Below are 63781 nucleotides of genomic sequence, written 5' to 3' on the forward strand. Positions count from 1 at the left end.
GATCCAATCCCACCTTCTCATGCAGCCTAAGTTCCCTCTAGGTGACCAGCTCTTCCCGATTATGTTCAGCGTTAGGGGACCTTGCGCACACGGCCCGGTTAGAATCCCTCCGTTAAGTCTCTGAATCTGCCAGGGAGCGGCACGCGGCTTGGGATTCATTCAGGTAGCGCAGGAAGGTGGCCAACAACACGATTTCTGGGAATGGACAGCCTCGTTCAATTCCAGGCTCCACGGTCAATACCTATCCCACCCTGGGCAAGCTACATAACCTTTCTGTGCCCTGGTTTTTTCATCTGGAAAATAAGGACCGTAGTAGAATTGGCTTCATAAATGTTACACACGTAGAGAAGTACTCGACACAGAGAAGGTTCTCCTTGGGCGTGTTTTTCTGTCTTGTTGCATTGCCATCAGTCTTCAAGGGTTCGCAATTCATTCCCACAATGAGACCCCCGGCGCATCTCATTTGGTTCCTGTGCCTTCCAGAGGGCGGGTCCCTAAGCCTTTTCATTGGTTCTGTGAGCTCCCGAAATTCTGCTAATCCATTGTTTCTTGATAAGCGAACTCAGCGTCAGTCTCTGTTGCCTGCGACCCCAGAACACTAGATGTAGATGTCATGTCAAATCTGTCTCCCTGCAAAGCTGGGACTCTGGTCCCTCCAAGCTGCGATCCCTCCAATTCCCAGTAAATTCTGCACCTGACATCAACAGGGCTGTTCTCTCCCAAGTTCCTGTCTGGGGCAGTGTTACCAAAAGCAGACTGGCTCCTGAAGGTTGGAGATGCTTGTTTGATTGCTTAATACAGACTCTCGGGGGATTCTCTGGGCTGAAGCTTAATAGTATCTCGGGACCTTTGCACATGCTGTTCTTTCTGCCCGGAACTCTGTTTCTTTCCCCCAACCCTACCTCCACTCTTCACCTAATTCCTTACCCTCTTTCAGATCTCGGCTTCTCTGTCCCTTCCTAGACCACCAGCTCCAGGATGGTCCCCCACAGTTCCCAGAGCCAATATTTGCCTTTGCCTTTGTAGCTACCACACTCAATTATTATTTTTTTCCTGTTTCTCTGTTTCCTTGTCCAACTAGATTATACATTACCTGAGGGCAGAGACTCTGACTTATTCTGGCTCAGGGCTTGGACCCCGTTTGGTCAATATATGGATGAATCCCAGATCATCCAATCAGAAATCATTTAGTTTCTAGTCTCCCTCCAAAGCGGAGGAACAATGGCTTGACCAAGGTCACAAAGCTGTCATTTTCTAGGAGAAGGAAGCCCAGAACTCGCCAACAGCCACCGTCACCTCTAAGTCTTGAATTGAGCCATCTTGATGGTGTGCAACGTGGGCTTCACAGAGGAAGGACGTTGGGACAGACGCCTACTCCTCGCCACCAACCCTAAGAGGCAGATACTATCACCATCATCACACTATCATCAGCAGCATCACCCCCATGTTACAGATGAGGAAACTGAGGCTTACCACACTTCTTGACTTGCCCAAATCGCCCAACTGGGAAGTAGACGAGGAGGAGCCTCGAACCCAGGGCTGATGCCCAGGTCTGTGCGCGCTTCACCCGGCGGGGGGCCTGGGCCGTCCGTGCAGCGGGAGCTGAGGGGTTGCGAGGACCGAGGGGAGCAGGGGAGCGGTCGGAAAGGCGGCGGGCGGCCCAGCTCCTCTTGGCAGCTGAGGCCCAGGCCGGGAGGGGGGCGCCTGCCTGTCATCCCGCGCGGCGGGCGGGGCGCGGGCGAGGCGCCGGCACAAAAGGGCTGCCGTCGCGCCGCCCCGTCCCACGCGGGGAGCAGCGCTCCGACCCGCCCCTGCGGCCGCCGGCGGCCCCCGCTCGCTTGCCTCGCCCTGCCGCCAGTCTCCTCTGGCCCGCCGCCTCTCTCTGGCTCTCTCCCTGGGTCCCCGGCCTCCCCTTCCCCTCCCGGCCAGCCCGCTCCGCTGGCTCCAGGGCTAGGTGGGGGCTGGGGCTGCGCACCGGATAGACAGACCCGCGGACCGACTGACCCGGCACCAGCTACAGGAGAAGCCCGTCATCATGGTAACGCCTGCCAAGGCCTGGACCACCTGGCTCTGTCCCCTTTTGGTGGGGGTGTCAGGGCAGACCCCAACCTTTTATACTATGACCCTCGGCACCTCACCACCGGTCCGGTCCGTGTTAACTGGTCGCGGGGCGGGGCGGGGGGGGGGTTGGGAGGGAGGTGGGCTGGCAGTGCCGGGTACCCCCCTTCTGGCCACGTCCTCTCTCCTCTCTGGGCCCCGAAGCGCGAAGTGGATGGATAAGATTGGAGGACTTGGGAACTTCTGATGTCGCCCCATCGCAGGCACAGATCAGAGCTGAACTCCAGCCCTTGGGCCTTAGATGAAACAGGGGGGGCTGTTGCATTTTAGACTTGGGGTGGAGGGTCGGGTATGCCCAGTGTCCCCACGCAGGGTTTGGATGGAGAGGGGGGTAAAGGCCCTTCCCAGTCCCACAGAGCTGGGCAAGGTGGGTTAAGGGTGCCCAGGGGAGAGGTGGGAGCTGCTCACCAAAATTTGGGGTGCTCTTGCCACTTGAGAGTCAGGACAGGAAAGTCAGATGTGCACAGAGTCCTGACATGAGGTGGCCCCATGGGAATTGGGTGGGGAGGTAGGCCTAGGAGGAGGGCAGGGGGAGGGCAATACCTCCACACTGCGGCTTCCTCAGCTGGCACTTCGATAAGGTTGGGATGCTCTGAGAGGTGTGTGTGTGTGTGTGTGTGTGTGCACCTCACGCATGCCAGTATCTGGGAACAGGGGATGAAAGAAAAGTCTGTTTTCAGGGAATCCCAGCCCAGCCCCGAACAGGCCCCGGAGCCCCGGGCGGATTCATGGGAGCCGTGGGGATTTGGAAAAGTGCTCTGAAGACAGGCCAAGGCTTTAACCTCTTAGCTGTGATCGAGCGTGTCGAATGGGTGTGGGCTTTCACTGGGTGCACGTTCACACGCGGACTTCTATTTAGAGACATGTGTGCACCAGGCTGAGCACACCAAAACGCGTTCCACTGACCTACGTGGCCGAACCCACGCGCCCTCTCGCGCACACAAGCCTTACCCACCTGCTCTCTCTACCGCTGAAATATGGGCACACACCGGCGTGCGTGCCGCAGACCTATTGCAAAACCAGGCTGCTAAATCCACACGCCTGCGGGACAGGTGGATTCGCACATCGCTCTTGGAGCTGTTTGACGGTAACCTTCATACGCTAATGGGTATTCACCTCTCACCACAGGCAAGGTCCTGTGCTGTGGGATTTGTGTGCAGGAGCTCGCGTAGCTCACACCAGCTCTAAGAATACGCCTGCTGGTATCTCCACCCCCACAGATGGGGACCTGAAGCTCTGGGAGCTTCCGTGGCTGCCCAAGGTCACCCAACCAGAAAGCAGGAGGTAGGATAGCCTGAATTCTGAACGTGCATTCAGCTGTCATGGCCACCCCAGAGCCACACCTGCACCAAGCAGTGTTTGCTAAGCTTTACCTAGTTTTGGACCTAACTCCGTGATTACTTTTTTAAAATCCAGAAATTCCTTGCTGAATGCCAGACTCTCAGATCAAGAGTCAGGCCTTGGGGGGCTCCTTGAAAAGGTTTAGCAACTCCTTCCTGAATAGGAATGACGGACAGATTTTTCTCCCACCACCCACCTACCTCTCTGCTCTCACCTCTGTACTTCAGCTGCTCTGACATTGGTTCAGAGCCTCGTATGCTTCAAGCTCCCTCCCGCCACAGGGCCTTTGCATATGCCGTGCCTGCTGGGTGTCACCCCTTCACCTAAAGAATTCTTATCCCTCCTATAAATCTCCACCCCAATATCGTGTCCTCAGGCAAGTCCCACTCTAGCATGCCATGTATCTTTCCTTTGTGGCCCCACCACAATTGTCCTTTTCATGGGACGATTTGATTAAAGGCTATGTAGTGTTCTGAAGCAGCCCAGTGTCAGAGCACCTTATGGCAGAGGGGCTTCGGGCTTGTCCAGGTTCATGTTCCCGAAATTTTAGCATCATCGTGAAATTTTTTGCATCTTCTCTTACTGGATAAGGTATTATAAAGAAATAACACAATCTACTATTTATTCTTTGCTTACTATGTCTCTCTGAATCAACTCACTTTATAAACGTAAAGATATATTTAAACAAGACATTTTATATCAAGACCATGAAAAATCTGTATCCATTGTCATCAATGCAAAGTCACTATAAAAATGTATACCGCGAAGGCGAATTTGTACCCGTCAGTTCTGGCCGGAAGAGGTCGGCTGTGGATGAGTCCAAGCCAAGGGGCTGCTTTCTTTTTGTTAAAAGGAATAATCGCTCAGTATCTGGGAGGTATTTTAAGATATACCGGCTGAACTGAGACCGTCTCTTTGGTGTTACCGTGAGGACTGGATGAGACTTGGGGTAACTTTCTTTCTGTGGTTTCACATAGAGTTCACGTCCTCCCCAACTCGTCCTGTGGTTACCTGCCATCCTATCCCAAGCTTTGAGAAAAGCCGGTTGAATCCAATTGAATTCAGTTAACATTGCCAAAGTACTCACCTCATGGCGATCCCCCGAGGTGCCGGGCCCTGTGTAAGGACCCGAATGAGAGAAGACGAAGCCCTGGGCCCTGGCCTGGGGTTACAGTGCCCACTCACTGAGATTTCCAGGCTGGGCGATGGGCGGTGGGAGTTCCTCTCTTTGCCTGGAAGCGGATGTGTCATAAAAGAGAGATGCGGGTTGCGTGGGTCTCTGAAAGGTGGGAAGGAGCTCACCCGATCCAGGGAGGGGCGCAGCGCGAGTTCAGGCAGTGCTTTCAAAGTGGGGCACCTGCCATGGGTCCCGGGGCGGGGGGAGGGGGGAGGGGGGAGGGGGAGACTTTGGCTACACATTTATTGTTCTACGATTTTTCGGCTTAGTGTTAGGAAGGTAATTTAAGCAGCACAAACCCGTGATAATAAATAAAAATCAGTGGATTTGAGTCGGAAACAAATTGGCCGAAAAGACAAACGTGAAGTAAGCAATAGTCCATATCAAGTAAAATAAATTGGGGTATGTAAACCGCAAACAAAACTCATGTGCGAGGCGCACGGGTGACTGGGAAACCCCGGGCCAGGGTGTCAGGTGTGTTAGGAGAAGCGGAAAAGGTGGGCTGGTGTGGACCGATGGCCGCTATTGGCAGGCTGAGTTGTTAAGACGGTGGGGAGCCACTCAAGACTGTTGAGCAGCGAGGGTCACAACCGGGTCTGTGTGTTAAAAGGCCATCGTAGGGGCGCCTGGGTGGCGCAGTCGGTTAAGCGTCCGACTTCAGCCAGGTCACGATCTCGCGGTCCGTGAGTTCGAGCCCCGCGTCAGGCTCTGGGCTGATGGCTCAGAGCCTGGAGCCTGTTTCTGATTCTGTGTCTCCCTCTCTCTCTGCCCCTCCCCCGTTCATGCTCTGTCTCTCTCTGTCCCCCCAAAAATAAATAAACGTTGAAAAAAAAATTAAAAAAAAAAAAAGGCCATCGTAGTGGCCAAAGGAGAGCCTGGCCTGGTGGGAGGGAGCAGGGGAAGGGGCAGAGGAGCTGGTGGTGATGTGCGCGTGTCGATACCCCAACTCTACTATTTGCTGGTGGTAGAGAGCCTTGGGCTCAGTTTCTTACCCTATGGAATGGGAATAATAATACGTATCCCACAGAACTATTGGGAAGAGGAAATCAAATAATGTTAATAAAAGGGGGCGCCTGCGTGGCTCAGTCGGTGAAGCGTCCGACTTCGGCTCAGGTCATGCTCTCACGGTCCGTGAGTTCAAGCCCCGAGTCAGGCTCTGTGCTGACAGCTCGGAGCCCGGAGCCTGCTTGGGATTCTGTGTCTCCCTCTCTCTCTGCCCCTCCTCCGCTCTCACTCTGTGTGGCTCTGTCTCAAAAGAAATAAACATTAAAAAAAAAATTAATGTTAATAAGAGAATGGAAAACGCTTAGGATAAAACCCGATACAGAAGCTTGCTCAGTAAACAGCTCTAGTTATAAGGGCTATTATCATTATGTTTTCTGGGTGGCAGACGGTGAGCCCCAAAGCAAAGGCCAAGGGGACGGGGAGCGAAAAGAACAAACACAACACGAAGCCCCAGACAGGTGAAGGGACTTGCACAAGGTTACCCACAAGACGACACATGACAGAACTGGATTTCTGAATGTGGGTCTTCTAACACCTACTTGCTTCTCAGTTCACTGCATCTGGGCTGTTTTTCCAGTTTCTGAAAGTTTTTTTTTTCTTGTATTTTTTTAATGAGGAGCCAATTCTCACTCCTACCTCCACCCACACACAAATACAAGGGATTTAAAGCAGGAGAAGTTTTAGTTGGACATGATCAACCACTTCCTGGCAACCAGGGCAGCAGAACCCTGGTTTTGGGACCTCCAGCCTGGAGAAGTTCAAGGGCAGAGTCCCTGATCGTTGAGCCTGGCAGCCACAAGCTGATACCCACTGGGCTGTAGCTGACTCACAGACGTATTTGGCTTGGCTAACCTTTAAAACATTGGGAGGCTTTACTAAAATATCAGCAGATCCGGCAACATTGGGCCAAAGCAAGGCTGGGCAGGAGCTGATGAGGTGGGGCATGTGTCCCAGCCCCATGACTCCCTACTGCTTCCCGGACACTGAGGTTGACTGTGAAGGGCCACTCACCGAGGGACTGGAGGGGTTATTTTCTCACACTTGGCCTACTTCTGTCTTCCCTGTCACCTGTCGGTCCCCTGTGGGCATTTGTGTCTGTGGCTGGTGGTGTAGACTCTTCCTGGGCTGAGTACAGAGATGGAGAAGGGTCTTTTCGAACTTTCCCACCAACTGAGGATTACGTGGGTCCCCTTTAGAAACCACGTCCCAGCTCCAGACCTTCTGGAGTCCGATCACAGCTTGAATTCTAGAATGGCCCCGACTGGAAGGACCCTTAGAGATAGATAAGCCCAATGCCGCCATTTTACGGATGGGGGAATTGAGGCCATGGTCACCCCGTGAATCAGGGGTGGAATGTCACCTTCCCTAGATGTTTCTGCCACAGAGGACAGTAGGGGATGACAGCAGCCCTGGGACACTGCCTCCCTCAGCTTTTCCCAGCCTTCTGTCTTCCCAAGCTAGGAGGTGCTGATGCTAAGTGATGCAAAAAAGCTTTGTATCTTGCGGTAGATGGGTAAATCTGGGCCTTTAAGAAGAGTTCAGCACACATCTCAGAAAGCCCAGCTAACAACATCTGGTGAGACCATTTAAAAAGGGAACAGGCCTTAAAAACACACGCAATCGCACTTTTATTTTTCCCCCTTGATTATAAAAGCTACCCAGGCCGGTTACAGAACGTTCGGAAAATCCAGCAAACTATGAAGAAAATTAAAACGGTGCCTTACGAGGCCCCTGCCCCTCACAGCGCTCAGGGGTGACTACAGTTAACGCTTTATTTCATGGCCTCTTGGCTTACATGCGTTTTTACGCAACGGAGATCACACTGCACGGGAATTTTTCTTTTAAAAACTCCCAACAGTCGGAAGAGTAGTTACCTTCGGGGTGAGGGCCGTGCCGGGGAGGGAGCCGTTTTCTGGGCTGGTGAGATCCTGTGCGTTGACCTGGGTAGTGGTCACAGGGATATGCACGTAGGTAAAGATGCATCGACCTTGTTTATTTTACTGTAAAATAATAATGCAGGCTCCTTGCAAGAGGCTGACACAGAATTCTAGAAACCCCTTTCCTCCCCGCTCCTCTCATACCCAGAGGGAACCGCTGGGGACAGACACTTTTCTATGTGGCCTTGAGCTCCATACCAGGTTCCCTGAGCCCACCCAGAAGGCCCCTGCACGTCACACATAGTTCTGCGGCCCCCCCTCCCCACAGGGGGCTCCTTGTCTCCTGCCTGGGAGGGGCTGGAGGGCTGAGGACAGGCGGCTCTGGCTTGTCTCACCTTCTCCCTTCCCAGCTTCCCGTCGGCAGAAGCCGAGGAACAGTTAAAGGCCCAGCCTGGCTACGTTCACTGGGAAGGAATGGAAACACATCGATTAAGTTTCACGGAAATCATTTTGAGGGGCCCGCGTCTGGCCAACTGTGTTTGGGTTCCTGCGGTCCCGGGCAGGGCTGCCCGATTGATTCTGAGGGGAGAGTGGCCAGCTTTCCTTCCTGCAGGCTCCTGGGCTCGTTATCCCGTACTTGGACGGCTTATGACGCCCTGGGGTGCGGGCCCGTAGCAGGTAAAGCTCTGGCCAAGAGCTTGGAGCCCCATTAACTTGGAACATTCTTGTTTTTTACTGGCCGCCCCTTAAACGGTTACAGCGTGTGGCCAGTGAGCCAGTTTGCGAAAGCCAAAGGCGTCCCATCTGTGCGCTTTAGTGTGTGAGAAGTAAACAGCTTCTTCTTCGGGCCCCGCTTGAAACACTGGAAGGCAGGCAGCTGGGAAGGCCGCCCCAAAGGCTGGTGGCTGCTCGTGGCCCCAAGACAGGCAAGGCGCTGGGGGCAGGGGAAGAGAGCGCACCGGACTGGCCAAGGCTGCGTTGGATGCTGGCTCTGTCTTTCCCCTCCTCTCTGCGACCTTGGGCAAGATCACCTTTGGCTTCTTTATCTGCAAAGTGGGATGTTCCTTCCCTGCTCCAGTCCGATCATGTGCGGAAGCAAGAGAATGTGAGCACAGGGCCTGGTGCCCAGCAGGTGCCTGGAAGCTGTTGCTGTTCTTGGGGTAACGGTAGTGGGTTCGGGAAGGGATCAAGAGGGGGCCTTGTCTTCACACAGAGGCGGGGACTCTAGGCCGGTGTGACAGGAGCAGTAAAAATAAAAAAACAGGCGGTCGTACCTTTTCCTTTCCGTGGGACCCCTACATCCGTCATCGCCCCGGCACCCGCAGAACGATCATCGGAGCAAGATAGGATAATTCTAGAATCCCCGTTTATAGATGGGCAAACTGGGGCATGTCATGGCAGAGATGGTTTAGTTTGCTGTTGCCCAGAGGTTGGCATGCAGGCCATGGTTGGGCCACACGCGGTCACGGACTGGAGCGAAATAACGCGGGGGACTGTGTGCTGGGAGACTCGGTCCCTTTGAGCTTCCCTCTGATCTTCTGAGGACCCCCAGCGAAAAGCCCCCTCTCACGATGCGATGTCTTTACCATTACCACCTTTCTAACGCAAAGAGAACCTCGATGAGCCTTCAGGAGGTGACCAGATGTCCTAGAAGTTCATTTGGAAAATGTATTTGTTCTATATACTGACACAAGGTCTATCCTACAGCTCTCTAGTAAGTATATATAATAAATACAAATGGAATAATGTAAACACCACCCAAAGCCTCGTTGGCTTATTTTCGGAGTTCCATTCTATTTATGCCAGTTGATGCTGACTTTTTCCTTTTAACACGATGACAGCCCTGGTAATGGCCAGAAACACGGCAGCAATGGCTGTGGCTGAATGGGCACCTGCGAAGCACGAGGCCTGTGCAGAGACCCTGCGTGTCCCAGCTCATTCTGTCTCGCTCAGCTGTTTAAGGCAGGTGCGATCGCAGGCTCCGATTTCCCGGAAGTTGAAGCGGAGGGGGCTCAGCAGCCTGCAAGGTCCCATCACCGGGAAGTGGCAAGAGCCGGGATTTGAACGCGGGCAGGCCGGCTGCATTCTCATAACCAGTATGGAGGCATTTAGAATGCAATTATGTAAGCTTTTAAAAAGTGAGTGGATTCGCAAACACAACACACAGACAAACCAGTAAGCGCCCATAATGCAAATGGTACTTGGAGATGCTAAAATTCGTGACGATGCCAGTGAATGATTAAATTTCCAAAACCAAGATGAAACAAACCTAGCCCAATGCTATGTGCACAGGAGAAAGGAGGCCCAGAGAGGGAAGGCATCTACTCAAGGCGGCACAGTGAAGGGGAACCCAGGAAAGGGAGTGCCCCGAGAGAGGCTGGGTGGAGTGGGAGGGCATGTGGCCGGGCTTACCTGACTTAGTGTGTGTGTGTGTTCACCGATGTCAGACGGGGTCCTCTAACTCTGGGTCCCCATTCCCACTGCCGTCCTCATGATCGCGTGGGTGAGGGGGTAACTATTAGGGTTTGGCCTTGCTTTGGAGGGGAAGAGCATTAGGAGAGGTCGCCAGGCCAGAGGAGCCTTTCCTTACTCTGCCAAATCGAAGACGTCCCCCTCCCCCCTTACCTGGCCCCTCAGCGTGAAAATAGCCCTTCCTGGGCACGCGCAATTTTGTCATTCAGCGCCTGCCTGCAATACATCATCCCCGTTGGGTTTCTGCCACGTCGGGGGCAAGACCCTCCTTCCTTCAGAATGGGGGTTGCAGACATTCATTCATTCCTCCTGCAGAGAGTAATGGGGGCCCTACGCTGTGTGGGTGCTGGGGACAGAACGGTGACAGGGACATTTGTCCAAACGCCATGGGCTAGCGTCCCTGTTTTACAGCCTCCTGGCATTGGACTCTTACTGAGGTAGAGTAGTGCCATGTTCCTCCTTCTCCAAGTCCCTGTTTAATCTCCCCGATTCAAGGGACCTCATTTGTAAAAAAAAAAAAAAAAAAAAAAAAAAAAAAAAGTGATTTTTCTGTCTTAAATAAGCTCCTTTGTGCGGGAATCTTATTTACTCTCATCTTCCCTTACATCCCTCCGTGACAGATGGACCCAGAGCTTGCAATCAGTCTGGGCCACCCAGCCTGGCTTCCATGAGGCTTTTTAAGACTTGAAAACCATAACCCATGGGTTCTATGACTACACTTGGTCAGAAACCTCTGGTCTTGTCCAAGCTGTTTTTACAGATGGAAAACGTTGTGGTTCAGAGAGGGACATTTTGTTTGTCCTTCCACAACATCGACTCAGCCCCTATGTTGGCCCAGGCCCTGTGCCAGGAATGGGAGACCCCAGATGAAGAGAAGCCAGTGCCTGCTCTGGTAGTTTCTGTCGCTGCTGAGGGCGGTCACAGACTCGGTAGCTTAAAGCAACACACAGTTATTGCCTGGCGGTTCTGTAGATCGGAAGTCCAACGCGGGGCTCGCTGGGCTTAAATCGAGGGGTCGGCAAGCTGCATTCTTTCCAGGAGACTCCAAAGGAGAGTCAGCTCGCCTTTCCCAGCATCTAGGGGCAGCCTGCATTCCTTGGCCCGTCCTCCGTTTTTAAAGCCAGAGACATCACATCTCTCGGATCCTTCTTTTATCACATTCCCCCCTGACGCTCACTTCTCCGGTACCTCTCCCACTTTGGAGGACCCTTGCGATTGCGTGGGGCCCACCTGGAAAACCCAGGAAACCATCCCTATTTTAAGGCCAGTTGATTGGCAATGATGATTTTATCTGAAGCTTCAATTCCTCTTTGCCTTATGAGGTAGCATATGGACAGGTTTTGGAGATTAGGTCACGGGCACCTTTTGGGGGGGGGGCATTATTCTGCTTACCATTCCCGTCCTCAGGGAGTCTAGAGTCCTTGAGCGGGATGGCAATCAGGGTGGAAACTGCTATGATAGGGGCACCATCGAAGCCCAGGAAAGGGGGCGCCTGACTCGGGTGGTGTGGGAGAAGGAAGTCAGAGAAAATCCCACGGAACAGATGAGGGCTGACCCAAATCTTGACGGGTGAGTTAGCCAGGTGGAGAGGGAGTGGAAGTGGAAGGCATCCCAGGAGGAAGGTACAGCATGTGCAAAGGCCCAGAGGTGAGTGAGAGAATGCACCGTGGCTGAAGCATGAGAGAGGCGGAGAGGCTGGGCGGGGAGGGGGTGGGGAGGCTGAGTACGGGATGCCAAGATCACAGGGGACCTGAATGCCTGGAGGCCAGTGCTTTCCTGAAGGCCGTGGGGAGGGAGCCTTTGAGGGTTTTGAGCATGATACATCCGTGATCAGCTTTGCATTTGAGGAAGTCACTGTGGGGTCCTGGTCTAGCATGGTTGGAAGTGAGGCAGCCTAGAGATTGGACGGCAATGAGGAGGGGATTGAGTGGGAGAGCCAGAGGCCTGAGTCAGGGCGGGCACAGGGCAACAGGGTTGAGTGGGCAAGTTGGTGAACTCTGGAGGTGAGACAGTTATAAGACATGGCTGAGGATTGTGTGTGAATAGAGGAGGCAAGAGGAGGGGCGGGATGATGAGCAGAGTTCTGGGAGTCTGAGTGGACCGTGGGGGCCATCACTGAGGTAGGGACATGGGGGAAGGGTAGGTTTAGGGAGGTATTGAGTCGGGTTTGACGTGTTGATGATCTGTGCCCGATGGACATCTAGGGGAGGCATCCAGGAGGCACCTGGTTATGTGAGTCTTGATATAGGAACTCACGAGGCGGCTACAGTAACTTCCATTCATCAGTTACCGCTGTGTAACAAACCACCCCGACACTCAGTGGTAAAAAGCAACAATTATTTATTATCATTCGCGCACCCGCATGCTGACGCACCTGCGTGTCGACTTCACTGACCGCTCGGCTTCAGACAAGGTCTGCAGGTCTGTCAGGTGGTGGGACTTACGGACGCTGAGCTCCCCTTTCCTTCGGGCCCTGACCTGAATCCCCCCTTACTCTTCCTCCACTCTGCCTTGAGCCTGTGGGTGACATTTGAGCAAAGACCTGCACGAGGTGAGGGAGTGAGGATGTCTCGAGGAAGAGTATTCTAGGCAGGGGGAGCAGCCGGTGCAAAGGCCCTGCGGTGGAACGGTGCCTGCTGTGTTTGAGGAACAGGAAAGAAGGCCAGTGTGGCTGGAGGGCATGATTGAGGGGTGCAGGGGAGGTCAGGGGGCTCGGTCATATGGGGCCCGGAAGGCCATGGCAAGTGGCCACTACCCTTATTATTGCTGCTACTGTCACTTTTCACACTCTCCTCCTATCCCCTACAGGACCCCCCGTCCCTGGACACAGCCATTCAGCACGCCCTGGCGGGCCTCTATCCCCCTTTTGAGGCCACAGCGCCCACCATCCTGGGGCAGGTATTCCGTCTCCTGGATTCTGACTTCCAGGGGGATGGGCTGAGCTTCCTCCTGGATTTCCTCATTCCTGCCAAGCGCCTGTGTGAGCAAGTGCGTGAAGCAGCCTGTGTAAGTTGGAAGGGACAGTGGGGCCGGGGGACAAGCTCTCCCAGAACCGCGGGGCTGGCGCTGAGCAGAGAAGGAAGCGGGCCGGTGCGTGTCTTGTCTCAGAGCAAGAACTGAGGACACGGGATGGTTCTCCGGGTATCACTGCTCGCCCAAGGGAGACTTCAGCCCCCCAGTGGAACGGGAAGTTCATTTGACCCTCTGCTCTCTGGCAGCTAGGAGCCAATCACGCCTATGCTTTTATCCAGGAGGAAGTCCTGGATAAAAGACATCCCTGCATGATGGCCCCTCGGAGCCTGCCCTGGGGCTGGCATGGTGGGCAACACCAGGCTGCCTTGGCCGAAGCGGGTCAGCTTCAGTGGAAATAGAGAATGTTCCAGGTCTTTCCTGGAGCCCTTGAGGCCTCAGGACTCACTTTCTTCCCAGCAGACCCCTTTGAACCCAGATCTCAGGGAGGCCTCTCTAAGGCAAAGTGGAAAGAAAAGTGTTTTAGGTAGGGCTCATTGGCTGCAAATAACCCGTTCTTAGACCGGGACAAGGTAATCGGTCTCAGCCCCGAGTTGATGCACCAATCAAATGCCTTAAGGGGTTTCTGTCTCTTGTCTCTGCTTCTCCTTGTTTGCCAACATCATTCTTTTTTTTTTTTAATGCTTATTATTTATTTTTTAGAGGAAGAGAGACAGACAGTATACAAGCAGGGGAGGGGCAGAGAGAGGGGGAGACACAGAATCCGAAGCAGGCTCCAGGCTCCGGACTGTCAGCACAGAGTCCGACGCGGGGCTCGAACCCACGAACTTCGAGATCATGACCTGAGCCGAAGTCGGACGCTTAACTGACTGAGTCACCCAGGCGGCCCTTGCCAACATCATTCTTATAGGCTGTCTCTACACGCCTGGAGCCCAGGGCAGCTCTGGGTTCAAATCTTGTCCTGGGGAGGAGAAAGAACTTTTCCCCAACAACAGCAGATAGAAAAGTTGCAAGGAAGGATCCTGATTGGCTAGGCATGGGTTCTATGTCCATCCCTGGGCCAATCACTGCAGCCAGAGAAATGGGATAGCAAGATTGGCCAGGCTTGAATCATACCCGTACATCTATGGTCAGACGTGGTGACTGTTGTAAGGGTGGGGACAGGCTGTTGGAGACCACACCCAGGAACTTGTGCACACCCTCCACGGGATTGCTCGGTCCCCTGCGGCTCCTGCCTCAGGAATCACTAAGAGGGTCCCAGAGGGTCCCAAAAGGTCCTGCTGGCTGATGTGCGTCAGGGACACGATACCTCAGGCACAAAAAGTAAGAGCAGAGGCTGTGTGCATCATTGCAGTGGTAGAAAGAAATGGAATGTGGCAGTAGCTAAAAGCTCGGGTTTTGGAGCCAGAACTAGAGATGTTGGACCTGGAAGGAGACGGAGGCCGTTCATCTCACGTGCGCAGGGTGGTTCCCGGCACAGAGAAACAGTGAGGTACAGTCATGGTTACTGCAGAGGGAAGACTCACTGAGCTTATGCTGCCGACTCCCACATATCCACCCCGACACTATTTCACATACGTCCTTCCCCTCCTGACGCCTTCCCCGTGGCAAGCTTTAGAAACTCCTGCTTCCCTTTTCTGGTCATTAAAACTGCATTTTCACGGTCTCCTTCCCTGTTTCTCCCAGGAACAAGGGTCACAACGTTTTAATTTCTCTATTTTCAACGACAGGCGACTTTAATTATAATTATAGGTGACTCCCTATCACCTCCGAGCCAGGGGTGGGATCAATAGTTTGGTTTCAGGAGTCAGGTGCCCCAGGTTCAAATCCAGCCTCCGTCACTGTGGAGCTGGGGGGGGGGGAGGGGTCCGTGTCGCCTGTCTGAGCTTCACTTTCCTTAATGGGAAAGTGGGAATGTTAATGACACAGTCCCTACCTCACGGAGATGATGCGCGCAGCTTAGCACAGAGCCTGGCGTGCAGTGAGTGCTTAGTAGCTGTTGGCTGTTTACTATCACACTCTCGCCTCTCTCCCTTGGAAGTAATGCGTCAGCTTCAGTCTGTCCTTGTAACCGCCAGCACCCAGAGGCAGCCAGCACCCTCAGATGAAGTCCCGTGGGGGTTAGGGACAGACACAGGTGTCCGAGCCGCACGCCCCCTGAGCCTCAGTTTCCTCGTCTCTAAAGTGAGGACAGTGATGCCTCAACTCCCTGCCCCACTGAGTTATTGCGACGTTCAGATAAGACGATCATCACCATCATCTCTATGGTGCGTTGCCGTTTGCAAACTACGGCCGGGTTGTCCGGCCTCGTTCAATGGGACGGTGAGGGACAGCACGTTGTCAACAACAGAGCACTAAATGAAAGTGGTGGAGGAACTCACGGACTCATGGGGTTGATGGATGTGAAGTTTCCCCGAGGCAGCTGAACTTACAGGGTCACTGACGTGAACCGGCGTATCAACTTGGGGTACAGATACGGTCGGTTCTTGATATTTCCCCCAGTTCCTAGTCCCAGGAAGCACCTGCTTCATTAGCGGGAACGTCAGCGTCATCGTGTGGAGGTCTCCCCGCCCTGACACATCGAGATTACATAAGATTATCCGGGTTCTACTCAATCCGCAGGAATCCGACCCTTTTCCAAAAGCCAGGTAGCGAGAGACCTGTTGTCAGTCTGGCGGGGCTGTTGTTGCCACGTGGGGTCACTGCTGGACGCGGGTCCCGCACCACCCAGTGGAGCGGTCCCACCAAGAGGGACCGTTGTGTTCAGAAGGGCTCCTGGATGCCCTGCTGTGTCTCTACAGAGAATTGCTGGCACCTTCTGTGTAAACGAAGCTTTTTTTCAGTTTCGCCTCACCTGCCACGTTGTTGCCCAGGAAAGGGACATAAATAAGGAAGTAAGTCGATCATAAACCAGGAAACAATACACATTCAGGCCTAGAATAATGGAATGATTTTTTTCACGGTCACCCAGCAAGTTAGTGGCAGGGTCAGATTTCCTGATCTTTCTCTCAGTATTGTTTTGACCTCTCTCTAATCTCTTTACCTAAAAATTAGAGAATGGTGGTGGTGCCCAGAGCGCCTGGGTGGCTCAGCCAGTTAAGCGTCTGACTTTGGCTCAGGTCACGATCTCACAGTTCGTGGGTTTGAGCCCAGCATCTGGCTCTCTGCTGTCATTGCAAAGCCCACTTTGGATTCTCTGTCCCCCTCTCTCTCTGCCCCTCCCCTACTTGCACGCTCTCTCTCTTCTCAAAAAGAACATTAAAAAAATTATAGAATGGTATAAATGCAGTAAGTGACCATGTTATTTTTTTTTTCAAGTTTTGTTTAAGTGGGGGAGGGGCAGAGGGCAAGGGAGAGACAGAATCCCAAGCAAGCTCTGGGCTGTCAGCACAGAGCCTGACACGGGGCTCAATCTCACGAACTGTGAGATCATAACCTGAGCCAAAATCAAGAGTTGGACGCTTCACTGACTGAGCCACCCGGGGCGCCCCTGGACTGTTTTATTTTATTTTATATATTTTATTTTCGAAAAATGTTTTTATTTACTTTTGAGAGAGAGGGAGAGACCAAGGGGGGGGGGAGGGGCAGAGAAGGAGGGAGACACAGAATCCGAGGCAGGCTCCAGGCTCTGAGCTGTCAGCACAGAGCCGGACGTGGGACTTGAACCCACCAACCCATGAGATCATGACCTGAGCCAAAATCGAGAGTTGGACGCTTCACCAACTGAGCCACCCAGGTGCCCTTAGACTGTTTTATTATTTTTTTAATTTTTTAATGTTTTTATTTATTTTTAAGACAGAAAGAGACAGAACATAGCAGGGGAGGGGCAGAGAGAGAGGGAGACACAGAATCCGAAGCAGGCTCCAGGCTTTGAGCTGTCAGCACGGAGCCTGACGCGGGGCTCGAACTCATCAACCATGAGATCATGACCTGAGCTGAAGTCGGACACTTAACTGACTGAGCCACCCAGGCACCCCCAGACTGTTTTATTTTTAATTGAAAATTCCCACAATCTTTCAAAGGGCAAATGTCGAGAGGAGAGGAAATTAATGTTTGTTGAACATCCACTTAAGTAGTGTATGCCAGGCATAGGGTTGTGGATTTTTGTTTTTACACACACACACACACACACACACACACACACACACGCATATATAATCTCACTTAATCCTCCTGCCAACCCAATCATATGATACATATTGTTATTCCTATTTGCATATAGGAAAATTGAGGCTGGAAGCAGTTATATCATCTGTACAAAGTAGTGATTCAGACCTTGGAACGCACGTCTCCTGGCTCCAAAATGGAGGGCTCAGACTTGAGCGAGGTTGAGAGAGGTTTCAAATAGGTGGGGAGAAGGGACTGTGACCCGAGCAGAAGGGTCTTCATGGGAAAGGCACCTGCTAATTGGTGCCTGCCACGCAGAGCTTTTCTCCCTTGGGCTAGGAGGCTAGCAAGCGTTTTCAAGGTCACGGCCGGGACTAGGGCGAGGCAAGAGAGGCACCCACTCTCAGGTTAGGTGCTGCGCCTCTTAGAGGCCAGGCACCTCTCTTGCCCGACCTGCTTGAGTCCATCTGGGAGAGGGAAGGGAGCAGACCCGCGGGCAGGGGCAAGGTCTTTCAGGGCGGGGCTCTCTGACATCGCCCTTCTGTCCACAGGCCCCGTACTCACACTGCCTCTTCCTGCATGAGGGCTGGCCACTGTGCCTGCGAGATGAGGTCGTGGTGCACCTGGCCCCCCTCAACCCCCTCTTACTGCGCCAGGGAGACTTCTACCTCCAAGTGGAGCCCCAGGAGGAGCAGTCCGTCTGCATCATGGTCAAGTGCCTCTCCTTGGACCTCCGCACAGTGGACGCAAAGCCTGTTCCCGCGTCATCCTACCCTACACTCTTCACCCAAACGTGGCTGGAGGCCATCAACAGTGACTTTGAGGGAAGCCCTCTGCACAACTGCCTGGTAGCTTCCGAAGATGGGATTGCCCCTGTGCCCTGGACCAAGATAGCCAGCCCAGAGTTTGTGGATGACAGACCCCAAGCAGTGAACGTCCTCTCCCGGGCCTGGGGGTCCCTCGAGTTAGAGGCCCTCGATCTGAGCAGCCCTCCAGAGCCTCATCAGCCCAGGCCCTCCGGCAGCCAGGGGCTGCTTGCCCGGAGCTTGGCCAAGGGTAAGGGCAGGACATATGGGAACAAGTACCCAGGACTCATCAAGGTGGAACAAGCCAGGCCGGGGGAGGTGGCCTTTAGGATGGACGATGTGGCCAGCCAGGACTTAGAAGGAGACTATGTGGCCCTCCTGGAGAGCAGAGGAGGGCCTCCCAGCAGGGAAGTGGAGACATCCAGTGGGTGTCCTTTGGGGGCACTGGAGGAACCATCCAGAACTAAGGAAATCCTGCTCTCTCAAAGGATGCCGCCCCTCTCAGGGGCCAGGGGGGGACCTTCCTTGGAAAAATGGGCTGGTGAGAAGCCAGCAAGCTCAGAAGAGGAGCCCTGCAGGTTGGGCTCGAGGAGAAAGGTCAACTATAAAGTTAACGCATCCACCCAGGACTCAGAACCCCAGCCCCAGGAGCCCTACCTCCGCGTCCTTGAGGAGCCACCGCCCTGTGCCTCTGGCCTTGAGGCAGGTGGTTCCTCCAAGATGCAGGAACCTCTGGGAAGACCAGAAAACATGGCGCAACTCAGGCCTGCACCAGTACGAGCGTCCTCCCTGCACCTGTGCTCGGCTTCCCCTCCTGCTGCTCCAGCCCCTGAAACCAAGTTGGAAGAGAGGGCCAAACAGGGGCAGGGGAGTCTTCCCAAGCCTGAGACTGGCCCCAGTCAGAATACCTCCTCTTCTACATCCCCTACTTCTGGGCTCAGATTCTCCCTCTTGAAAGGGCAGAGGCAAGCCCCTGGGCCCCCAGAGAAAGCCTCCCTCCAGCCCGACAGGCCCTGGAAAGTCTTGCGTTCGCCCTCGTCTCCCACGACCAACCGAGCCAAGAGCGTGGGGAAAGGTAAGGTGTCCGCTTGCTCAGCCGGACGGGGGTGCTGTTCTCTGGATGTGACCAGGCGACAAGGTGGCGCGGGTCGCCAGGGACGGAGCCCCTCTGAACTGGCTCCGTTTCGGGGATTTGGTGCACAGGTGGCATGTGGAGAGGCTTGAGGTCTCATGGGTCTGGAACTGGCTTGGGTTGAGTGGGCCTGAGTCCTCGCCCAGCTGGGTCTGGGTGACCTTGATCAAGGGCTCCTTCTCTGTGCAGTGGGGGCCTCACCTGCCTCCCAGAGTCGTTTTGAGGTTCAAAGACACGCCAGAGGTAAGGAGCTTAGCACAACGCCGGCCACCCAGTAGGAGATCAACAGCCGGAAGCTTCATCATCAGTCAGAAGGTGAAAGAGAAGACATTTCCTTTGGGAAAACCCAGAGGATTAATACCCTTTTCTTTGTTGTCGTTCATCCCCAGCTGGAAAGACTCAGACCGAAACATCTGGCCCGGCTGCTGACTCAGGCCCACGGACTGGGGAAAAGGCCGGCTTCCCAGAAGTCCCTCCAGAAAGAGAACCCCCTCTGGATGAGGAGCCCCCAGGGCCTGAGCCTAGGATTGGGGCTCTGAGTGTGGAGATCCTCCAGTCGAGGATGGCATGCCTGCCAGGTCTCGGGGGTCGCAGGGCAGCTGGAGGTGAAGGGGAGGGTGCTGGTGGTGGGGGGAGGGGGTGGGGCTAGGGCGGCCTCTGAGCATCCTGGTGCTGGTGGGTGTGGAAGAGACAGGGAAAGTCCTAGAGGCTTGTGTTCTGGGCCAAGCCTCTCTGAGACTCGGGTTCTTCATTTTTCCAGCGAAGGAGTTGGATTCTATGAAGCAATTTCTAGATACCCGTCCATCCATCCAGCCAGCCATCCATCCTACTTTCAGTGAGGCAGCCAGGTGTCTTAGGTCAGTTCTGTAGAAGCAGGGCCTGAGACAGAGCTCCTTGGGAAAGCGATTTGTTGAAGGTTGCTCTCAGGAGAAGGGGAGTGAGCAAAGCAGGACGGAGCAGGGGAGGAGCTAAGCAAGGATGTGGCCTGACCCCGTGAGGAGCATCAATTCATACCACAGAGCCGGTTCCATTTTAAGGTGTAGGGGGCTGGGCTTTTGTAGGCTTGGGTCCGTTGGTCATCACCCCAGGCTGATCCTGGGATGGGGGTGCATGATCCAGGATGCATGAATGATGCCTGAGCCTATGATCCAGTTCAGTTGGGGGCAATTCTCCAGAGAAAGGAACATCTGTGAGCCAGTACTGCCAACGGCCAACCGCCTCTGGGGGATGGGTAGTCTGGTCTGGCAAAGGGATCGGAGTGGGGTGTTACCAGCATCCAATACAGACGGTGTCATCACTCCTGTTTAATATTTATGCATCTTTGCAATAAATATTTTTTTAGTACCTGCCATGTACAGCTAGGCTCTGGGCTTAGCACTGAGGACTCAGCAGGGAACAAGTCTGATGTGGGCTCTGCTCTCAAGAAGGCTATATTCTAGCGGTAGAGAAAATCCGACAGGTTTTTACAGCAGGTTATTACAACCCCGTGTAAACATATCGCAGCTGTGGGGCAGTACAGGGCTCTGTGGGAGGACAGATGCGCACCGTGGCCCAGGCTTGGGGTGGAGGAGAGGTCAGGGAGGAAGGAGGAAGCGATATAGAGCTCAGGCCTGTGGTATGAGTAGGTGTTATCCAGGTGAAGGGGTGGGAACAGTGTTCCAGACAAAAGCAGCAGGATGTGCAAATGTCTGGGGTTAAGAGAGACCACAGTGGTCTTTGGGACCGACTGTCCTGAAATTCTATTTTACCTTATAGACTTCGGCATCTCCGCAGGATCTGGGACAGTGCTGTGTCTTTTCGAAGCTCCTAGGGGAGCACTGTCTGTCTTCTTCCTGGTCATCTTTGTTGAAGCTCCTGCTGTTTTTTCCCCATATTAATTGCACACAAGGGGTCTCACAGCCCTTTTAGGGCTGTCACATTCCAAGCGCTCCGGTTTTATCTGTCGAAGGGCCCTGCTCTGGGAGGTGGGAGACCATTCTAATTTCGGATCTGTCAGCTTCCTGTGTGACCTTGGAGGAGTCACTTGCCCTCCCTGAGCCTCAGGCGCCTCCTTGGGTAAAAGGGGAAGCAGCAGACAGGACCTGGCTCACCGTCACTCTTTCCACAACGACTCTTGTTGTAATTTTGGGACTTGCAACATACACTGATGGGTCCCAAGTGCCTGGAGCAGGGTCTGGTACATAGTAGGTGCTCAAAAGGCATATGCTGAGTGAATGAATATTCTCCATGTAGATGCTCCTTTTAGTTCCTCCCTTGACCTCCTCGTCTTCGGTGATCTTGTCCTCGCTCCCCCAGGGACTCCTGCCACAGCCACCTCCGTAATTACACCATACTGCCCCTCTTCCCTGCTCCCCCACGGGCCCAATTTTAACCCTCTTTCGGTCCCCCAGGCCCTCAACCTGTCGGCCCGACCGCCTTCTCATTGTCCCTCCTCACCTCCACCCTGTGCTCCCTCCTTCCCAGCGTAGATCCCAGGCTCATGACAATCTCTCCCTTTCGCTCACAGGCCCCTAGCCTCTCCCTGCCACCTGCTAGCTTCCCTGAATACATCCCGGCCCTCCATTAAGTCCAGCTCCCTGCCTGTCCCCGACCCGCACCCTCATAGCGGGACAAAGCCCGGGATTCACACAACGGCGCTGACCGGTGGCCCGTCAGACTAGTGACCGCTGACCGGCCATGGGGCCCTGTGGTGCTGTGGATCCCCTCACCTCCCGAGTCCTAAGTGCATTCCCCCACCGGCCTCATCGATGACTTTGCACTCCACTTCTCTGACCTTCCCCACTGCCTCCCTCAGCTTTCCTCTCAGCCCAGAACCTTCCTCTATCTCTCAATGAGCAAGGAGAAGCAACCCAAAGGAGGCTACAAACTCCTGCTGCCCCACGTAGCTACCTTCTGGCCTCTGCACAGCCAGCGTTCTAGAACAGGTGAGCCCTCGCCGGTGCTCCGCTGCTGCTCACCTACTTAGAGACAGCCCTCCAGCAAGATTCTCCTCTCTTCCCTACGTGTTCACCTTCCTCTTCTCTCTTGGACCAGTCACACCAGCATAAGATGTGCTGGTACATTACCCATCTGTCTTCCTACCTTTCTCTGACCACCTGAAGCCAGGGAAGGTGTTCGGCTTTTAAGGATCCCATGATTAGATTAGATTATGTGACTGGAGTGCGTGACCCAGGCTAATCTTCCAACTGGAGGTCCTGCTTTAAGCATACCTGCAGAGTCTCTTTGTCCGGTAAGCTGGCGTTACTCACAGGCTGTGGGATTAGGACGTGGGCATCTCTGGAGCCATAACTCTGCCGACCGCAGGCCCAGGCCTTTGGAGAGGGCTTCTCAGAGTTGTTGCAGAGAACCCCCGGATGCAGAAGAAAGTGAACAGGGTCCCAGGGGTTGAGACCTCACCCCCAGCTCTCAGTTGCTCCGCACATATCTTTGAAATCTTTTCCGTCTTTAAAATTTCTGTCCATTTTGTATGCTACTTAAGAATACATTCGTATGTGTTTCAGTATTAGAAAAAAAATGCTCTAAATTGCTTGCCGGTTAGATCATGTACCATTTCCCCCCCCGAACGGGGAGTGAATAATGCTGCAGAAAAGTGAAACAGTTTTTTCTTAACGTTTCTTTATTTTTGAGAGAGAGAGAGAGAGCAGAGGGAGAGGGAGGGAGAGAATCTCAAGCAGACTCCATGCTCCGTGTAGAGGCTGATACAGGGCTCGATCCCACAACCGTGAGATCATGACCTGAGCCAAAATCAAGGGTCAGACGCCCAACTGACTGAGCCACCCAGGTGCCCTGCAACAGGTTTTTGGTGGCTTTCGGTACCCCGCCCCCCTCCAGCAAGGCCTCCCAGCAAGGCCAACTTTCCACCCGAGACTCCGAAGCCAATGTGAACAGCGCAGCTTTGAGCCAGGTCTCCGAGGCGCGAGTGATGGCCTCCCTGGCGCCAGCTGTCAGCCGAGGGAGGCATCTGGGGGCAGAAGGGCCTCCCAGCTGAAGGCACATCGGGGGACAGCTGCCCATGGCTCGAGTGGACCCAGCCAGCATCTGGGTGCTCAGCTAGCCCTGGTGGTGTGCAGGCCCTACCCCAGGCAGGGCTTCGTGGGGGACCAGACACATGAACAGATAGCCGTGTCCCCGTGGGTAATGTTCCGAGTACTTGAGCTCTCTGCTACTCAAAGTGTGGTCTGGGGACCAACTATGTCGGCATTTCCTTGGAGCTATGGAGGGATGCAGACTCCCGGGCCCAGTGAGTCAGAATCTGCGTTCTAGCGGGATCCTCAGGCACATGGAAGTTTGAGAGGCACCCCTCAAAGTTTGGGGTGCAAAGTTCGAGGTCTGCACCCCTGTGTATGACAGCACTTGTGAAGGTAGTTAAGTCTGTGTCTGAGACTTCACAAGCCACAAAGGGTCTTACACACTTACACACTGTAGAGGGTTGTGCCCACGTGGAGTGGGGGGTGACCATTGCAGGAAAGTTCTGTGTGAGGCGACTCCGGGGGGGGGGGCGCAGGGCTCTGAGCCCTGAGTGTGAGACAGGCCCCGTTTCCACTGGCCTGAGCCTCTTATTCCCATCGTCCTTCTCCTTTGCCCTGGTGTGACCGGGCTGTGCTGGTTCCCCGGACCCCGGACTCTCAACCCCCGTGGGGAGAGTGGGTCACACAGCCCCGATTCCCGGAACAGGAAATAGTCTGTGGACAAGCCGTGGGTAAAAGTCTGCAACAGTAAATAGTGAGCTGGCGGCATACCAACCATGCGGGGGGCAGAGACAAGGACAGGATGATGATCCTTAAAACAACCGCTGTCACCGAGCCCTCGGCTCAGCGTCCTTCTCAGGAGCTGTCTCCTTTAGTCCTCGAAATCACCTAACAAGCTCAGCATTTTATTCTCCCCATTTAGCAGATGGGGAAACAGGCTCAGAGGCACATGGACCAGCCCAAGGACACACAGTGAGTCAGTGCAGAGCTGAGACTTGAACCCATCCACGTGGCTGCAGTCTGTTCCGCGAGCTGTGCCTCCCAGGGTGCCCTGTGCAGGGTCCACAGAGGGGGAGGCTAATTCTGCATGCGGGGGGGACATTCAGGGACGGTTTTTCTGATGAAGTGGTGTTCAAGCTGGGTCTTAAAGGCTGACTAAGAGGTCAAACTTCATGGGGGACGAGAGAAAGGGTATCCCAGGTGGAGAGACCCAGAGGCCCCAGAGCAGATTCCTGGAGTGAGGGCTCCACCAAAGTTCTCGCTGCTCACGTGTGTCCTCTCTCCTCCAGGTGGTCGGGATAGGGCCGGGAGGCGCCTGCTTCTGGTGTCAACCACCGAGGGGTCCTGGGAGGCACCGTGGTGCACGGCCTCGGAAGTCACCAAGCTGCTCTCCTACCTGTGCACTGTCCCCAGGTAAGGGGTCGGGCCAGCTGGTCACTCTGTCCCCTGTCAATTTCTTGGCCCAGAGCCCAGGACCGGGGACTGAAGGGAGAGACCCCAGGAACTTCTGTTCCCAGAGCCAGTCCCAAGCCAGATGCTGGGGTGACGGGGGGGTGGGGTAAAGCAGGACAAACTTAGTCCCTGCCATCAGGGGGTTCCCAGGTTGATGGGGAGGTGGATGGTGTGCAAGGAACAGCATGGACAAGAAGCGCTCAGGGGGGTCTGTGTGGTGAAGAAAACGGGGGGATGTTGTAGATCAGTGGCTCGCAAACCCGAGCATTGCATGAGTCACCCTGAGCGCTGTTAAAAACACATCACCGGGTCACACCCGAAGTTTCTGTGAGCCGCTAGGTCTTGGGCCTGAGAATTTGCATTTCTAACAAATGTCCTGATTCTACTGATGCTGCTTGGCCAGGGACCCATTTGGAGAACCACGGTTGTAGAGTGGGAAGGGTGGGCGACGAATTTCAATTGGGAAATCAATCAAGGAGGGCATCTCCGAAGAGGTCATAACTGAGCTGGCAGGTGATAATCATAAATACTGTTGAACAAATAAAGGGCAAATGGGTGTGAATGTGTGGATGAGTAAGAGAGTGAAAGAAAGAAGTTGTGAGTAACGGGCGATCCAGGCTGATGCTAATACCTCTCCTCCCCCACCGTTCAGACTTCACATTGGACCGGCTGGGGAAAGTCACCATCTTTCCTCGCGAGTCCCAGCCCCCGGCTAGGAGGGTCTCAGAAGTGGTGTCTGCTCAGGACCGTGGCGATAGACCCCAACCCAACCTAGAGGTTGTGCAGCTAGGGGTAGGGGGTGGAGGGACTCGTGGAACCCTTTGGAACCTTCTCCCTGTGCTCCATCTCATGGGAGCTATCACTGCCACCTGCTGGCCATTGAGATTTTTCTTCCTCTTCTCCAAAGTGGTGTGGCTTCTCTGGCCTGAGGGGGGAGATGGGACCCCCTCTTCCGTGCTGAGAAGTGGCCAGTGTGGTAAACAGAGCCCTGGAATCCCACCAACTTGCCGTGTGACCTTGGGGCGGTAACCTCCCCCTCTGAGACTCACCCGATCGAAAGGAAACACCAAGTGGACTCCGATGAGCAGTGTAAACTGTGGGGTGCTGGGCCCAGCTTCACGCTGGGACACGCCAGAGACTCTGACTCCTCACATCGGCCGCTGCCCTCCAGGGGCCTCCAGGCTGGTGGCAAGGCAGGGGTGGAAACAGACCGCTCTCCCAGCACGAACACAGCCAGAGGCAGGTGAGGTGTGGGACATGAACACAGGGGCTTCACCTCCAAGAGCCTCTTCTCACTGTCTGCTACGTTGCTGCTGTGTGCCTCAGTTTCCCTTCTAGGGGAATAGCAACGGAAGACATTTATATTCCTCTTACTCTACAGCAGTCACTGAGTGCCTTACGCTCATGAATTCATCGGTCCTCACCGCAGCCCCACAGGGCCCAAACTACCATTCTCCCCATTTACAGATGGGAAAATTGGCTCTTGGCAAGATGAAACAACTTACCGGGGTGACCAGGTCCTATGGCAGTGCCGAAACCCCACCTCCACACTGGCGATCTCTGGTTTTATCTATGAACGGGCTGGACATAAGGCTGGAAGGCACTGGGGGTTATTTTCCCAACCTGCCTGATCATCAGGATGGCCAAGGGCACTTGGAACCACACAGACGCCCTGCCCCACCCTGTACGTGCTGGGCCAGACGTCTGGGGGCTCGGGGTAGGGGCGGAGGTGAGGAATCGCTATTTTTAACAACTCCTGACCATTGAGCCAGTTTGGGAAATCCTAACGTAATCGCTGAAAAGTACAGACTGAACCAGTGACAGCGTTTCGGCTGCAAGTAACAAATTCCAATTCCAAATGTCTTTACTCATAAGGAAATTTATTTCTCTTGGTCTCTGCTTTAGAGCTCTTAGTAAGAGCCTCTTCAAGGAGAGCCTGTGTTTCCCAGAAGTCCCCTGGCAAACGTCTCCTCACTCCTCATTGGACAGAAACATGTCACATGACCCCTACGTAAAGCAACCATTGGCCAGAGGAATTGGCTCGCTACTCTCGGCCTCAACCAATCAGAAACCAGCGCCTGGGGGACCTGTTCTGTGGAGGGAATTGGATTCTTGAACGAAACTAGAATTCTGCCCATGGGAAGGGGGTGGGGTAAATGCTGGGCGACTCACCCACCGCAACTGGGATGGTGGCTTATAGCTTATGATTGTTAGGGTGTGAGAGAGGGCTGTGTGAGGTATTGTGGGAACACCACAGAAGAAGCAATGGACTCTGCCTGGAGAAAGATCGTGGAGGGCTTCCTGGAGTGGGGTGGCCATGGGCAGGCGGTCTTGCGAGATGAAGAGCTCACCAGTACATCAAGGCTTCTGGCAGCCAGCCCCCTCCCCTTCCGCGAGGTCCTTCCCCCTAGAAAGTCCCATCCATCCAGCAAGACTGCCGATTCCGTTTGCCACCCACAGGCCTGAAGATAAAACCAAGGGGCTGGCGGTTATGATTGATTCCAGGAAACAGCCTCCACACCCTGGTCTGGTCAGTGCCCTGCAGGCCACCCAGGTGAGTGGGAGGCGGACAGCCTCGGCCTAGCAAGGAGCTTGGGAGCTCCGGGGGACTTTTGACATTCATGGGCCCCAGGGGGCACAGACCTGGGACCGGAAACCCCAGGCAGGAACTCTTCGTTGCGGATACAGAAATCCCAGCCCAGTCTTGAAGACAGAGTGAGCTCACTGGTCCATGTGACTTGATAATCCAGAAGTGAAATGCCTGGATTCAAAGGGCTCAGATATTGTCACCAAGACCTGGTTCCTGTCTCCATTTCTGGCCGAGTTCTCCTGGGAGGGCGCTATTCTCAGCCAGGCTTCCCGCCCTGGTGGCAGTCTGGTTCTCACTTCCCATGGTTTTTCACTGAAGCCCACCCAGTAGGAAAGAGTGAGAGATTCGCTTCCCAGAGGTCCCAGGAGGTTTCTTTCTGTCTCCTTAGCTCAGGTGTTCATCCACCAACCGATCTCTGTGGCCACCCCGATGGGCTTAGACTTAGGTCCCATGAGCCTCATGAACAGAGGAGCAAGGAAGAGGTTCGTAAGTTGCTGGCTTAGGCCGCGGAGAAAGTGGAAGGTTGGCATACACTTACTTTATGGTCTGATCCCCTCCTCTTCCTTCCCCTCCTCACTTTATAGATGGGGAAACTGAGGCTCAGAGGGGACTGGTCATCTAGGAAGCTTGCAACCCGGCTTGGACCTGGTGCTCTATTGACTTCCAACCATTCATCTTCCAAACATACCACATAAACGTCCCAGCCGAACCCCCCCCCCCCGCCCCGTCCCAGCTGTTTGCCTGAGTCTTAGCAGGGGGCTCAGTGAAGGTCTAGACAGAGCACCTCTGAAACGGTTCTCTCTGACAGGCCCTGGCCCCAGCCTCCATCCGTGCTGTGTTCTACCTGGGAGAGAAGGAGGCTGCCCTCCAGCTGGAAACATTGCCTGACGTCCAGGTGAGGGGGAGGCTGAGCTGAGCCGGGGTGCAGAATTCACCAGCTGGGACCCGCCTGGAGTGACCTAGTGGAGGCTGGGCGTTACAATTGTCAGCCCTGCCTCCGTGGCAGGTGTGGCCAAATCAATCATCTAGTGCTCGCTCTCTGGCAATCCCAGAAGCTCCTGGTGGGCTCTACCACGTGACCGAGAGGTGCCTGTGGCATGAAACCGATTTTTAAAGTTTCAGCTCCTCGACCCCTCCCTCCTTCTCAGATGGGGAAACTGAGGCCCCAGGCCACCGAGTAAGCTAGAGGCAGAGACGCCTTTTCCATATTGCGGCCTTGATCTTCCCGCCTTTCTCTCCCTGGTTTCTCTCTCACCATCGCCAGCTCAGAGGCTGAGATGATTTGGGACTTTACAGCAAAGAGCCCTACAGTTTTCTTTAATTAGCGCCGTGTACCGCAATCATGAGCGTGGGCCCCCTGCCCTCTGCCCTGCTTCGGGAAAGGATTTTCAAGGCCTCCTTCCTCCTCCTCATTGGTGCAGAGTCGCATTGGGAGCTAGAGATGTGCTTTTTTTAAAAAAAATTTTAATGTTGATTTATTTTTGAGACAGAGCATGAACGGGGGAGGGGCAGAGAGAGAGGGAGACACAGAATCTGAAACAGGCTCCGGGCTCCGGGCTGTCAGCACAGAGCCCGATGCAGGGCTCGAATTCACGGACTCTGAGATCATGACCTGAGGCAAAGTTGGATGCTTAACCGACTGAGCCACCCAGGCGCCCCTAGAGATGTGCTTTTTAAGGGTTTATGTGCCAGTGAATCCCTTGGGGACCTTGTCAAAGCGCAGGTTCTAATGAAGTAGCCCTGGATGGGGCCTGGGATTCTGCATCTCTAACATGCTCTTAGGTGATGTTGATGCTGCTGGTCCATGGACCACACTTTGAGTACCGAGGATAACAGATGGGCCCAAACAAACAGAATCCACCCAATCCCAAGCTTAGGTATCTGGAGCTGTTCCTAGCATAAACCTCCAACTTCACCGTCTGGGAGAAGCAGCCACCTCGTCCCTCCTCCATGTCTTAGAGGATACGGTCAGGATTTGGTGACCTTTCTCAGCCCCAAGAAGGAGACGGCACCTTGGTGGGTCACTGGAGAACAGAACAAGGATTACAACAAAGAAGCTACGTGACCAGGGTCAGCTTTCATCCATTCGTGTGATTTCCTGGAGATCTGTGTTGGAAAAGAGCCCAGCTTAGAGGGAGTCAGTGCGGTGATTGATTAATGATGTCTGCCTCGGGCACGTGCTGGGGAAGGGGCAGTAGGAGTGCTGTTTACTTACCATTCCTTAGCCAGGGGCTCATTCTGAATTTTGATTTGTCAGACTTTCCAGAGAAGATCCTTGCCCGGAAAAGCAACTCTTAACGCCAGGGCCAGCCTTACCTGTGGCAGATGGAGTGGTGTTGGGGCAGGGATCTGGCAGGCCCTTCTCAAACAGGTGTGGCCATGCTGAGCCCCCTGGTCATCTTGACTGTCTTCTTTCACCTGCAGGTAGAGGTGGTGACCTCACTGAGAGCTCTCAGCCACCACGTGGACCCCGGGCAGCTGCCCACAGCCCTGGAAGGCCCCTTCCCCTACTGCCACAGCGAGTGGGTGCAATTCTTCCAGGTGCCTACCCTCAAAGCCTTTACCGCCCACCCTAACTCCTTCTCTTCCTCCCTTCACTCTCCTGCCCCCTGGATCTGGTGACCCCGTCAGGCCCAGAGACAGTCATCCAACATACATTTATGATGAGGGTGCAGAGTCCAGTAACGAGGAGCTCAAGCTCTGTACCCAGACTGCCTGGGTTCCAGTCCCAGGACTCGGGGAAGTCACATAGCTTCTCTGAGCCCTTTTCCTCCACTACAAAATGGGGGGTAATGGCAGTACCTCTCGAGGGGGCCGTTGTGAGGTTTAATTGAGTTCATGTGGGCGAAGAGCTTAGAAGACTGTCGGGCGCACGCTAAGAGCTGTGTCTACGCTAAGTGCCAATGAAATTGACGGACATTCGTTCTGTGGACCCACGCAGCTCGGAGAGCTCAGGGTCTGGTGAGGGAGGCAGACTCGTTCCCTCCTGAAAGAGGGAGGGAATAAGGAAACTCCTTCTCCCTAAGATCTCAGGCTCTTCTCCGCACAACCCTGGAGGGGGCATTTCATGCCCACTTGAGTACATGAGGACACACAGGAACGGGGGTGGCTGGCACAAGAACACACGAAAGATTCCTGGCTTAACTCGCACAGAAAGCAGTGCCCATAAGTGCTGCCCTGGACTTGCCCTAGGCCAGGGCTGCTCACCTTCGGCACCAGTCACGTTTGGGACTGGCTGCTTCTTTGTTGTTGGGAGCGATCTTGTGCACTGCAGCGTGCTTAGCACCGTCCCTGGCCACTACCCACTCTGACAGGAGCAACTCACAAATGATGACAAGCAAAAACATCTCCAGACATTGCCTGTTGTCCCCTGGGGATCGAAATCACCCCTCCCCCACCCCCGTGAGAGCCACGCGTCTCCACTAACAATCTAATGTGGTGCTTTGTTTATTTGTTTTTGGCCCCGGTGCTCTCCCGCTTATCATGTGTCTGTTTTTGAACAGGCAGTATGTGAAAGCTTCAAATGGTACTAAAGGGTATATATTGAGTGGCCTCCTTTCCTACTCATCCCACAGGCACCCCCCGGTTCCCCTCTGGTGAATCCAGTGGCCTTTGAACCGTATTTTCACTTTAAAACCTTCCCTCGAAATGACATCTAACCTGTAGACCCAGAATGTGAAACTGATAATGATGTTGGCTGATAGGATACACTGAGCACCTCACACAAATGCACACGTTTCATCCTCCGCTAGCCTCTAAGGTAGGAACGACTGCGATCGCATTTTACAGAGGAGGATGCCGAGGCACAGAGAGGTTAGGCGATTGGCCCAAGGTCTCACAGCTAGTCGGCGGGGAAGCTGGGCCGAAGTGGGACCCAGCAGAAGACGCCCCCTAACTCTGCCCTCCCCCATCTGCTCCTTCCCCTTCCCCAAAGTATCCCCTTGGGGGCCTTCTTTCTCCTCCTTCTTTCATTCCCAGCACCAGTGGTTCTCAAAGTATGGTCCCTGGACCAGCAGCATCGGCATCACTTGGGAACTTGTTAGGTGCACATTCTCAGGCCCCACCCAAAAGGAATGAAACCGGGGACTCGGGAGTAGGGCTCAGCAGTCCGGATTTTCTCCAGACCTCCAGGTGATTCTGATGCAGCTGAAGTTTGAGAACCACTGCCTAATGCCCGCCCTGTGTCCTCCTGGAGTGGGCAGGTGGCCTCACTGGCCCGGGCTGACACTCCCACTCTGGCTTTCCATCGTGCAGAAGCTGGACCCCTTCCTTGCTGACCTGCACCAGGTCTCCTCCTTGCTAAAGGCTTCCATCAAGCAGTTTGAGAAGAGCGACCTCCCTGGAGGGGTGCAGGTGAGCCAGGAGCATGGGGTGGGGAAGCCTCACTATACCCCAGATTCCGTGGACCAAGGGCTCAGTGTGAGGGGGCAGCCGGGGTGGGCGTCATCATCCCGTTTTTTTTTTTTTATCCGCTCACTTGACTAATATTTACTGGACACTCACTATATGTCATATCCTGGAGACCCAGCCTGGGGCACACTGTCCTGTCCCTGCCCTCATAGGGTTTAGGGTGCAGAGGTAGGAGTAGTCATTAAGAAAATAAACAAAGAAACGGGTGCGCAGTTCCAAATTGTGCCAAATGCTATGAAACTAAGATTGAGAACAAGGGGAAGGAGGGAGGGCCTCCCTAAAGAGATGGCATTTCGGTTGAAGATGAGAAGGAGCTGGCCATGGGAACAGAGGGGGACTGCTCCACCTGGAGAACAAATACGTACCAAGGTGCTGAGGTGGGGTGGTTCTGGCATGTTCGAGAATAGCATGGAGGCCAATGTAGAACAGAGCGGTGGGAGCGGGGCAAGAGAAGAGAAGAGAAGAAACCAGAAGAGGTTGTGTCAAGGACTTGGGTTGGGATTCGACTCTAAGCCAGCAGGAAAGGCCCCCGGAGAATTTTAAGCAGCAGGGCGAACACATTGCCGCTTTGAGATCCTGCCGGCTGCCATGTGGGGAACAGACTGCAGGGGGAGCCAGAGAGCAGCAGGGAGACCAGTGAAGAGGCAGGGGTGAGTGTCCTAACAGGAGGTGTAGACCCTGGGTCGGTGGGGGTTGCTCCCGTGAGGTTGCCATGGTGACAAGAGGAGGCGTGGCTCGAGGAGATGTTTTAGCCATAGGAAGGATAGACTTGGTGCAGGACCTTGAATGCCGAGCTGGGGGAGTCAGGCATGATCCGGGTGTGGGGAGCCCTGGAAGGCTGTAGAAGGAGAGTGGGGATGGGGCCTCAGGCCACCTCCCTACACTGGCAGGAAGCCTCCAGGTGTCTGAGCAAGTCCAAGGAGCTGATGGAGACCGTGCTGAGGGACCCAGGGCTGCTGGGCCTCCAGCGGGAAGGGGGAGCCACTCTGGCCAGGCTACGGCAGGAAGCCAGTAGGCTGGACTTCAACCCTGACGTCAGGTATGAACAGCCTGGTTTTTCCTCCCCGAGCTTTGTCCACTGGCCTGGGAGCTGGGAGCGCATAGGGTGGGCCCTAAGGATGCCTAGCATGGGGGCATTTGCAGGGTCCGTATCCTGGGCTGAGCCTTTGGTAAGGTCCCTTCTCTGCTGCCCCTCCTTCAGCCCCGGCCATCTTCAGCCCAAAGTGGGCATCAGAGGACGGCCCCTGCTGGTTTCCAGTCACTCCCAAGCACTTTCTCTGACTTTCTAAGACACTGGGCTGAATCCCTTCAAGGGTCCATCTCGTTGATTCCTCAAAAGAACCTTGTGAGGGCCACAGCGTCCGTCATTTTGCTGATGGGTAACCGAGGCTCAGCGAAATGATAGATGAGCCAGGACATCTGAGCAGTAACCCCCGCACCGCCCGGCCCTCCCTGGTGGGCTCCTCAGCCTGGCCGAGAGAACCGTCAGCCGCGGCCATGGTCTCAGAGCCACAAAACACAAAAAAAATACACATTCCTGGAAATTACGGGGTTGTCTTAAGTTTAGGGGCGGGGGTGCCAGTCAGCAATTAAATCAGTCAGTAATTGGAGATATTTTGTCTCCGTTAGAACAAACACAATTACTAAGTTCGCCTAAGCTTCCAAGAACAACTTGTTTATTTAACTAACACCTAAACAGCGCTTGGTATGAGCATAGCCTTGTGCTAAGGGCTTTGCAAATATTAACATGTCTAATTCCCACTAGCTGGAGTCTCGGAGGCTCGGAGAGAGGTCAAGTGACTTTCCCAGGGTCACACAGCTGAGATGTGTGGGGGTCAGGACTTAACCCAGGCAGCCTGGCCCAGAATCTCGAACACACCGCCCTGAGCTGCGTCCACGGACAGATTCGCACTGATGTGGGTCCTGGTGCTTCTCACACAGCCTGGCACCGTCTTTCCCAGCGTGACCCCGCCTCACTGTCCCTGTCGGCCATAGGCCTCCCCAGACTGTTGGCCACCAGCAGCTCCACCAGGGGGCGGTGTGGTCCCACATGAGCCGCTGCGCTTGTTCTGCAGAGGGGTCCCTGCAGCTCCCGCCTGCCCACCCCTTCCTCCCGGTGTCCGCCAGGCTGGCTGGCATTTTCCATGCACCGACCCTGGGCCTTCACCCCTTCCTGGAGAGGCAGTGATCTGCGGGAAGCTGCAGTCAGATGGGGGAGGCCCAGAGCAAAGATGGCAGGCTTTCCTTCCGTGTCCTTTTTTCCCTTTTCCATCTGAAATAAGACCCTGTAGGGCAGAGGAGGGTGGGGTGGGATTCCGGAGAGTCCTCCCCTCACCGGAGTGTCACCGTGCCTGAGTCCCGTCTGCTCCCTTTCATTTATGTCTTGCCGGCTTTGACTATTTTTTTAAATTATGTGCAAAAAAAGCTGTAGACTGGATTCCAATTCAGAATGCGATGCGTGAGACTCAGTTCCTCTCTCTGGACCTCAGTTTTCTCATCTGTAAAATGGAGGCTGTGGTGGAAAGGCGGGTTACAGCCACTCCCCATCATTACAATAGGAATAATAAGCACTAACAGTGGGTGTTGGATACTGTTAAGAGTTTTGAATGTGTGAGGGCTGGTTCTCAGCCCTTGCTGCCCCCCTGAAACCATCTAAGAAGCTTTAGAAAGTGCGAATGTCCAGGCTGCACTCAGAGCCTGACTCAGTTGGCTTAGGGTGGGTGTTGAGATTTGAACCCACATCTGTCCAACTCGGATTCCCAGGGCATCTCCCAGGGAAGGGGAGGGTCTTTCGGTTTCCCACTGTGTCCTCTGGCTTTCTCCGTCCCAGGAAAGGCCGAGTCTGAGGCCCAGAGAGGTATAGGGACCTGCCCAAGGTCACCCAGCAAGTCGGCAGCTGGAATACCCAGGCTGGAGCCACGGAACCGGTGGGGGTCGGGGGGCAGGCGTACTGGTGGGGAGGGCATCTTGGGCCCTCTTGCACCCTCTTCCACCTCCCAGGAGCCATCTGGCCGAAGCTGTCGCCTGGTACGGCCTCGTGGACGAACAGCTGCATGTCCTGGTCACTGCCTCTAACCACCTCCTGGGGGCGCTGGAGCTCCGCGTCCGCCTCGGCCGCCTGGAGGCTGCCATCCACCAGGTGAAAGGGGAGGCTGGCCTCTGGGTGGGGGAAGGCCCTGCTCCAGGCCCTGCCCCAGCCAGGCACTCTGCTCTGGTGTAAGGACACGAGGCTGGCCGTTCTTCAAGAGCCAGGCGGGCGGCCTGTGACGCGGCGTATGACAGGGCGTATGACACGGCACTACAGAAGTGCCGCGCGGGTGAAGACATAACCCCGAAAGCTGTTCTCATTCCTGCCGAGCCCCGGGCCACAGCCTTTGCGTATACAATGATTTTCCAACCTTACCGCCTACCAGGGATGGGGGAAGATGCTAGGACTGCTCCCACTCATCGATGAGGAAACTGAGGCCGGAAGACATTACGTCACCTGCCTGTGGTCACACACTTGGGAATCTGATCTTGGAGCCCACCCCCGGCATCACCTCACCCGACTGCCGGCGTCTAGAACCAGTGCAGCCCTTCGTGCTGGGGGCTGGGGGGCACATGGATGGCCTGGGTTCTAGTCCTGGCTCCAGCACTGACCCGGACCCCAGACAAGTTATTTAACTATTCATTGCCTCAGTCTCCTCATCTGTCAAATGGGGGGATAATAGGAGTGCCTGCCACAAATGGGCTTTTCGAGGGTAAAGGGAGTGAGTACATACTCTTTAAGGCATCCCAGGGTAAGAAGGGGACTTCTGCTCCTGGGTTCGAGGGCCGTTTTATCCCCTCTGTCCCTCATCGAATCCTCACGCCTACCCCACTTTGCCACTGAATAAACTAAGGCCCAGAAAGGGGACGCGACTTGCCCAGTTCGCACAGTGAGTTAGTTCACAGCGGGCCCACGCACCTTGCTCTACAGAAGGCAGCATTTCCTGTTTGCATAGCCCCGGGGATGAGGAGCTCATTACTCTAAAGGCTGCCTCTTTTCTGATTAGCAGCGCTGAGTGGTTAGAGTAAGCTCAAATTTGCCACCGTGAGACTTCATTCAGACAAGCGCGCACGGACGGCCTACTTCGTGCATGGCACTGGCCGGGCCAGATGCCCCCTGGGGTCCCCCTCGGAGAGTCCTGTCCCCTTCAGCTACTTGAAGAACATGACAATGCAGCCACCCTCCCCAAACTGTCCCTTCTGCCCAGAACCGGGAGGGTCTCGGTCCAGGCCAACGGGCGCAGGCCCCGCCACCGAATCAGTGAGGACACGATCCCCACTTCCAAGGGAGCGGGGAGCTGGCCGAGGGACGTCTCCCCAGGCACCCCTCATGTCCGCACCTCCCTCCCCTGCCCCAGGTCAGCAACTGGATGGAGCAGGAGGGGAGCCGGTGCCTGCAAATGCTGACCCCCAAAGACAGAAGCTTGGAGACTGTGCAGAAAGCCCACGCGGAGTTTGAGGACTTCTTTCTCCAGGCTGCAGTGCGTTCCTAAAGACGGAGGAGCAGGATCGGAGCAAATGGAGAGGGCCGTGGAGGAGGGGGGTGGGCACTGCTAGGGCAAAGGTGTGCAGGTGGGAAAGTGCAAGGAAACGTCCGGAGACAGTGAGGAGACCAGCATGGATCGGAAAGGGTTCCGCTTAGGTGCTGTCTCCTCCAGGAAGCCTTCCTGGATCACCACATCCAAAAGAAGACCTATCTCAGAATCCCTGGAAGATTTTATAAAATGCAGACTCCAGGGTCCCACCAGAGACCTATTAAGTCAGCCTCACAGGTCAGGGGCAAGGAATTTGCACCCTTGATGTACGGGAGCCGAGGACACGGGTGATTTAGCCCCTCTCAGCCCTCAGGGAGCTCCCAGGCCAGTGGGGGCTAGGGGTGACAGAAAAACAGGGCAACAAACAGAAAGGGAGAAATGTGGGGACACATGGCAGGAGTCCCTAACCCAGACCCTGGGTCAGGGAAGTTTCCCCGAAGGAGGTGACAGCGAGCAGAGTCCCAGCTAGGCATGAACTGCTGAGGCGGAGGCCCGGTGCCCATTTTGTAGATGACACAACAGAGGTCTGGGAAGCCCGACAACTCAGCAGTGGGGCGGCAGAGGTTCCTGGCCTCTGAGGGAGGCCTCAGCTAAGATGGCACCCGAACGGACACCTCTCCTCTCCCGCTCAGGCCCAGTACCGCCGGGGCCTGGAGCTGTCCAAGCAGGCAGCTCAGCTGGGAGCTGCGGCCGGAGGAGCAGAGCTCCCGGAACTGGTGGCCTTCACCTCCACCCAGCGGGCCTTCCAGGCCAAGCTGACCCACTTCTACATGGCGGCCGAGCGGCAGCGCACGGACCTGGAGACGCTGCTCCGTCTACACCACTTCTGCAAGAAGGTGAGCCTGTGGCCGCCCGCACAGACCCTCCCCGCCCCGTCCAGCTGGGAGGGGAGGGGGGAGGGGGCAGGGAGCAGCCCACACACAGCACGAGGCTCTCTGGAGGGTTCATTCTATTGTCACCTGCATTTTCCAGAAGAGAAGCAAGGTTGGAGAGGATAGGTGACCCCCTTAAGTCCGTCCCAGCCGATCTCGGACCCCAGCTTGTCCCACTACACCAGGCAGCCTCCCAGCAGCCTAGAAGTCAGCTCTCAAGGGACACTCAGATATCATCTGCCTCTTAAACGTTGGGATTAGGGGAAGGGGACCTGGTATTTCCGAGAATCCGGTCAAAGCCATAGACTTCCTCTCTACGCATAGCTCTCTGCAGACAACTTCAGGCGGTCAGACCAGCCTAAGAAACTTCCGTTGCAGAGTTGGGGAAACAGGATCAGAGAAGGACTGACACTTAGCCAGTGTCACACGGGAAGCCCATGGCACCATCGTAGTGCTCTTTTCCATGCCTCGCCTTGCCTTACACAGTGGGTGGGAGCTGGGGAAGGAGGGGACAGTTGGCAGAGGGTGGGCCCGGAGTCTTTTCTGAGCACCCCCAGAACAGAGGGGCCTTAGTCCTGGCCAGGAGCCCAGAGGTTGGCCAGCCGTGGGCAGGAAAAGACAGGGCTCCTCCCGGGGAGGGGATCGGGGGCAGTGCTGGGGTCGGGGGCAAGATGAACTCCGCTGCTTTGCATCGGTCGTCTCTGGGCAATCCAGTGTGGCAAGGCAGAGTGGTCCCATTTTACAGATGAGGATGCTGAGGCCCTAAGAAGAGAAGGGCCTTGCCCAAGGCCACACAGCTGCAGAAAAGAAGAGGTGGAATTTGAACACAGATGCGTTCCTGCTCTGTGTTCTTCTCCAAAGGTGGGGGGGGGGTGGTAACAGGTTCCCATGTTCAATCAGGTGTGATGATGATAGGATTATTATGAGAGCAGCCCGCATTCGTGACTGTGGACTCCCTGTTGGACACTCTTCTAAGTGCTTCACAAACCTTATCTGATTTGATCTCACCATATCTTTCTCTTTTTTTCAATTCTTTTTTTTTTTTTTTAATTTTTTTTTCAACGTTTTTATTTTATTTTTGGGACAGAGAGAGACAGAGCATGAACGGGGGAGGGGCAGAGAGAGAGGGAGACACAGAATCAGAAACAGGCTCCAGGCTCTGAGCCATCAGCCCAGAGCCCGACGCGGGGCTCGAACTCCCGGACCGCGAGATCGTGACCTGGCTGAAGTCGGACGCTTAACCGACTGCGCCACCCAGGCGCCCCAATTCTTTTTTTTTTAAGTAGGCTCTATGCCCACCGTGGAACTCAAACTCACAACCCTGAGATCAGGAGTCACATGCCCTACTGACTGAACCAGCCAGGCTCCCCTAATCTCACCATATCTTTATGGGGGAGGGGCGCGAACATTGTTTCCATTCTGCAGATGAGGAAACTGAGGAATGTGCCTTGCACAAGGTTCCCCAGAGGGCCGATGGTCAAGCAGGATTTGACTTAAGAGACCCCACCCCCCAATCCATTTGACCAAATCTCTCACTTTTCTCCTGGGGGCACCGAGGCCTAGGGGGACCAGCAGCAGCCTGGGAGAGCTGTACCCTGGATGGGACAAGAACCCACAGCTCTGGTCCAGGCCCAGCACCCCCAGACCCGCCCCTGAGGACAGAGCGGGGGAAGAGCCTGACCCCAGCCTCCCAGCTGTCAGGCTGGCTCAGCACACAAAGGATGGAGAAGTCGGGATGCTTCAGAGGGGAAGCGAGAGGGACTCTGCTCAAGTGCCCCTGGGGCGCTGGGAGGACAGGTCAGTTTCTCTGCCTCTGAGGCGCAGCGGGCAAGGGATATGGACGGTGGCAGCCAGGGGATCCCGCTCCCAGCTGACAGAAGAGAGCCAGGCAGTGGCAGAACCTGAGGCTCAGAGCCAGGGGCGGCTCCTGCCCGCCCAGGCTGTGTGACCGCAGCCACGGTCTTCACTGCCCTGGGCCTCAGCTCCTCGTCAATAATAACGATCAAAATAGTAACAATAACCAAGGCTTCTGTAGCTCTTACTACGTGGCAGGCCCTGTCTGTCATTTTCACATATCATTTTATTGCCACACCCATCCTCTGAGGCAGGTGCTGTTATTATGCCCAATTTACACACAAGGAAACACAGAGAGGTCAAATAAGGCATCCAGGGTCACACAGCTGGGAAATGGCCGAGCTGAGATTCAAACGCAGATCATCTGGCCCTTGCTGGGTAGTGAGAGAATTAAACTCAGTGTAAGTAACCCCCACCCCAGGCTTTACTCAAATTTGGGATGATTATTATTAACGCCAACGTTATTATCATTAGCAGCAGTAGGAGTGGTAGCAATGCCCCGAGCGTCAAGGGCAGCTGGCCCCTTCTCTCCCCGTGTGCTGATTCCGGCTGATCTCAGCCCCATAAAACACACTTGCTGCACCTCTGGGCCTTCTCACTTGCCCTTCCCTCAGTTGGGAATGCTTTTCCTTAAGACCGGCTGGTTTCTTAACTTTCTTCAGTGCTCAGCTCACACGTCCCCTCCCCGCCGAGGCCCCTCCTGGCCCCCTGGCCCCCATTCCCTCTCGTCCCCCCCTGTTTTTCTCACTTCACGGTGCTCACCGTGATCTGGAATTTTCCTGTGGACTCCTCGCCTGCTTGTCTGTTGTCAGTGACCGAGTGGATGGAGGAAGAGGGAGGAGGGAGGAGGGAGCAGGAAGGTTGGGGGCACGTGGGAAGATAGAGCCCCACCCAGGCCTGGGAACCCTACAGGAGGTGGCACCCTGACCTTGAATCCCACTGCGCGTGGCCCTCTCGCTGTTTGACCCGGTTCCTCTCCGGCCCCGCATCTTCATCCGCACAACGAAGGGTTCGGCAGGCTGCCCCCATCCCTGTCCAGCTCAGCCTGGAAGATCAAGTGCCAGCCAGACAGACAGACAGGACAGCCCTGTGCTGGGCCCAGCCCCGGAGAGAGAGCGCGCGTGCGGCGGCTTTGGCACTAAATAATAATAACACAATCGCGCCGCTCACAGAGATTTATGGAGCCCTTTCCCAGCCATGAGCTCCGTGTGCTTCCGCGAATATGAAGCCATTTATCTAAAGACAAGTTCCCTTAATCCGCGGAAAGATGGTTTCCTTGGAGAAAACGGTTCTCCAATCCCCACAGCTAACAGCTCGCTGTCGGTTCTAAATTAATGGAGAGAAAGATTATGTTTTTCACGAGCTGCTGGGAAACGTGTTGGCTCCTTTGCAGCCTGCAGACATTTTGTGGGTGAAAGAGGGACACGCAGAATCCCACGGTGGGGCAGAGGCCGGGCTGAGGGAGGAGGGCCCTCCCCACCCCCCCACCCCGGGCCGGGTTGGCTGATGGTCTCTCCAGCGACTGCTCGGGGACGCAGCCCTGCCTGGGCCGGTGTCGCCCGGGCAGGGAGGTGCTTGCAAGATACTCTGTCAAAGGCTGGATACATCTGAGTTCAGATCCCGCACTGAACTGCAGTGTGACCCGGGGCAAGTGATTTCCTGTCTCTGAGCCTCGGATTCGTCCTCCGTAAAACGGGCTGCGGGGTGCGGTTCAGTGGGATCGGGCGGGAGATGCCCAGAGCCTGGCCGGCCGAAGGTGCTCGATAAACATCAGCGCGACGCCTCCCTCTGCGCCAGTCGTGAGGGGTGAATGCAGTCGTTAGGACAACCCGAGGAGCCGAATGCCCCCCTCTGGATCGCCCCCCCCCCCGAGAGGGGTGAGGCTTGGCTGGCCCCCAGGTCATGCCTGAGGATCCCCAGGGGGCAGGGGGCTGTTTGCTGGTCGCAGGTGTGTTGACCTCAGGGGCCAGAGTGAACCCGTGGCCTTGGCTGGCGGCAGAGGCTCTCGTGACCCCACAGAGGAGGCCGGGGCATCGACTGGGCAACGTCTTAAGAATTCAACCCGGCAGTCCGTGTTTTCTGCTCGGAGATGCACATCCCGTCCTCATGGAAGCCCCACGGCCCCGCTCCCAGCCTGAACCCCACATCCCTCTCTTCTCGCCCCCAGATAACCTGGTTTCACGTGGACTGTCAGGACCTGATGAGGCAGCTCAGGCTGGGCAAGACCCAAAGGGCCAGCCCCGGAGACCAGCGCCTCGTCCACCGCTACCTGCGGCGACTGGCATCCGAGTTCCCTGCCGAGAAGCTCACGGCCATGGGGCTGCAGGTGGCCTCTCTGAGCCAGGAGGGCCCCGGCCAGGCCCTGTGGGAGGAGGCCCGGGTGAGACACGAGGAGATCCAGACCCTCCTGAAGAGGGCACTGGCCAACTGTCCGTGCCCAGCGGGGCCCGCCGCCCACTCGGCACACCCAGAACTAAGAAAGGCAGTGGCCGAGGGTCGGGGTCTGAATGCAGTGGTCGCTTCTAGGGGAAGGGGAAGGCGGGGCCTGCCCCTCCGGGACTCCCTGGGCCTGGATCGACCGCCAAATTCCTATTGGCCTAGGGCCCCCCGAGAGGGGCAGAATGGAAGTTTCCAGGCAGGCCTTCTGGCCCAGGAAGCTGGCCAGGCTGTAGAGGCTGATGAAGGCAAAGATCCCCGTGAGCCCTTTGATCCTGCCCCGGAGCCTCTCCTTGCCCCTCTCGGCTCCTGGCAGTGACTCCCCAGGCAGAGTCACACCCCCCGCCCCGCTGGAGGCAGCTTCTCCTCAGAGGGGACAGACTCACAGACGTCTCCGGAGGACTCACCCAGACAAGTCCCCTGCATCTCTCTAGCTAGGACCCCCACCACTCACACCAGGCTCCAGGGGGTGGCTGGGGAGGGGCCCAGCGACAAGAGGCAGTTCGGGAGCCCTGGCTGAACCCCTCTGGACGTGGCTCCTGACCCTTACTGTATGTGTCACCAGGAGAGGGCAGGAGCCTGAACCCGCTCTGAGCTCCAGGAAACTCCAGGAAGACCCGACTCACATAGAAATAGGGAGTATGGAGGGCAGGGCAGGACAGAGTAGAGCCCGGGACCCCGGGACCGACTGCATAACCCCCGGTCCCGTCGTGGAAAGAATAATTGGTACAGACCCTTCCAGAAGTCTCAGAGGCAACCACCTGGAGTTCAGGGGTGCACAAGCTTCCCCGTGGGGCCCGCGGGGCACCCTTGTCATGAGCGGGGGGGACTCGGGAGTGGCTTCTTATCTGAGACACGGATTCCAGTGCCTGTTTATCTGGCGGTGAATTCAGGATCCTCTGGTGGAGGAGTAGAGGGGAGTCTGGGAAGGGAATAAAGGGTGTGTTGTCAGGCAGATCCCTGCACAGCCGGCTGTTTATTCTCTGGGCCGTTGGCCTCCGCGAAGAGAATCATCTCCTAGAAGCCAGTTAGCGCACCCCAAAGGAGTAAGAATGCACTCTCCGCTCTGCTCCTCCCACCGGCGAGGGCCCTCTGTCTCACCTTCCAGGAACCCCACTTGTCCTGGCCCTCCAGAGAGAACCCGCTTCCCCTCCCCACATGTCTTCTCAGACTCTATGGGGTCCACTCCCCCCACCCCAGGATGCTCTTTAGGCACAGCGTCATGGGGTTCTGCTGGTGTTGGGACTGGGTGAGAGTGGGGAGCCACATCCCCGTCCAGCAGGGGGTCAAGGTGGGGAGGCCTTCACACCTCTGATCTCAGAGTATCCAGAAGACAGCCGGCCTTTCACATGGCCCAGAGTAACCCCTGCTAGCACCTCCCCGGAATGTCCTGATGCTGAGAAACTGTGAACCCCTGTCTCCACCTCCGGTGCGTTACCAAGGTGGCCCCTGGCAGCCCGGCCCTGGAATTTTCCTGGCTCCGGACAGAGGGTGGGGCCCTTAGCTCATCTGTGGAAGGAGAGGGAGGCGGCACTGGTGTGGAGGACAAGGCGAGTTTTTCCGGAGACAGCTCAGCAGGGAAAGCAACACAAACCTCAGTGCCCAAGCTGGCTTTCAGGAATCTTCTAGGACTTAAGATTTTGGCAAGTGTGGTCTGTGGCCTGCCTGCCTTAGGACCACGAGCAGAGCTGATCAAAGGCAGCCTCCTAGGGGGTCCCGCCCAGATAATTAAAGTCGGGCCCTTGGGGCCAGGGCATGGCCGGAATCTGCATTTATAATCGACCGCTCAGGTGTTTCCCATGTGACACAGCGAGGTGGGGTGCTGCTGGGCAACACTTGGTCCTGGGGTCTGAGCTGGCCCCCCACCCCAGGCTAGCTCTGTTTCTTGCATTCCACTCTCCTGCCCTGCAGTCCAGACGGGCCTGAGGATACAGGAGGCATTTGATAAGCCCACCTCCCTCCATCCATGCCTGTCGCCTCAGACAGGGGGCCGAAGGCTCTTAAAATGCTGTTGCTATAGCAACAGCATCCAACCAGTGGGGACCACAGGCAGGGAGCCAGGGCACCTGGGGTGCAAGGATGGAAACTAACTTCTGAGAGAATACAGACACTGCGAGGGTTGAGGGGGGCCGAGGAAGGGGACGGATGGTCCTGGAATTCTTGGAAGGGAGGGCTCCCCAAAACCATCTTGCACATCCCTCTGCTCTCTCAAAAGAGCCAAATCCCATCACAGTAGCCCATGGAGAGGGGAGGCCGAAACGAAATATAATAACGAATAAAATAAATACATAATAGCTGACGTTTACTCTGCCTAGCTCGGTGCTAAACACCTGAAAAGCTGTACAGGGCTCACTGAATCTTTCACGACAGTCACGTGAGGCCAATACCAATTTCACTCCGTTTTACTGAGGAGGAAACAGACTCCGAGAAGTGCCACGCAGAGACTGGCAGAGCCAGGACCTGATCACACGCTGATGCTTTGGACTCACCTCGGGACAAGCCCGGGCCGATCGCTGCTGCTTCCGCGGGGGTCGCCGCTTTGTCCCCTCGGAAGTCCTGCGGAGCTTGGCCGCTGCTGTGTGCCCAGCTGTGTGCCTAGGCTGGCCCAGGCTTGGTCCTTTGGGCCCTTCACACCTGGTCTCCGGTAGCACGCGAGCCAGTGTGGCAGTGTGGTCAGTCACGTGGCTCTGGAGTTGGACAGACTGGATTTCTGCCCAGGCTCCGCGGCTCATGAACTGTGAGTCCTTGGCCAAGTTGTGTGGTCTTTCCGTGCCGTGGTTTCCTTTCTCGAGAGAATAATCAGATCTCAGAGGCTTGCTGTGGAAAGTCCTTAGAAAGGTGCCCGGAGCATAGTAAGTGCTCATTAAATGGGTATCTTGTATTATACTTTAGCCCCGGCCCGGCCAGCCCCCGCTTTCATTATCTAGCAAGCCAAGGGAGACATTTCTCCAGAGGCCACCAGTAGATTCCCAAAGAATTTTTTGGTCTTTGAATCGTGTGGATCTCTTAATTAATTTTCTGATTAACTGACTTCTGCCCTGACCCACCCGTGGAGGGGGCGTGGCGTGGCCTCCCCCTAGAGATGTCGCTCTAGTGACAACAGAGCTTTGTGTCAGCAAAGCCTCAGCCCCAAGAGGCTGCTGTGCAGAGGCGAAGGTGCGGTCCCTCTGTGCCGGTGGGAGGAAGGTGGACCGTTAAGGAACCCCGAGTCCGCCAGTGACATGACAGTGACAGGAGCCCCTTTTTCGTGCTTGAGGGGTTGCAGGAGGAGCACGGCCTTGGAGGCAGGGGCCTCAGGTGACGCACCATGTTGCAGACCGCCTGCAGGACCCCAGGCGGGTTGCTTTCCCCTCTGGCCCTCAGTTGGCCCTATCCGTCCCATCAGATCACTAAATGGATAAGGATTTTTCTTGTCTTATGGACTCAGAGAGCCCTGCCTTTGAATCCAGGCTTAACCGCCTGGCGGCTGTGAGCCGGGCAGCCTCTCATTTTCCCCACCTTCCAATGGGTTTATCAAGCCTCCCGGGCCAGCACGATAAGATCTCCGGATCCCCGAGCTCCATACCAAGCGTTTTTCTTCTCCAGAGGGGTGACTGTCGTGTCAAGGAGCAAAGCCTTAGGAATCCACTGGGCCGTGGCAAGAAGCAGGATGAGCCCAGATTGAAGTCGAGGCACTTCACAGTTTACAAAGTATTTTTTTTTTTTGTCCGTCTGTTTTTTCCTCCGAGAGTCACTGCAACCCCGAGGGCACCAAAGTCATACTCTGGGATGTCCCCGTGTTGCAGTTGAGAAGACGCAATGAAGACCGGAGAGGGGAGGTGACGTCCCCAAGGTCAAACTGCAAGGAAAGGGGTCGCAGGGCAAGAAGGGGAAAGCCCAGAATCTTGTCCCGCTTCTGGTCAATGCCAAATCTGGGGGCGCAGATAAGCCTCCAGTTGTCAGCCACTCGGAAGGGGGTGCCCCACACCCTCCTGCCGTCAAGTTACCCACACCAGACCCAGACAGGGCAGCCGGTTGGAGTCAGGGCACAGGCAGCCGTCATAAAACAAGAGATATTCTGTTCTCTGGGGGCTGTGAACTGGCTTCCAGCCCGGGACAAACCCGTCTGGCTCAAACCCCCGCCCTCTCCTAGCTGACAAATTAGCTTTCTGAGGCTGGAGCCAGTGGGTCCCCCAGAGAGTGAGTCTTCTGTCTGGGCAACAGGATTCCTGAAGTCCTGTCCCTTCTGTTTGGGGCATTGTGGGGGGCCCCGGGGGAACCACTGCACCCCTCAGGCCTCACTTCCTCCATCTGTGAAACGAGGGGGTCGGGCCCAAAACGGATGGCAAGCTGGGGTCGTCTTGCATGTGGAACTGTGCTCTACTGTCCCAACGCCGCCTCCTCCTCTGTGCACTGCCCACGCATTCAGGTGCTCAGGCTGGAAATCTGCAGCTTGTCCTTGAACTTCCCCACAGCCCTGCAATCCGCCTGCCTATCCTTCTCTGATGTTCCATTTCTCTCTCCCTCCGCATCCCCACCGTCCTCCCAGCCTCCATCCTCTCTCCCCTGGACGGCTGTAACCGTAGCCTCCACGGTCCTCCTGAGCCACAGAACCTAGAGGAACCTTTACAAAACGTAAGATAAAGTCGATGTCACCGCCCAGTGGCATCCCATGGCTCTCCGGATGTAAACCCAGCCCTCGCTGTGCTGCACGAAGCTGTGTGTGGTCAGGCTTCTGCCTGTCACTCTAGCCTCGCCATGTGCCCCGATCTCCACATTCTCTCTGAATTGTGGCAATACTGACGTCCTTGGAGTTCCTCAGCCACTCCAAGCTCCTTCTGAGGTCAAGTTCCCCTAAAAGCAGAACCTGGAGATGAGGCTCCGGTGTGGGTGATTTGTCGAAAAGGCGATCAGGACAGAAAGGCAAGGAGGCCAAGGTGTAATTGCAGAGCAGCGTCAGCCTCTGGCTGGTAACACGGAGACGCTGGAGGGCATTTTACACCTGCAAGACACACGGGCTGTGTGCAAAATGTGCCGCGCTAGGCAGGGTCCAGGAGCCCAAGGGCAGTCTTTGGAAGTCTTTGCAGGTGTGGGTCCATCCGTAGAAGATACTATTCTGTATAAAGAATATGCAGGAAGCTCTCACAACTACATAATAATAGTGAACAATTTAAAAATGGGCAAAGGATCTGAATAGGCCTTTCTCCGAAGAAGAGACACAACATGCCAATGTTGGAAAGCAGTTTTCCAGGTCCTCAAGTGGTTACCATATGACCCAGCAATTCCAGTATGAGGAATATACCCAAGAGAAAACGTGTGCCCACACAAAAATTTGTACGTGGATGTTTACAGCAGAATTATTTATAGTAACCAAAAAGTAGACGCTACCTAAATATTGATCAACTAATGAATGGATAAACAAAATGTGGCATATTCAAACAATGGGACATTATTCAGCCATTAAAAGGAATGAAGTCACTCCCTCACTTATTCTACAAAGGCACCATTATCCTAACGCCAGAGCCAGACAAAGATACTGCAAGAAAAGAAAATTATAGACCGACATAACTTATGAATGAATATACGTACCAAAATCCTCAACAAAATATTAGCAAAGTAAATATAACAGCATATTAAAGAGATTATACAGTGTAACCAATTGAGATTTATCCCAGGAACGCAAGGGTGGTTAAGCATAGGAAAATCCATCAATGTAACATACCATAGTAGTAGGAAGAATGGTTCAAAAACCCACGTGACCATCTTGATGCAGAAAAGACATTTGTCAAAATCCAACACCTCTTTGTGAAAAAAAAATAGTCAGAAAACTAGGCATAGAGAGGAACTTACTCAACATTCTAAAGGACACTTAAGAAAAACCCACAACTCATCCCCAAAGGCAAGGGAATTAAAAGCAAAAATGAGGGGCGCCTGGGTGGCGCAGTCGGTTAAGTGTACGACTTCAGCCAGGTCACGATCTCGCGGTCCGGGAGTTCGAGCCCCGCGTCAGGCTCTGGGCTGATGGCTCAGAGCCTGGAGCCTGTTTCCGATTCTGTGCCTCCCTCTCTCTCTGCCCCTCCCCCGTTCATGCTCTGTCTCTCTCTGTCCCAAAAATAAATAAATAAACGTTGAAAAAAAATTAAAAAAAAAAAAGCAAAATGAATTACTGGGACCTTATGAAGATAAAAAGCTTCTGCACAGCAAAGGAAACAACCAACAAAACTAAAAGGCAACCAACGGAATGGGAAAAGATATATGCAAATGATATATCGGACAAAGGGCTAGTATCCAAAATCTATAAAGAGCTCACCAAACTCCACACCCGAAAAACAAATAACCCAGTGAAGAAATGGGCAGAAAACATGAATAGACACTTCTCTAAGAAGACATCCAGATGGCCAACAGGCACATGAAAAGATGGTCAATGTCACTCCTCATCAGGGAAATACAAATCAAAACCACACTCAGATATCACCTCACGACAGTCAGAGTGGCCAAAATGAACAAATCAGGAGACTATGGATGCTGGAGAGGATGTGGAGAAATGGGAACCCTCTTGCACTGTTGGTGGGAATGCAAACTGGTGCAGCCACTCTGGAAAACAGTGTGGAAATTCCTCAGAAAATTAAAAATAGACCTACCCTATGACCCAGCAATAGCACTGCTAGGAATTTACCCAAGGGATACAGGAGTACTGATGCATAGGGCCACTTGTACCCCAATGTTTATAGCAGCACTCTCAACAATAGCCAAATTGTGGAAAGAGCCTAAATGTCCATCAACTGATGAACGGATAAAGAAATTGTGGTTTATATACACAATGGCAATGAGAAAGAACGAAATATGGCCCTTTGTAGCAACGTGGATGGAACTGGAGAGTGTGATGCTAAGTGAAATAAGCCATACAGAGAAAGACAGATACCATATGGTTTCACTCTTATGTGGATCCTGAGAAACTTAACAGAAACCCATGGGGGAGGGGAAGGAAAAAAAAAAAAAGAGGTTAGAGTGGGAGAGAGCCAAAGCATAAGAGACTGTTAAAAACTGAGAACAAACTGAGGGTTGCTGGGGGGTGGGAGGGAGGGGAGGGTGGGTGATGGGTATTGAGGAGGGCACCTTTTGGGATGAGCACTGGGTGCTGTATGGAAACCAATTTGACAATAAATTTCATATATTGAAAAAACAAAAAAACAAAAATAAATAAAATGCCATTGATGATTAGAGAAAATTAAAAAAAAAAAGAAAAGAAAAGAAAAACCCACAACTAACATCACACTCATAGGTGCAAGACCTATGATCTTTCCCCCGAAGATTTCCCCCTAAGATCAGGAAAAAGGCAAGGAGGCCTGCTTTCACCCTTGCTATTCAACATTGTACTGGAAGCTCTAGCCAGAGCAATTAGACAAGAAAAACAAATAAAAGGCATGAACAGTAAAACTGCCTCTATTCACAGATGACATAACCCTGTGTATAGGAAATCCCAAGTAACCCGCAAGAAGGCTACTAGAGCTAATAGCTGCAGGGTACAAGATCAACACACAAAAATCGTTGTGTTTTTATACACCAACAATGGATAATCTGAAAAGAAAATGAAGAAATCAGTTCCATTTACAATAACATCTAAAAGAATGAAAGCTAGGAATGAATTTAACCAAGGAGGTGAAAGATTCATACGCTGCAAACTTTAAAACATTGCTGGAAGGACACCTGGGTGGCTCCGTCAGTTAAGTGACCCACTCTTGATTTCGGCTCAGGTCGTGATCTCATTGTTGGTGGGTTCGAGCCCTGCATCCCCACTATCGGTGCGGAACCTGTTTGGGATTCTCTGTCTCCCTCTCTCTCTGCCTCTCCCCTGCTTGTGTTCTCTCTCTCTCTCTCTCTCTCTCTCTCTCTGTCTCTTTTGAGACAAAAGTAAATAAACTTGAAAAAAATTGCTGGAAAAAACTAAAGAAGACCTAAAAAAATGGGAAGACATCTTAGGCACATAGATAGGAAGACTTAACATTATTAAAATATCAATACTACCCCAAAGCGATCAACAGATTCAATGTAACCCATATCAAAATTCCAACAGCCTTTTTTGCAGATATGGAAAAGCCAATCTTCAAATTCCCGTAGAATTTCAAGAGGCCCCAAACAACCAGAACAACCTCAAAAAGAAGGACAAAATTGGAGGACGCACGGTTCCCAGTTTCAAAACTTACTACGAGATTACAGTAATCCAAATAGTGTGGCATCGCCATAAAGACAGACATCCAGACAAATGGAATAAAACCAAGAGTCCAGAAATAGACCCATATATCTACAGCCAATTGATTTTCTTTTTTCTTTTTTTCTTTTTTTAACATTTATTTATTTTTGAGACAGAGAGAGACAGAGCATGAGCGAGGGAGGGGCAGAGAGAGAGGGAGACACAGAATCGGAAGCAGGCTCCAGGCTCTGAGCCATCAGCCCAGAGCCCGACGCGGGGCTCAAACTCCCGGACCGCGAGATCGTGACCTGGCTGAAGTCGGACGCTTAACCGACTGCGCCACCCAGGCGCCCCAACAGCCAATTGATTTTCAACAAGGGTGCCAGGTCCATTCAACAAACCGTGCTGAGGCAGCTGGATTTCCGCATGTCAGAGAAGGAAGCCGGACTCCTACTTCACACCATATACAAAATTAACTCAAAATGGATCAACGACCTAGATGTAAGAGCTGAAACTATAAAACTCTCGGCAGAAAATATAGAACTAAATCTTCATGACCTTGGATTTGGCAGTGGACTCTGAGATACGACGCCAAAAGCGTGAGCAACAAAAGGAAAAATTGATACATTTGAGGGGCGCCTGAGTGGCTCAGTCCGTGGGGCGCCCGACTTTGGCTCAGGTCATGATCTTGCAGCTCGTGAGTTCGAGCCCCACGTCGGGCTCTGTGCTGACAACTCAGAGCCTGGAGCCTGCTTCAGATTCTGGGTCTCCCTCTCTGCTCCTCCCCCTCTCATGCTCTGTCTCTCTATCAAAAATAAATAAACATTAGAGAAAGTTGATACATTTCACTTTATCAACATGAAACCTTTTGTGCATCAAAGGACCTTATTCAGGAAAGTGAAAAAGACAACCTACAGTATGGGAGAAAATATGTCGAAATCATATATATATTAAGAGTTTAATGGGGGCGCCTGGGTGGCGCAGTCGGTTAAGCGTCCGACTTCAGCCAGGTCACGATCTCGCGGTCCTGGAGTTCGAGCCCCGCGTCAGGCTCTGGGCTGATGGCTCGGAGCCTGGAGCCTGTTTCCGATTCTGTGTCTCCCTCTCTCTCTGCCCCTCCCCTGTTCATGCTCTGTTTCTCTCTGTCCCAAAAATAAATAAACGTTGAAAAAAAAAAGAGTTTAATAGTTAAAATCTATAAAGAACGCTTATAATTGACGTCAACAAAAGGACGCAACGCAATGTAAAAATGGGTAAAGAACAGGTATTTCTCCAAAGATACACGAATGGCCAACAAGCACGTGAAAAGATGCTCAACATACTTAGTCATTAGGGAAATGTAAATCAAAACCACAGTGAAACACCACTGCATGCCTGCAACAAGGGCTATAATCAAAAAGGCAGAAAATCACAAATATTGGTAAGAGGGTAGCGACGTTGAAACTCTTGCCTTGCTGACAGAAACGTAAAATGATGCAGCTACTGTGGAAAAATGTGAGGATTCCTCCGAAAGATCAACATAAAATGATCCAGCAATTCCACTCCTAGAAGCATACCCCAAGGAATTGAAAATGGGGACTCAAACAGACATTTGTGTGCCAATGCTCATTGCCACATTATTCACGACGGCTAAACGGTGGAGACAGCTGAAGCGTCCATCAACAGATAAATGGGCAAACGAAATGTGGAATGTACATGAAATGGGAAATTATCCATCCATAAAAAGGAATGTTCTGGTGCATGCCACGATACAGGTGATCCTTGAAAACAATATGCTGAGTGACACAAGCCGGGCAAAAAGGACCAATAATAGCGTATGATTCTGTTATACGAACTATCTAGCATAGGCAAATTCATAGAAATATAAGGCAAGTGGGAAGTCACCAGGGCTCGGGAGGAGGAAGGAGTGGGGAATTATTGTTTAATGGGCACAGCGTTTCTGTTAAGGTGATGAAAATATTTTGGAAATCGTGGTGATGATTGCACATTTCAAATGTAAATGAAGGCCACTGAGTTGCACACTTAAAAATAGTTAAAATGGCAAATTTTATGTTATATATATTTTATCAAAATACAAATTTTTTAAGGAAAAAGTACTGATAAGTGCTACAACATGCATGAACCTTATAAAGTTTAGGTTAAGTAAAAGAAGCCAGTCTCATATATGTTAATATATAATAAGAGATTATATATCATATGATTCCATTTACATGAAATGTCCAGAAAGGTAAATCTGTAGAGACAGAAAGTAAATTAGTGGTTGCTTAGGGCTGGGGGTGTGGGGTGGGAGAGTATGAATCCTTAAAGGGTAAAGGGTTTCTTTTGGAGGTCATGAAAATGTTCCAAAATTGACTGTGGTGGTTATATGTATCTGTGACTACGCTGAAATACTATTAAATCATACACTTTGCATGAATTGTGTGGTATGTGAACTCTACCTCAATAAAGGTGTGTGTTTGTTCTTTTTTTATTTTTATTTATTTATTTATTTATTTATTTATTTGTTCTTTTTTTAAAGCCACCAGAAGGATGCAGAGAAACAAAAAGTGATCACAGGGAATGTGGGTGTAGCAGTGACGATGTCTGCTTACAAGCTCTTCCTTGTCTCAAGGCCTGGAACGTTCTTCCCCCACCTTTTCAATTAGTTAAGCCCTTCACATGCTTCAGATATCAGCAACATCAGTCTTTCCTGGCCACTGTGGACAGGTCAAACCCCTTTTGTGTTAGAACCAAGGGCTTCTCCATCACGGCACTTATCCCAACTGCCGTTTTGGAATATTTCATTAATGCTCACGCCCTCTTCTAAACTGTGAGTTTCGTGAGAGCAGGAACTGAAAGTCTCTGTTCAATATATCCTTGGCAACCGGGGAAGAAACTCAACCAAATTCGTCAGATGAATGGATGAATGAATGCCAACTTTGATCAATTAGTAGGGACTGCCTAGAGTGCACGTTGGCCTCAGTAAAAAGAAGTCTATGATTGATTAATGATGTCTGCCATGGATGCCAGTATAGACAGAAGTAATAGATGTGTCCCAAATTTGCCATCCCTGAGCTAGATAGGGCCATGCCTCAGGGTCCCCCATCAGAGGGCGCTCTAGAAACAATCTCATCTCCGCCCAGCTCCCAGGAGGGGAGTGCAGTTGTCATCCCAGCTGGCCTTGATAATCAATCACACAGCCATGCGGTGCCCGTTAGGATTTGTCACCGACCACATCCAGGTGCGCCAGGCAAGAGCAGGCAGGTTCATTTGCATCTCATCTGCATGGACATTTGCATACGCCTCCACAGCCCCGTCTCCTTGCAATTTTCAAGTTAAAATGTCATTATGGCTCCTGTGAAGCCTGTTATTTCTTGATTTCCTTCTCCCTGCTTCTCTGCCCCCACTCCCCCCACCCCTCAGACACTCAAGCCAGCAGGGCTGGGAGAAGGACCCGGCTTTGAGCGCTGGTTCGGCTGCTAATTCACTTTCGACTTCCCTTTTCTCAGCCACTTGTGGGCCACTGGGCACAGGGGCAGGGCTGTGGCTGCAGCAACGACCCTTCAAGCTGCCACAGCGGGGTTGACACGAACTCAGCCATTGGGTGCCCTTCACGCAAAGCCTCCGCTTCCCCACCTCTATGTTTTTGCCCCAGCGGCGCCCCCCTCCTGCAAAAGCGACCTCCCTTTTCTGAGAGTGGCGGTCCAACACCCTCATCCAGGAGTCCTCTGGAATCCCAGGTCCAGGGTCGCTGCAGCCGGTTGGATGAGGAGGAGACATGTGACCCAAGTTCGCCAGTAAGATTCTTTCCCCAGGATTTGAATTTGGGAATCGGTGATGCCAGGCAGTTTCTGACTATGACCTTACTCTTACAGAAGGGCCTGGACCAGGACCCTGCCCAGGGACTACCTCTTTCAGGAAGCCCACCCTGATGCTCCCAGCCAACTCTGACCCTCCTACATCTCTGAACTCCACAGCCCTGGGTCTGTCTTTCAAGACTTCATTCCCACCAGAGTGTGCCTACGGGAGGACAGGGCCCTACCTGAGACCTCAGAGGTCTGCCCCTTTCAGTGCCTGGAATCATTCATTAATAACAATAAAATTAATACAAAATAACAATGGCCTCTTATTCTCTGAGCCTTTAATCTGTGCCAAAACTGTTGTGATGACTCCCCTGCATATTCTCAGTTCCCCTTCACCTCAGTCCTTTGCGGGTAGGTCGGTTTTATGAATGAGAAAACTGAGGGTCAGAGAGGTTAGGTAAGAGACCTGAGCTCACACAGCCCTCTCTTGAGGGCTGATTCTACTTCTTAGTAGAATCAGGAGGTGAACCCAGACAGTCTCATTTCAGAGTATGTGTTTCTGAAACTCTGCACATAGATTTGAATCCCCCTAGGCATGTCCTAGGACTTGAGGGGTTCTCAAAAATATATCTTCCAAAGAACTCTTTTGCCCTAGTTTGTGGCCGGAGCCTTGGTGTCAGACATTTGTGCTTTTTGCCCTTTGAGCTGAGCAATTAGCCCAGCAGTAGAGTGATCAGACTTCCCTGTTTGCCTTAGAAAGCCTAGGTTAATGCCTCCTGTCCCCACATAATTATTAATAGCTCCCCAAAGCATTCTGCTTTGGACAGTAAATTACATGGTCACCCTACCCATCTGGTGCCTTTCATTGGAGGACAACGCTTCCCCAGGAACGGGGAAGGTCTGGTGCCTTCCTCGCTGCTGAGGAAGGAGGCTGGGGTAAGGAGGCTGAAGCTAGAGCAGCCTCGGGGCAGTGGGGATGTGAGGATGAGTCATGGGGACTATCTGATCAGTTGATGTCTGCAGGGAAGGAGCTTCTGGCTCATTCCTGTTATTCCATCATTCCTACACATCCTAGTCACCCTGGGGAAGCAGCCGTGTGGGCAAGATATTAGCTGGGATCCAGCTGCGGCTTGTGCTCCCCGCCCCAATTCAACTCCTCCAGAAGAGGAACGATCTGATTTTTCCTCTGGGCCTCAGTTTGCCTATCTGTTAAAATGGGGACAATCGTCCTGACTCTGGTTGCCGGGAGGCCGGGATACAATGGCTGGGAGCGGGATGTCTGTAGGGACCACCTGCTTCCACAACCCCCCACCCCCACCCCGAGGAACTCCTGTTGACATAGCCACATCTGGCTGGGGTTCTTGGGAGGTCTAGTCGCCAGTGATCCAGGGCAGGAAGTGCCAACACGCTTGAGCAAGGACTGGGAATATGCCAGCATGCCCAGCCCTCTCAGAGCAGGACGCTTCCCTCTCTCGGAGTGAGTGAGTGCCAGGCTCAGGGTCTCATCCCTGCTCAACCCACCTATTTGCTGTGTCAGTAACAGCCCCCACCCTCCCGCCCTGGTAAGAGGACAGGCATGTAATGCTCAGCCTAGGGGCTCCGCAAATGGGAGGTCACATAGTTATTAACATTTGGATCCATTTACAAGAGACTTGGAACCCTAAGAGGACTCTGCCGGGCCACCTCAGCAGAAGAAGGCAGAACCCTGGGTTCAAGTCCCAGCCTGGCCACCGGTTTACTGTGAGCCCTTCCCCTTCTCTGAGCCCCAGGCTCTTCTCGCTCTGCTGGGGAGGGTAGAAGTCGGGAATCAGCTGGATGTGATTCTAGGGACCTGTCGTTAATCTAACTAGGGGGCTGGCCCGCCTCTCACATCTGCCCCCAGAACCTCAGCAACCCCAATCTCAATGGCTCTTTCCACTCAGACATCTGCTCACAGCCAGGTGACCCTCGTGTGCTCCTGGCCTCTTTCAGAGGCCCCATTTTGACAGCCGGCTCTCTGAGAGTCTCCCCGCTTTGGGCCAGGCCAGGACCCCAGCTCCGCCCTCCAGCCCTCGCGCAATTGCGTCCTCTGGCTTGAGGAGGCGTTTCCCAGCTGGTTTTGTCTCAACATTTCCCCATCTGTTTGGCCAGCCCTCCTGCAAATGCTGGGGTCACAGGGCTGATGTGTGTGTGTGGGGGGGATGGGGTTTGCTTGTGTTTCCTTCACTGTTTGTAAGAAAAAGACTTCACCACTCTTCTCTCTGCAGGAAGGGTCCGAGGATCAGCTCTGTGTGGAGACCTGGGATTGAGCATGGGCTGAGTTGGACCAGAAAAGTCTTGACTGGGTCTGAGGGAGGGGTCTGAGCAGAATGGGCTCCCAGCGACAGCGCTGGTGCTGCCTGGAACCGGCAAAGGAGATTCCGGGTCCAGACGCCTCTCGGGGGCTCTCCTACCATGCATATGGGACAGACTGTGTTTTCCAAAGATGGGCATGACATCTCCCATGTCCTCCATTTTTCTTATGATGTGATCCTGACTTTCCTTTCATAGAGTGGGGGGGGGGGCAGGTGGGGTGTCTATATTCCCTCCCCTTTGTGACTGACCAAAAGAGCCCGGCCAAAGAGATGCCATGTGGCTCTCAAAGCTAAGTCCTAAAACCACTCATCTACTTTGCTCGCTTGGAACCCAGCCACGATGCTATAAGGAAACCCACACTAGCCCACAGAGAGACCCCACTGGGAAGGGTCCCGTGGAGGTGTTCTGGCCAGAGCCTCCCCGAGCCCCCAGCTGACAGCCAGCGTTGGTCGCCAGATCTGCAAGTGAGGACGCTTCCGGATAGTTCCAGACCCTCGCCATTGAATCATCATGCAAGTGTTCCCAGCTGACATCATGGATCGGGACAAACCGTCCCTAATCGGGCTGGGTCTGAATTCCTGACCCACGGGACCTAGGAGCGTCATGGAATGGTCATTTTACCCCATGGAGCGTTGAGTGGTCTGTGATGCAGAGAAAGTACTGGAACAGCGTGCCTTGCTGAGGGTTTCCCACCCGAGGTTCTCAGGTCTCCCCACCATGGCTGCTCTCCTCCCCTCTGGTTACCCAGCCTCCCCTAGAACATCCCCTCACTGCTCAGGTGAAGAAACAGATTCAGAGGGACCAGGGGCTGGTCCGGGGTCACACAGCCTTGGGCGGCTAAACGCTCTGCGGCAGGGGAAGCTCTTATTAAACCAGATGCCTTAGGCAGCCTTCAGGTTGGGCCACCGCCTGTTGTCGTAAGCGGGTTTATTGTAACACAACCACACCGGCTCACTTACAGAACTCCCGTGGCTGCTTACGCTACGAGGGCACAGTCCAGGATGGTCCACAAAGCCTAGAACATTTATTTCCTGGCCCTTTCCAGAAAGTTTGCCTTCCTTAAAGGCCCGGGGAAACCGCAGCCCCTTCTAGAAGTGCAAACCTCCCCAGAGACACATTGGAAACCTCTCGGCAAAAAGAAAAAAACCTTTAAGTTTGTCCCCAGGAGGCCTGGGTTCTAACCTCCTTCTCTCCAGGCCTCGATTTCCTCTTCTGTGAAATAGGGCAATAATTCGCTGCTTCTGACAGGTGCTAGATGCGCTGAAGAAGTGATGAAGATAAAACCTCACTGTGCCCAGGCATGTGGCAAGACTTCGCTTCTCTTCCCTTCTACCCAGAGAAGTTTCTGGCATGCAGGGAGGGGCAAGAATGGAGCTGGAGCCCCCAGAGAAATTAGTTCCTTGGCCTGGGTGGCTTCACCTCATTTGTGATGTTAATCGCATAGATTTGCATAATGTGCTCACTGAGGTGTTATTTTACTCGCACATTTAAATCTTTTAATCATCTGTGTTTTTCCCCTCTTAATCTTGATGAGGCCAAGAGGGGGAGGGGGAGGAAGAAGAAAGAAAGGAGACAGCTCTAGGTTTCTCTCTGTCTCTGTGTCTCTGACTCTCTCTCTCTCTCTCTCACACATACACACACACACACACACACACACACACTGACAAAACACACTCCTGAATGCAACTCTGATGCTCAACACACTCTCCCTCTCCCTCACTGGACTCCAGTCAAGCCACACAGGCCTTTTGGCATTCCTCACACACATTAAGCACATGGCTGCCTCAGGACCTTTGCACTGTCTCCCCCCCCCCTTTTCCTGCTTGTATGATAAGGAAAGATAGGATAAATAGGCAGAGAGGCAAAGGTTAGGACCTGAGGGCCCTGGGTGGGGAAAAATACATATTTTGGAACAATGCCGTTAGCGGTTGACCACAGCAAACCCCATAGGGTGCAAGGGCCCTCTTCGGAATGTGACAGACATCACCTACTCCCCCTCAGTTTCCTCTCAGGAATTTGACAATCCAAATACTTAACTAAAAAAGGTAAACCATAAAACCTGCGTCATACAAGGGACGGTATGACCAGTCTGACGCCTCACGCAATGGAGCGGAGCCAATCAGGAATGGACCACCCGGCACCCAGTGATCCAGCCAGTAAGGACAGGGCCTGAGAAGGAACAAGGGGGAAGGGAAAGGAGGGGGGGGTGGTCGTGCTGACCAGAACCTTATAAAACAAGGACCCTTGTCCTTGACCCTTGACCCTTGACCCTTGAATGCCAGGGGGCATTCACCTTTGAAAGCCCCCTCTCTGTAAAGAGAGCTCTCCTGCTGTTCTTAGTTTCTGATCTTCTGATCACCTTCCGCCTGCTGATCATTTTGTGTCCCACCTCTTCATTCTTGGACGCGGTGGGACAACGAACCCCGGGTATTGAGGTTAAAAATCCTCCAGCGCCTGGTGTATCTTTTCTCCCCGCAGTCCCCTCTCTTACCTCCTTCAGGTCTATCCTCAAACATCACTTCTTCAGAGAAGATTACTACCTTGACACCCCTGTCTTGTTTGCTGGCTCCTAGCCTGGATTTTTCTGCAAAGCGCTCGTCACCGCTGGCACTGTGGTACGTTTGTCTGTGTGTCCCTCGTTCACCCCCTTAGTCGAACGGAAGCTCCGCGAGGACAGGGTTCTTGGTTTGGTTTTGCTCGGCTTGGTTTTTGCCGGCTACGATCTCTCTTAGCGCCCAGGAGAGTGCCCGGCACGTAGTAGAAAGTCAGTAAATATTTGTCAATAATGGACACCCACTGGAAGCTCAAAGACCCCCCCCCCCCCAGGATACGATGTGATAACTATGCAGTCATGGATGGCCCAAGAACATACGCCGAGGCACTCGTGGCTCTGTGAGCCCAGGACCCAGCTTTGCTGCCACCGAAGGCAGACTTTCTCCAGAAATGGAGCTGTTTCTGCAAGGGCCCTCAAAGCACTGACCCCAGGTCAGTTTCCCCTGGGGGCTGACATTTCCCAGGCAGGCAAGAACAGCGGTCTGGGCCAAGCGGGTCTGGACAGGCCGTCTTCTGGGGAAGTAGGCGGTTTTTTGCAACCCATATGTGACATCATATGTGGGGGTAATCGGAGGTCAGGCTGATAAGCCCGGAGGTCACTCGCTATCTGACCACAGAGGACGCAAAGGAGGCATCTGTGGGTCACAGGGACAGAGGTCACTGAGAGCCCTTAGATGGCTGCCGTTGCCACTTGGTGGATATTGTGAGGCAGCATTCAGGTGGGAGTCCAAACCTCATTGTGCACGTGAGGAAACTGAGGCTCGGCCCGGAGGATCTGCTTGTTCAAGTGTCCCGAAAAGGACCCGCCTCACCCAGGACGTCCCAGGCTGAGAAGCCCCGGTCAGAGAAGCATCGGGCATCTGTTCCCTCTAACTGTGCTGTACCTCTCACTCCTCCAGGTCTCGGCTCAGATGTCACTTCCTCAGGGAAGCCCTACCCGATACCCCTGACTTAGGTCAAGTTTCTTTGCTCTCCGAGAATCGCATTCTTTCCCTTCAGAGCCCGCATCTCTTTGCAGTGACCATCTGGCTAACCTGGCACCCGTGTCCCCAGCCAGGCTCCAAGCTCGAGGCGGGCAGGGACCATGCAAAGCTGTTTCGGTCACCTCCCTGTCCCGAGAGCCTAGCACACGGTGTGTGAGTTGCGGGTCTTGCTGGCTACGGGTTGAGTGGCTGCACACAGCAGGAGCAAACGTGTGGAGGCGGGACAGTGCGGAAGCATTTTGCAGATGACAAGGCGGCCACAGGCACTGGCCCGGGGACAGGGATGGTGCTCAGCTCCTCTAAGCACGGGTAGCAGAAGCTCGTGGGCTTTACTCGGCCCAGACCCTTAGCTCTCTTTCGCATTTTCCACACACCAACTCTGGAGGTGCACGCACTCCCAGCAGCCTGCACCTGCGTCTCTGTCGTGGGCGGCCTCAGGCCATCGGGAGCCCCTTTGCCTGTGGCCAGGGGGCGCTGGAAGTGCTGGGCTTTGATGCCCCCTGCTCACTCGGGGCCTGCCCGGACGAGGTAATAGAGACCCCGGCTCTTTGCACCATCTGCCCGGCAGGGGGACTTACCTGGCACACCTTTGCTTGACCGCCCGCCCTGCCTTGTCCCGCGCCCCCACTGGGCTTCTGGTGCTCCTGGAGACACGCCCCGATGAACCACATTTGCACAGATCCTCTCTCAGGGTCTGCTTCAGAGACCCCACCTAGACAGTCCATCCCACTCAGGAGCCCTTGCCCAGCTGGGTGAAGTAGGAGTCAGACACACCTCGGCCCAACCCCCACTCAGCTTCTGACCGGCCGTGTAGCCCTGGGCGACTTCATCGACCTCTCTGGCCACCGCTGTGACACAGTGTGGCAAGAATCAGAAACGGTATTTAAGAGGTGTCTCTCCAGGCCAGGTCCACAGGGCAGGGAAGGGGGGTGGGCTCAGTGAAGGACGCGTGCTCGTCGCTATCCCCAGCAGTGATGAGTTAGATTCTAACTCTGAACATCCTCCCACCTGTTGGAAGCCTCAGATGGGAAATATACAGACTCAGGAAGGCAGCCGCCCTGCCCCCGAATACGCATGTGCCAAGAGCTCAGGGCTCCGTTCTAGAAAGTTCCAGAGAAAGTGCCAGGCCTTCAGCTTCCCTGTCTTTGCTGATTGTCCTTGGCGCCGTCCCCAGCACCCCTGCAGCATCTCCTGACCCTAGTCTGGGTCAGAGCAGGTCCTCGGGCAGCTCAGAAACATCAGCATCAGGACTTGGGTGGCCAGTGGAAGATCTGGGCTAACTCCTACATACCCTTCAAAGCCTGCCTCCGACATCACCTCCTCCTGGAAGCCCTCCCTGATCATGCTCTTCCCCAGGTTAGGTTTAGCACCTCTTCTGGGTACGCCCATCTCCTGTTCCTGGACCACCACAGAGCTGGCCGTATTTATACATTTTTGTAACTGCCTCTGGACTTGTTTGTCTCCACGAGAATCGGGACGGGTATGCTTATAACTGAATCCCAAACAGCCAGCATAGGGCCTGGAACACAGTAGGTCGTCAAATGTGCGGTGCATGAATGAGTGAATGAATGAAGACAGAGTCGGAGGTCGGGGTGGGTACAATTCCTTGTGGCCTTGTCTGGTTTTGGTTTCATTTCATTGTGTTTTTTTTCCCTTTCTAAGAAATGGCTTCAGTCTGGAGGGGCCCTTTCTTAACCATCTCTTTATCAGAAAAGTGTGGGCTCTGACATCACAGGGGCATCCAGCAGGGGCTGGGGAACCACTGACACCTGCTTGCCCCCAGCCTGCCCCACCTTCTCCCGAGCCCCTGCAGCATTGTGGAGAGAGCTGGACCGAAGAGTCGCGCCGTCTGGGCTTGGCCTGTCCCCTCACTAGCTGACGGACCTTGGGTGACTCCCTTCCTCGCTCACTGCCTCGGTCTCCCCAGCTGTTAAGTGAACAGCTTAAAAGTCCCTGCAGGCATTCTGAGGTTCCTCTGCCTGTCTCTTGCTCCTGGGGGAAATAAAGGGCCAAAACACGTGTTCAGGGACAGAACGAAGATCTCGTCTCAGGAGAGAGGGCTGGAGCTTGGGGCAGGGCTGGGGGGCCTCACGCTCTTAGGGCTGAACATCCCGACTAGCCCAACCTCAGCTCTGAGGAGGACAGCTGTGCCACTGAGGTCTCTAGCAGGGCGGGGCAGGCTGAGTCGGCAGAAGGAGGAGGTTTCCCTGGGGGAAGCCCTTTCTTGGCCTTCAGGGCTTGCCCCAGCCCCTGGCACAGCCAGGCCTCAGCTGGGGGTGGGAGATACTAATGGGTGACCCTGGCCTGGTCCCAGTCTCCTGCTCTGACTCTGACCTGGTTCCACTTTGGCCTTCCCTGATTTTTAGCCTGGGCATACATTCCCTGGAGGCCACCCCCCCCCCCACCCCGATGTTGGTGGTGGTGATGTGGGTTTTTTTTTTTTGTTTTTTTTTTAGTTTTACTTCTTCATTCCGAGAGAGACAGAGAAAGTGAGCGGGGGAAGGGCAGAGAGAGAGGGAAAGAGAGAGAATTCCAAGCGGGCTCTGCACTGTCAGCGAGGAGCCCGATGCGGGGCTCAAACTCATGAACCGCGAGATGGTGACCCGAGCCGAAACCCAAGAGTCAGACGCCTAACCGACTGAGCCACCCAGGCGTCCCATGGTGACCACCTTTTTGAATCCCGGCTCTGTCTTTTAACTTTTCTGGGCCCCTGTCTACTCATCTGTAAAATGGAACTAATAATAGCATCTGTGTACCTCTTGGGGTAGCTGGGAGGGTTGGCTAAGTGATTGTTGGCTCGTAGCAACGTATGGCACCCAGTCAACGCTCTGTAATAAGTTTGTACTTAGCTCCGTGGATGTGTGGGCCACCGCACGTTCAGACCCTTCTCTGAACGTCTGGTCCCCGGAGGCCTGAGTAATCCCAAGAAGATGGGCAGCAGGACAGACAGGGACAGTGTCCAGGGAGCGAGGAAGGAGGAGAGAAGGAGAGTCTCGGGGAAAGGAGAACATGGAGTGGGAAGAGGGAATTTTTCTTTGGGAGGATGGACTGCTTTATGTCCAGAGATCCCCAGGGTGTGTGCACGCGGAAGAGACAGAGCAGGGGGTGGGAGCCACGCTCCGGGCTGGGTCCCAGCCTCGGCTCAGACCTGCATTGAAGTGTGACCCAAGAGAGGCACTGCCCATTTGGAGGCCTTTGATTTCTTGGAGGCCCGAACCGTCTGGTCTCAGGGGGTTGCTTCCAGCACAGTCGATGGTTGGACCCAGCCCATCACACTCAGAGCCACCTAAATAAACCGTGTGTCTCCAAAGAACAACGGAGTGTATGTTTACGCACGATGGGGGTCATGTTTGGGGTGACCTGAGCTTAAATATAGGCCGCCTCTGGTTATAGAGCTCGCCTTGGTGCTCCCAGATCTAGCCAGAGCATCTCGGGGAGAAAGCAGCTACCATTTAGTGGGACCAAGCTACCATCAGAAGGTCAAGTGCATGTTGTTGCAGTCATGTGTCCCGTGGCAAAAGACAGCAGGGCTTACGTGTCTCGTGATGATCAACATTCCCGCTCGGCTGTTGGAGGCAACTCAAACCTCACATGTCTCGGACTGAGCTCCCGTTCTCGCCCACCAAACCAGCCGTCCCATCCCAGACACTGGCGACTGCCTCCTTCCTTTGGTCAGAACCCCTGGAATCATCTTTGGTGTCTGTCTCTCGTGCTCAATCTGTCAGCAGATCCTACGGGCTCTCCCATCAAGATATGCCCAGAGCCGGACTGTTTCTTACCACCTGCCCCACGGCCCCCACCCTCTCTTGCCTGGATTATTGCAGTAGCCCCTCACTCAACCTTCTGCTTCAGACCATCTCTCCAGGGCGATCTATTCCCCCACACAGCATCCTGTTAACATCCTATTAGAACCTAAATCGGATGGTTTGTCTCCTCTGCTCAAACTCCTTCAAGGGCTCCCATCTCGCCGTGAGTAAAAAATAATGTCTTTGGAATGTTCTAGAAGGCCTAAACAGTCTAGTTCTCTTTGTTGTCTCCTTATAATACTTCTGGGAGGTAAGCAAGGGAGGAGGGAGTGGTCTCGCTTTATAGACAGGGAAACAGAGGCCTAGAGATTACAGGTCACCCATTTGGAGGCTCTGTCCACCCCTCTGTCCCAGATGCTTGAGCAGGCAGCTGCTGGTATCTCTAATCTGATGGGCTGCTCACCCTACCCTCTCCACAGAGCACTGGCTCCCTGCCCATTCTCCAGAGACAAGCCAGATTTCGAAATAGGCTTGTAAGACACTGGGTGCTTGGCTGGGACAGGCCCCTGGATTCCACCCCTTTTTAGGCCAGATCAGAGCAGTGCATGGTCCACTCTGGGCTGCTGATTCGCCACCAGAGGAATTTCAATCCCCCAGGACCTGAAGCGGGTCAGCCCTGGGGCAGCCCGCTGTACCCTGGCTTTTATTCTTATTTGCCAAGTGACCCTGGGCAAGTCACTTCCCTGTTCTGAATTGCGCACTTCCCACCCCAAGGGGGTCTAACACATAAGCATTCAAACAACAAGCTGATGAAACGTGGGCTGCGTTCTATGAGGTCGAAAAATAACCAGGAGCCAGAAGATGTCAAATATAAGCTCACTGCCGATCTGAGGAGAGGTCTAGGGTGAAATGTCACCGGCTTTGGTGCCCAACCCCATTCTGTTCAACAGGTCCATTGATCACTTTAAGACGGGAAGGTGGCCCATTTCAGTGTGGTTGGGGAGGCAAGAAGACATTGGACGTCAGAACCAGGATGTCCGAAGTCTTTGACCTGCAAGACCAAT

The 63781-nt window shown here is 54.0% G+C and overlaps 1 protein-coding gene across 2 annotated transcripts; it reads left to right on the forward strand.

Annotated features, from left to right (window-relative positions):
• Positions 1-1807: 1807 nt before the first annotated feature.
• Positions 1808-42104, forward strand: KIAA1755 (uncharacterized protein KIAA1755 homolog). Of its 2 annotated transcripts, XR_006595193.1 has the most exons (15): positions 1808-2038; positions 12799-12996; positions 17619-18948; positions 19395-19610; positions 24263-24386; positions 26886-26979; positions 27824-27910; positions 29440-29556; positions 31270-31368; positions 32316-32464; positions 34426-34564; positions 35811-35933; positions 36620-36823; positions 38417-38656; positions 40881-41015. XR_006595193.1 is itself a non-coding variant. In XM_045053641.1 (14 exons), the coding sequence occupies exons 1-14, from the start codon at positions 2036-2038 to the stop codon at positions 41466-41468; spliced, it is 3471 nt and encodes a 1156-aa protein (XP_044909576.1). In that variant the 5' UTR covers positions 1815-2035; the 3' UTR covers positions 41469-42104. The 2 variants fall into 2 exon arrangements, 1 of the variants encoding a protein (XP_044909576.1); XM_045053641.1 differs by lacking the exon at positions 38417-38656 and having other exon boundaries at positions 1815-2038; positions 40881-42104.
• Positions 42105-63781: the final 21677 nt, after the last annotated feature.

Source organism: Felis catus, chromosome A3 (genome assembly GCF_018350175.1).
Source record: "Felis catus isolate Fca126 chromosome A3, F.catus_Fca126_mat1.0, whole genome shotgun sequence".
NCBI classification, from domain to species: domain Eukaryota; kingdom Metazoa; phylum Chordata; class Mammalia; order Carnivora; family Felidae; genus Felis; species Felis catus.

Excerpts from the sequence above, each read along its gene's own strand:
- KIAA1755 (XM_045053641.1), top strand. Across the intron at positions 18,949-19,394 it reads AGCCAAGAGCGTGGGGAAAG|CTGGAAAGACTCAGACCGAA; the intron begins GTAAGGTGTCCG and ends GTTCATCCCCAG. Across the intron at positions 35,934-36,619 it reads ACTTCTTTCTCCAGGCTGCA|GCCCAGTACCGCCGGGGCCT; the intron begins GTGCGTTCCTAA and ends TCTCCCGCTCAG.